The 70,649-nt window shown below is 40.5% G+C and overlaps 5 protein-coding genes and 1 long non-coding RNA gene across 12 annotated transcripts in view; 3 read left to right on the forward strand and 3 right to left on the reverse strand.

Moving 5' to 3' along the window:
• The first annotated feature begins 12,368 nt into the window (after positions 1-12,368).
• Positions 12,369-26,214, forward strand: LOC144901997 (uncharacterized). Its single transcript, XR_013630212.1, has 3 exons — positions 12,369-12,531; positions 12,924-12,985; positions 25,605-26,214. It is a non-coding gene; the product is annotated as an uncharacterized LOC144901997 (long non-coding RNA).
• Positions 26,215-27,015: 801 nt separating this feature from the next.
• Positions 27,016-30,195, reverse strand: cbx5 (chromobox homolog 5 (HP1 alpha homolog, Drosophila)). The gene is made up of 5 exons (XM_058084185.2): positions 30,027-30,195; positions 29,458-29,643; positions 28,954-29,179; positions 28,731-28,831; positions 27,016-27,832 (listed from the first exon to the last, which is right to left on the reverse strand). The coding sequence occupies exons 2-5, from the start codon at positions 29,586-29,588 to the stop codon at positions 27,691-27,693; spliced, it is 600 nt and encodes a 199-aa protein (XP_057940168.1). The 5' UTR covers positions 29,589-29,643; positions 30,027-30,195; the 3' UTR covers positions 27,016-27,690.
• A 439-nt stretch (positions 30,196-30,634) lies between these two features.
• On the forward strand, positions 30,635-34,410 carry hnrnpa1b (heterogeneous nuclear ribonucleoprotein A1b). 4 transcript variants are annotated; one of them, XR_013630211.1, is made up of 12 exons: positions 30,635-30,793; positions 31,267-31,383; positions 31,455-31,601; positions 31,691-31,901; positions 31,983-32,075; positions 32,150-32,212; positions 32,289-32,342; positions 32,430-32,552; positions 32,608-32,742; positions 32,811-32,872; positions 33,881-33,941; positions 34,161-34,410. XR_013630211.1 is itself a non-coding variant. In XM_078798235.1 (11 exons), exons 1-10 carry the CDS (start codon positions 30,782-30,784, stop codon positions 32,861-32,863), a joined length of 1,008 nt encoding a protein of 335 aa, XP_078654361.1. In that variant the 5' UTR covers positions 30,635-30,781; the 3' UTR covers positions 32,864-32,872; positions 33,045-33,360. The 4 variants fall into 4 exon arrangements, 3 of the variants coding, with proteins under 3 accessions (XP_078654361.1, XP_057941787.2, XP_078654362.1); XM_078798235.1 differs by lacking the exons at positions 33,881-33,941; positions 34,161-34,410 and adding an exon at positions 33,045-33,360; XM_058085804.2 differs by lacking the exons at positions 33,881-33,941; positions 34,161-34,410 and adding an exon at positions 33,045-33,360 and having other exon boundaries at positions 32,623-32,742.
• Positions 34,411-34,490: 80 nt separating this feature from the next.
• Positions 34,491-40,366, reverse strand: nfe2 (nuclear factor, erythroid 2). Its single transcript, XM_058085803.2, has 4 exons — positions 40,273-40,366; positions 39,494-39,572; positions 39,300-39,407; positions 34,491-35,757 (listed from the first exon to the last, which is right to left on the reverse strand). The coding sequence occupies exons 2-4, from the start codon at positions 39,539-39,541 to the stop codon at positions 34,567-34,569; spliced, it is 1,347 nt and encodes a 448-aa protein (XP_057941786.2). The 5' UTR covers positions 39,542-39,572; positions 40,273-40,366; the 3' UTR covers positions 34,491-34,566.
• A 3,679-nt stretch (positions 40,367-44,045) lies between these two features.
• Positions 44,046-46,933, forward strand: copz1 (COPI coat complex subunit zeta 1). Its single transcript, XM_058084184.2, has 9 exons — positions 44,046-44,204; positions 44,588-44,656; positions 44,810-44,891; positions 44,983-45,074; positions 45,156-45,211; positions 45,290-45,367; positions 45,448-45,499; positions 46,170-46,208; positions 46,442-46,933. Exons 1-9 carry the CDS (start codon positions 44,169-44,171, stop codon positions 46,487-46,489), a joined length of 552 nt encoding a protein of 183 aa, XP_057940167.2. The 5' UTR covers positions 44,046-44,168; the 3' UTR covers positions 46,490-46,933.
• A 20,933-nt stretch (positions 46,934-67,866) lies between these two features.
• Positions 67,867-70,649, reverse strand: part of znf740b (zinc finger protein 740b) — a 6,282-nt gene continuing 3,499 nt past the window's right edge. For all 4 annotated transcript variants that reach the window (XM_058084450.2, XM_058084451.2, XM_058084449.2 and 1 more), the window contains one exon: positions 67,867-69,763. In XM_058084450.2, the coding sequence (XP_057940433.2) occupies positions 69,596-69,763 (168 nt within the window). In that variant the 3' untranslated portion in view covers positions 67,867-69,595. The remainder of the gene's footprint in view (positions 69,764-70,649) is intronic.

Below are 70,649 nucleotides of genomic sequence, written 5' to 3' on the forward strand. Positions count from 1 at the left end.
GTATTTAATAAATGCGTTTTTTTTTTTTTTTTTGAAAACCTGATGCGGCCCAGTCTCACCCAGACCCGAGCTCCGAGTTTGAGACCCCTGGGTTAAACATATTTCACCATTTGCAATTCAGAAAATTGGTGTACTGATTCTATGAATGGCTATTGCCGCTATTAGTACTTTATTACCGTAAACTCTCCAATACCGCCAGGTCGGCGGTACTGGGATTAGGGACCATTATTATGAGCACAATGGAGACGGAGGCACCTTCTCCTTCACCTGATGGGTCCTGATGGCTCCAGATAATGTTGATACAGGAACAGAGCTCTGATTGGGGCGGCCATTCGGGTAAGCTTAATAGCAACCTCGATAACAGCATCACTCAGCTCTGGGAGCCAAATGTCTGCATTTTAGACAACACACACATACACACAAATACACACATACACACTATCGATAGAGCTGCCACTCAACGCAAAGATACATCTACCTCTTGGAACAACTCCAAAATTGTTTTGCTGTACGCTTGAGTTCAAGGACATTTGTTTTAGAATGCTAACTACAGTATTTGACTGTGGAACTTATTATTTCAGTAATCAATTAAAACCTTTTGCAAGTTTAGTGAGCTGCATTACACCAAATATTACATTATGTCATTAAATCCAAGTATGCTCCAGATCTTTATCAGCAATCACTCCACCTTCAGAGTGTGTGACATCGGACCACCTCGCATTTATGACGTCAGCTGAGCAGACTCATAATGAATCAGAAGAGTTGCACGCCGATAACAAACTCATTTACTTTATCAGGTGGGAAAAAGCAAGTGATAAGATAGCGGCGGTGCACTGTAAGGGTCCAGCCGACGCTCCGCCATTAATCTCTGCGCCATCTCCAAATAGCAAAGCTCATCCCTCATACGGCACACAAACGTTTTATCTATCAGTTCTAAAGAATGTTTAATATCCCATAAGAGCATGCGCTTATGAAAACCTTCATTTCCATATCATTATCAGTTTAAATATCTGGCATCAACGTCTGCAATACGAAGTCTGGCCTGGCTTGTTTCCGTCTATTCCGCCACGTCCACTCAGGGGATGCTGGGAGAAAGCAGTTGCAAACAGGATTTGGGCCTTTGACCTGCTGTAATTGACTTAGACACACTTGGCAATTTGATGAGGTCTTCCTATTGCTGGAGGACATTTGGCCAATGCGGCCTTGGCGGCCTGTTTCATGCAAATAGCTCCCCCTATTGGTGGAATGGGGGAACAGCTGCTGGGTTTTGGTCTGCAATGTAATCTCACACATAAAGTAATATTAGTAACATTAAAACATTAAGTTAAATAAGGGCTAAGAACATACATATATTGAGGATGAGTTATTTTTAGTTATTATAACTATAATAGTAATATATTTTTATGACATTCTATTTATATAAATATTAATTTAATATTAATGCACACAGATGAGCCAATTCAAAAAACAATACAAGCATTATGTTATTGTATGGTCATAAAAAATAAAAAATAAAAAATAAAAAATAAAAAATAAAAAATAAAAAATAAAAAATAAAAAATAAAAAATAAAAAATAAAAAATAAAAAAAACTATATTAGGAAAGGAAAAAAACTTGAACTATATTAGGAAAGCAGGAAGTGAACAAATGTAACAGTTACCGATTGTAAAAGTACCAGATGGAGGGGTAGGATTTAATAAGCTTTGCTTCTTCCTACTCTTTTTGGACATGTGGAACTGGGAACTGATTATGGGATGCACTCAATTGGAATCTGATCTATACCAAAAAAAATAAATAATGATAATAAAAAAATTAAGAAATTATTAAAAAAATAAACTTAAATTATATTATGAAAGCAGGAAGTGAACAAATGTAACAGTTAGTGATTGTAAAAGTACCAGATGGAGGGGTAGGATTTAATAAGCTTTGCTTCTTCCTACTCCTTTTGGACATGTGGAACTGGGAACTGATTATGGGATGCACTCAATTGTAATCTGATGCATGTTCAAATGAAATAAAACCATTACCATTACCAATTACTATTTTCCTGTGGTTATGTGGTATAATGCACAAGCAGAAGAAAACACACACACACAGTATATCAGTACGCATGCTTGCCCGTTATCAAGTGTTATTATACCACTAAAACTCATAAGAATCTCTTCAAACACTTGAGATAAGGTCGCTGGCTTAAGTGTCCTGCATGTCACCAAGCATGTCGGGCCTCAGAAGGCAAGTTAGAAAAATGGAAGGAAACACACACACACACACACACACCCATAGTGTGTTCAATAGCAAGCTAACAAGGGGAATGCAGTAAAAACGACTGTACATGGATACATCCAGATATATCATTAAGGCTGTCAAACATCAAAGGTTGTGTGATCACAGCTCATTCTTCAGGGAGACACAAATAGCCTCATTTATCATATTTGTTTGAGCAACCAGAGACAGAGAGCAGCAAGGCAAGAAGATGAGAGGAAGAGAAAGAGGGAGCGCGTTGAGTGGAAAAGTCAGCAAAAGTCAAAACTAAAGATAAGTAAAAAGAAAGACAGAATAAGTGAAAAAAAGTACTTGAAAACGGTTTTCCGCATGGGGGTAGATGAGAAAAAGAAGAATAGTGGGAGGTAATTAATAGTGAGGAGAGCCCGTTTGTAGTTGGACACCACCTGGACTGAACAATAAGCCTTCGGGCTAAGCACACCTGCATGTATGCACCATAAATGTACACAAATACCAGCTTCATCCTAACGTTTTATTATATGCATTCCTCCCTTTAACCTTTATTCGACCTCTAATGGCTTCACTCACTTCATACAAACTTTGGGAATATTTTCAATCCAAAAATCAAATTATGACATGTCATGACTTCCAAATATATGCAGCTCATGAGCCAATATTTTACATATATACATCCCCGGGCTCTTGTATTTGGAAAAATTACTCCAATAAATAACTAAGTCTAATTACGCAGCAATTAATTGCAACCCAAACAGGATTCTTATCAATCTTCTAACGTCAACAAATATTTTCTCGCCTAGTCTGCCAGCCCAAAAAAGAAACTAGATTCAATTCAACATGCACAAATGAGCTAGCATGTGCATGCTAGTTTGCAATTGTGTGTTCGGCGCATGTAGTTCACAGACGTGTTACAGCAGACCAGCTCTCTCCGTCGTCTGGTCCAGTTGCTATGGCAGCAGTGGCGGAGGCTCTGTCTCCATGGCCAAAGGAGGAAACTGGCACCCCCCCCCTCCCTCCTTTCTGTGTAACATCCCCTTAGCTCCGACTACCCCCCCCCCTTGCACCTCACCGCCGCAACCGGGCTTCTGACCTGCTGGTGAACCTTGCTGGAGGTCAGAGGTCAATGGCTGAGAGCTGCCGAGTGACAGTGAGAGATGATGAGAGAGAGAATGAGAACGAGGAGTTACACCACACAGATGGGGGAAGAGAGATGAGAAAATAAAAAGATGAGACTAAATTTGATTACTATCAAGAAGTGGTGGGGGGGGGGCGGCGGCGGCATTCGGCACTTTACAAAATGGCTGCTGTTTGGTCTGAAATGGTGGTGGAATGCGGATTATGCTGTTTTGTTTGTTCGTTTTTTTTGGGTTTTTTTTTTACCATCGGTGTTTGCCGAGCCGAGTGGTGGGGGGGTGAAAAGGTGACGACAAGGGAAGGAGAAACGTTCAACAGGAAGTCGGTGTTCCATCACTTTCACTTTTTAGTTTATGTGTTGATACATCCGTGAACGCCGCTCTCCATGACGGGGTTCATTGTCTTGATTGCGGTTGAAATCCTGACTTAAAAATATAAATATCAAAATCCGGTCCATGTGGTGCATTCTTATCAAATGAGCAAATATTACAAATAAATAAAGATAATGCTACAAAATTCTTACAATTCTTATTGTATTCTCGTGTTAATTGATGCCAAAGTTTCATATAACGACGTTTATGCATTTGGAAGTGAGCCCTGAAAGAAGTTTGGGATGGCTCAAAACACTCGGTTTGAAAAGGCGTGGTAAAACTGTTCCTTTGTGATGTCACAGAGGGACGGACCTCCTTATATTGTTCATAGTTATGCAGCACCAATCACAGCAGAGTGGGCATGCCCGGATTCCATCATGGGTGGAATAAATTAAAACAGACCTTTTTGGCAGGAAGCACAAATCAAAGGAAATACAGCTGGAATAAATTCTAAAACATTTTCTGTGCGGGTTATTGCGTGTAGCTGCTCTATAGGAGACTCAATACAAAGAGTCGAAAAATGAGCATAATAGGTCCCCTTTAAGTGCTCCACATAATGTTGTAGTGTAGAGGTTTGGGGTTGTTTCCCACTTGTTACATTTTGCCGGATAACAAATTTAAACAAAATAGTAAAAATGGGGGAAAAAACAAAAATATGATACCATTTGATACCTGTGCTTTCAGCAAGGACTTAATACACCTCTTATTACCACCACTATCACGTCACAATTATACAAAACGTCAATAAAATATCTCATAATATGACAGACAGTTGGAGTTGGAAATCATTTATTATATTATCAATAACTGCAAAGCAAAAAATAATAATAATTTGTATGGTGGGCGGCGGTAGGTCAGTCTAGGGTGTCATTCAAGTCAAAACCACCACTGCTCAGACCTGCTCTCTGCGTGACCCAGGAAGTCTCCCACTACTGCCTGATAAATAGACTGTCGTCTGTGAGGAAAACATTACCCTCTAGCGGTCAATACTTGCAACTGCACGCTAAAACCATGCATGAGGGAGCATCACCAGTCACCACGACAATTCATCTCCATCTGCAACACAGTGTGCTCCAAACGGTAGCATCGGAAGGGCCACTCGTTCACTGTATCTGCATGAAATAGGTCAGCGCCTCCAGGCCGATACTTTCATCTTTCTAATTATCAGAGCGAAGCAGCCAATTAATAGAAGTATAGACCGCCACGTGTCACGCTTGCTTGCACGGCACACACTTTGCATTCCCTGCCATTTTTTTTCCTCTTGTATGTGCACAAGAAGTCGTGTCCTCTTTGTCACCCCGTTTCCTCGTTTTGCTCCACTCCACTCCACTCCACTCCACTCGGTCCTCCCGCCTCGAGACTCGTCACAGTCCCTAACCGCATCAGCAGCACTGCTAGATTGGATATGTGTGATCTGTCCATCCATCAGTGGGAAGATGGAGAGAGCCACGGTACGTTCTGTGAGACCAAAAATGTGAGGAGGTGCAAAGTGGAACGGAATGTCCTTTGTAAGCATCGACGACACATTTTTGTGTTTGCTTTGTTTACATTTGCACGACACTCCACAAGTCAATACATATAAGCTGCGTTGACTACACTTGTGTGTTTACGCTACAGGAATGCCTTCGCCCATCGACACAAAGACACAGTTCCACTGACAAAAGGGCTCACTCCGTTCATGCTGTTGTTCACGCATGCACATGGCTATGCAGCAAATCTTTGTCTTGTTTGAATCTTGTGACACCCTTAGTATTTACGGCATAGAAAAACCTGTTTGCAATCTTCTAAATACAAGTTTTAAAATAATCAAGAGTCCTGTAGACATTAAATAACACCCCTATAGTCCCTGTTGAATTTGTACTACTCAGTATATTACATACAATCAGAGAAAATAAGACTTATTAGACATTAAAAAAAAAGATAACACAGACTCACACTGTTTCTGGACTTGCTGATATAGTTCATCTTCAAACAGCTAAAATAATACATAAGGCTAAAAATAACCAATTAGCTAAAAATGTCATCCGATACTTCTCTACAAGAGAGGAGAAATATGATCTCAGGGAAGAAGTACGTTTGAAACACTTCTATGCTAGGACTACGTTATGCTAGCCATAGCATTTCAGTATGTGGAATCAAACTATGGAATGGATTGAGTAAGGAAATCAAACAATGCACAACGATGAGCCAATTCAAGAAACAATACAAGCAGTTGATGTTTGCTAAATACAAGGATGAAGAGTCTTGAACCAGTCATGATGTGCTATATATATCACTATATTGACACGCTCTATGGTACCCATTATGGCATTGGATGCTCATATCACCGAGTACTTTGGTACGGGACAAAAATTTTTTTTTTAAAAAATTAAAAAACTAAAAAAAATTTAACAAAAATTAATAAAATAAATTAATAAATAAAATAAATTTGCTAAATACAAGGATGAAGAGTCTTGAACCAGTCATGATGTGCTATATATATCACTATATTGACACTTACTATGGTACCCATTATGGCCTTGGATGCTCATATCACCTCCTACTTCGGTACGAGGTACATTATTAAAAAAAAACAAAAAAAAACCTTAAACTGTATTATGGAAAGCAGGAAGTGAACAAATGTAACAGTTAGTGATTGTAAAAGTACCAGATGGAGGGGTAGGATTTAATAAGCTTTGCTTCTTCCTACTCCTTTTGGACATGTGGACCTGGGAACTGATTATGGGATGCACTCAATTGTAATCTGATGCATGTTCAAATGAAATAAAACCATGGCCCAATATTGACATAATAATATTAAATAAGCCACAACATTAAGTACACTTGCAGAGGACTGACACGAGCCACACATCTAAAATATTACCCCCCTCTCAATATGTTGCGGTACCCACCTTGCGATTTTAAACATGTGTCATAACTCACACAATAAACCATGCAATCCAACGTGCCTCGGTGTTGCCAGTGTCATCAAGTGTCTGTTTGTATTCCACCAAAGCTGCAGCTGTGGTAATGTCCACGCAGATGTAGTAATCCTACAGTTGATCAAAGTTTTGTCAGATCAAAACATGTCGATGTTTGGACTTGTCTGCACCCTTAGGCTCACGCTGGTGCGGTTTTTGATTGAAATCCCTGCTATAGGCGCACATTAGCGCCGTGCGGTGCATCCGTTTGGGGTCTCATTTTTAAATTTTGGTCAAAGTGTGGGTTTGCTTTGTATATCTGCGGGGTGGATCAGGACTATCGTTTTATGCGTTGTAAAAAAAAATATATGAAAGAATTTAGTAGCAAATAATTTCAGTTGTCAACAACATCTTGCTAAGATCGCCGTTATTGCCGTGGCGAGCCGTTATGGAGATAAGTGATCTTTTACGTGCTGCCGGCGTTCCTGGCAAGTATGTGCAGAGAGTGTGCAGCAGTTTCATACTTCATTCGTTTGTCTCTGTCTCCTCATCACACATCCCACGCTGGAGGTTCAGCCAATGGTGTGGAATTGCCTTTTTCCACATTTTCCCTGCCTTCTTGTAGCCGAATGGGCTGGAATGTGTGCGTTATGGCCATGTAATGTGTTCCGACAAAGGCAGCAAATGTACCTCTGAAACTGTGCAAGCGTTCAAATATATATCTTCATTTGACAACTTTTCCTATTTAATAACTGTCCAAATTTTATTTTTTAAATATATTTGCCCACAACCATTCCACAAACATAATAATAATAATTTCAATGTGATTGTAGCTATAGATCTAGTTGCTGTCTAAACAACCATAACAGCAGACAACAACAATAATAATAATAATAATTCTGTATCACTGTTGTGTTGTGGTTTTTGAATGGCGAGGATTAGGGATGTCCGATATTGGCCTTTTTACCGATAAACCGATATGCTGATATTGTCCAACGCTCAATTTCTGTGTGCCGTGGGACTCGCATTAGGTGCGCTTCATGTAAGGTCGGTGCCTACTTACTTACTTACTTTCTTACTCCTGATACTGATATTACCCAATAACAGATTTTTAGACTGATATCGGTCTGATAATTATCATTGGCCGATATTAACGTACATTTCTCGTGACAATATAATAATTTACAGTACTATATACGTAGTTGTCTTAGGTCGAGATTAAGTTGCTAATTTTTCAGTACCTCCTACTATAAACAGAGACTGTATGAATTTAGTATACAATTAGTGTACTGTTTACAGTATATTGTTTACAATTATGTAAACCAATCCAAGTGGAATTGTAGAATACTGAATATAAAGTTTCTTTATTTATGCTTTTTATTAAAGTGGACCTATTGTGCTTTTTCAACTTTTCTGCACTGTAAATGTAGTTAGAATGTTTTATTCTGGTGAATAAAACAGCTGAATAGGTGCAGATTCTGGAAAATCAAAAAAAAAATTCTGTTTGGGTTATTGTGTGTAGCTGCTCTATAGGACACCACAACACAATACAATACAAAAAGTAAAAAAAATAGCATAATAGGTCCCCTTTGAACACGGAACTACTTTTCCGGAAGTCCTCGGGAGTGCCTGGAGCGGGCCCTAAAGGGGGGCAAATTAAACCAGGATGTCCATTGAAATACTGCATAAAAGATACAGAACCTGGAAAATCCGGAAAGCTTAGACATTGAAATTCCTGCATCCGAATATTTATGTGCATAAGTGTAACGGTCTTTTCTATAATACTCCTTTGAAAAATGTCCTTTTCCAAAGTACTGTAACTTTGTAACTCCAACATATTTATCATTTCTACATATGTCAGAGGTTCTTTCATGTGTTTAACGTTAAATAAACAGTATTAGTGGAGTTCAGTCTGGGGTTGCACTAACACTCATTCGGCTTATCTTGTTATATTCATCAGTCTGCGTCTCAGACTCTTTCCATATATTTTTTGCAGGTGACATTGTGCCACGAGCACCCCCCCAAACACCCCCCCCCCCACCAGCTGTCTCCATCTTGGTCTCCTTACACTCTCATCTTCCTTCCCCTCCCACTGCCTCTTGTTTTTTTCCTCACACCTTTACCTCTGCCTTCCGCTATCTCTCCTTCCATTTTCACAAAGATGCCCCCTAACATCCCTTTCTCCCTTCTCCCTGTGCATCTGATGAATTGCGTTCCCCTCCCGGTGAACTCGACCGATAATCCTGGGGAAGCAGTAAAGGACCATCGATCAGCCCCGCAGACAGGCCCGCAAGCCACAGCACAGGAACAACACGCTAACAACAAGCCACTGCACTTGGCTCTTTTTGGGAGGAAGCAGGCGTATGTACACATGCAGTACACATACAACTACATTTGCGTGTATTATATATGTACATAATGTATGCAGATGATGTGAGGCATCCACATGAAACGAGCTGATCTAAGTCAAACACTTTATGGTGCTACGTTAGCAAACACTGACGACTTCCCTCTGTGCTCGAACCGCTTCCACACGTCATGTGCTCCATGCTGTGTGTCTCGGAATGCACGCATAGACAATATGTGCAAACGTGTTGACTTTTATGTGTGTGTGTCAGTACGCGTGTGTAGTATTTGTATATATTATGCAGCACACACAGGGACCATAAATCATGTGGTATTCTCCATTGGCATTCGAGAACTCACATGATCTTGGCCCATCTACCTATCTAGGAAATTTGCCCAATTGATTAATTGGAACAATTAATTTTGCCGCATGCTTTCATGTCTTGAGAAGCGAAGCGATCGTTATTTCCCAACAAGCAAATGATGACATCTGGTTTATTTCATCATTTCCAGTGGAATATAACAAGGAATAAGCCGGTGCTCCATGCAGGTTTTGGGGTAATCATAAGGCAACAGATGCTGGTTTGAGTTATGCTGGACTGCCTAAAAGTCATTAAAATTTAAATAAAAAAACAAAAACCCTTAAACTATATTAGGAAAGCAGGAAGTGAACAAATGTAACAATTCCTGATTGTAAAAGTACCAGATGGAGGGGTAGGATTTAATAAGCTTTGCTTCTTCCTACTCCTTTTGGACATGTGGAACTGGGAACTGATTATGGGATGCACTCAATTGGAATCTGATCTATACCAAAAAAATAAATAATAATAATAAAAAAAAATTAAGAAATTATTTAAAAAAAAAAAACTTAAATTATATTATGAAAGCAGGAAGTGAACAAATGTAACAGTTACTGATTGTAAAAGTACCAGATGGAGGGGTAGGATTTAATAAGCTTTGCTTCTTCCTACTCCTTTTGGACATGTGGAACTGGGAACTGATTATGGGATGCACTCAATTGGAATATGATGCATGTTCAAATGAAATAAAACCATTACCATTACTTTATATCAGGGGTCTCAAACACACGGCCCGCGGGCCAAATGTGGCCCGCAGGACTCTAGTTTGAGGCCCCCGCCTTGATATGAAAGTTTAATGTTAGTACGGCCCGCGCAAGTTTGATATGGATGCTGTATGGTATCATGTACCCAGAAAAAATTATTACGTTTGATTCATGTTCATGTTAAAGGTTAAATAACTGTTAATAGTTATCCTCCCTATCCGTGTGGAAGTGGTAAGTTTTTGGCTATTTAAGTTGAAAGGAAATAACTCGAAGGCTACCGTTTAGGTGGCTAGCTCTCTAGTTTGCGAGTTAGCATGTGTCTCAAGACGCTGCAGTTGCGCAATATGTTGTAAATAAAAAGAGTATAAATGTGACTATAGTCGTGTTTTGTCATGTCTACAGGGCTCTAATAATGCTTTGTTCATTTTAATCTGAAAAAATCATTTGTCTACCCACCAACTATATGTGCTTTCTTAAGTTTTTATTATTATTATTATATTTATTTATTACTGATTGATTGATTTTCTTTATTCTTGATCTTATTTTGTGTAGAAAAATAAAAATGAAGATATTTGAGAACAGTGGAATGTTTTATAAGAGCTTTTATTGTAGAAAATCGGAACCAAAGCAAAGTTTATTCATTTTTCGGTTTTTAATAAATGCGTTTTTTTTTTTTTTTGAAAACCTGATGCGGCCCAGCCTCGCCCAGACCCTAGCCCCAGTGGCCCCCAGGTAAATTGAGTTTGAGACCCCTGCCATATATGATGTCCATGTGTCGTCATCCTGGACTTGGCACACAAAAATAAGTCGGTTTGATGCATTCAAGCACATAAAAGTCAATGGTCATTATTCTATCCGCTTAAATATGTCAAATGTAGCCATTTGTTACATGCCACATTACAAGCCACAGTGTGGACAATCTTGACCATAAAACTAGTTCCTCCGAAGTTAAATCTCCACATCTCTTTGTGCCTAATGTTTTGGCAAGGCCGACTTCATTAAACTCTGTATGCCACATACACTTTTATATGCTTCTGCTTATTCATTTTTTTCTGTGATACACCACAGCTTCACCACTAAAGCAGAAAATTGACCTTTTCCAGCATGACTTGCTGTCCTTGTGAGTGAGATGCCACCTTGTGGTTGAAGGCTGGAACTGTACAATCAGATCAATTCCACATCCCACAGCAGCAGGGTGGAGACTTATGTAGCTTATATTCTGTTCAATTTAAACAAAAAAAAAAAAAAAGAAAAAAAACATCTGCAACAAGTATCCAAGGAATCTACCAAGTATGAGAGGGCGTTCCGGGCCCTGATTCTTGTAATACTTTAGCCATGACTTAACACGAGGGCGTGGGTGAAGGTGCGTGTGTCCCTGTGTTTTCCTTTGAGTGCAACATCGCCACGACAATGATAGATCACGGGGGAATGTTCAATTGCAGGTTGTTGCGTCCTGCTGTCATTGGGCTCATCCGTCAAGGGGCAAGGCTAGCTGGGAGGCACAAGAGTGAGGGGTGTCACTCCTTGTGCCTCCTGCCAACATGGCTGCCGGCTGGTCCTGTCTTGCTCCTGCATGCAGTCCGGTGGAATGCTTCTCCTGCACAGTGTCTGACAGAGACAATATATCGCAGTTTTGGCTGATAATACTGTAGTACTTAACTGTACCGTACCTTGGTGACCTTTCAGAGGCCGTGAGAGGCAGGCAGGCCTTCCAATATTTAGGGCATGTCTGAATTTGTTGTACTAGGCATGCAATTTCTTACTGGTTTCAGTTTGGACTTGAGTCTGTACAGTAAATTGTATCAATTTGTATTGTTTACAAGAGACTTTGAAGTTAAAAGTGCACCATGTGAATTCTTCCCATCGCTTTTAATGATCTCATTGGCTCATTTTGAGGGACGTCACCGCGTTTGCTGTCATTTTAACCACAATAACTGAAGTAATTACACCCGCAACCTGCCGCTGTGAACGGTCCCTGAGCATGATTATATGTTATTATAATTCCCATTGACTTCCGTAAATTTGTCACAGCTTCTTAACAAGTATAAACAAACATGTCTTATAATCCATATATTGTGGCACATATATTGAAGGTCATACGATGGAATTTCACCACAACAAAATGTTAATAAAGTTGTACAAAACCTTCACAGAATTGCGGAAGTAATCATAGAATTGGCTAATAAAAACGGAATTTACTGTTTAATGTTGTTGTCATGTTGTTGTCATACACAAAAACAGCAAATATACACGTTTATTTTTTGATGACTTTATACGGTGAAAAAATGTAAAACTAATAATAAAATAAATAAAAAAACTAATAAAATAATATTACACAGTGGGGGCAGTACTCAGGTGGAACCTTTGTCTCGGGAGCTGTTGTGCCAGGATTGCATTGAGGCGTGGACTTCCGCCTACGCTCACACGCAATCAGGACGAAGACGTCGCTGTCCATCCATATCTGTCCACTTTACAGGTCAGTTGTTGTTAAGAGGAACAAATTAAATCTCTGTAAATTAATAATTCGTGAAGGGAAGTAATTCAAGCATATCTTACGTCTCATATATTGTTAAGCCCTTTTGAAATTAGAGCAAGCTGTCACATCCGGCCAGGCGCAGTTTAGACGGCAGTTATTACCGCGTCGCGGCCATTTTGGGTTTAGATGGCCCTCAGTCTTCTCTCACAGGCAAGTTCGTTGAGGGTAGTTATTGAGCTCCTGCACACACTCGCGACCAATTATTGTATATTGTATATATATTCTATATTGTAATTCTTAAAATGAATGAAGTTTCAATAAAAGACACAATCTGGACAAAGACGTTGCTGCTCCGTGCCCTCACTGCTGTCCTTCTATATCTGTCCTTACAGGTTACTGTATTTTGTTATTGTGATGCCATATCTGGGACCCGGGAGAAGGAACATTCCTTTGGGTGAGTATTTCCCCAGTGGATGGCTGAATTGTGGCGAATACAAATACCAAACAGCCCCCCTTCCGACTTCTAACAGCGTGAATGGAAGCTAGCTGGGGTTAGCTTAGTTTAGCACTCTCGTGTGGTTGTGTGTGTAGGACTCTATGAGGTGCATAGATGCAGGTCAGTATCATCCAATACTGATTTTCGGCTGATGTTGGACCGATACAGGTTCAGGAACATCCCTAGTTGTAATAATTATACATGTGATCAAACTTACTAAAGATTTGTAAGATAAAAACACAATGAAAGATCAAAACATGCCTACTTCTGACCAACTTCCTAGTAGCACCCTCATGACATCATTGCAACTGTAGCTCTTTTAGCGTAAACATGAAGCAAAACTACTGAAATCTGCTATCTATTTTACAGTAAAAAGAATAGTAATTTATAGTATTTTTGTTTAAAATTGTGGAAAAAAGTTAAACGGTTCATGGCTGGAATGTTGTCCCTGTGGTTTAGTACACATTTACCATATCGGTTCACTCAATGTCATTTAAAAAATATGTATTTTTTATTACCATATCAGTTCACTCAATGTCAATGTACTTCGGTATGGGACAAAAAATAAAAATTTAAAAAATATATAACAAATTAATAAATAAAATACAATGAAAAATAACAATGAAAAAAATACTTAAATTAAATTAGAAAAGCAGTACATGAACAAATGTAACAGTTACTGATTGTAAAAGTACCAGATGGAGGGGTAAGATTTAATAAGTTTTGCTTCTTCCTACTCCTTTTGGACATGTGGAACTGGGAACTGATTACAAGATGCACTCGATTGTAATCTGATGCATGTTGAAATGAAATAAAACCATTTCCATGAAATATATTTTTGAAAAGAATAGTCAATGAAACAGTAGTGACGGATCGTCGTACCCGTATACCTGACAGTTTACTCTCAATACTTCATATTCATCTCATTGGCGCGAGCTTTATGTTGATGACGCTCCGTCTTTGTTGAAAAGAATTTGGCACCCCACAGCAACGTACGAGCCAGACGAGGATAGATTAGTCACTCCCAAAGCCACTCAGGCTTGTAGGAACATAACCTGCTGTCCTTCCCCGGCAAGTAGTCTTACCTGACTTTCACTCTCGGGCAAAGACATTAGCTCTTGAGTTAGCTCACCTCCTCCTTTGTCTGGGAAAGTCTGCCTTTGTCACCCAAAGTGTACTCTTTCATACGTACCCCCTCTAGAGGCAAGACCCCGCATGTGCATTTGTTGTCACACAAGAATAGATACAAACAGGAAGGGGAATTTGAGCCCGGCAGTCAACCATCTGTCAGCCATGTGACAGGTACATAGCACAGCCAAATATACGACTCCCCCATCAATCACTGCATCTCACTTTAACTAGCCTGTCTTGTCTGAGTAATTAGTAGTACCACGGAGAAGCATTTTGATGTGCCAAAATACCATTAGATCATTTTACTTTTGATTTTCAGTCACTTTTCTCCAAAAACCAGGCGCTCAAATAGCCAAATGTTCTTGAAAATTGTATGCATAAAAGTGATTGAAGAGGCACTCAGGAAATCGATCATGCGACCGAATCGTTTAATGTTTAAGAAAGATTCTGGTGATTTGTGGATGTTGAAGCAGAGTTCATATTCCACATTTAAAGATTAAAAAGAAGACCTTGTGTTTCCACAGCGGGCCCAAACTGCCTCGTGCCTCCTTGCGGCCGAGCGCCATTGCTATTGCAGATACTTTATGGCGGGCAATTTAGCTTCAGCTGCTATCTGAGCCATCTCAGGAATGGCCGTGCTAGAATCAAGTGCAATAAACCAGAGTGGGAAGTAGAAAAAAAGGAAGTGGGGGCTGGGAGAAGGGGGTGGGGGGGGGTGAGAAAATAAAAGGAGTCAACAAGCTTGTCTGGACGGCCTCCCAACACCCACAAAAAGGCTTGTAGGTCGGGGAACAGGGATTACTACTAATGTATACTTGTAACGCTTGTACCCTAGTACACGTACCGCGTACTTCTTGTGCAAGTAAATATCTGCACACATGCAAAGTCTTTCTACAAATACATGTGTGTGTGTGTGTGTGTGCATGTCAAACATTTGGTCTTCCACACTGCCCTGGCTTTGTTGAGTCTGCCGAGCTCCAGGAAATCTCCTGAGATGGGGAGACAGATTTACAACCTTCCCCCTGAGAGGCCTTTATGGCCTGGGACCCAGCTGAGGGGGCGAGTGAGTGCCAGGAGAAGAAGAAGAAGAAGAAGAAGACGAAGAAGAAGACAAAAGCCAGGATATGAGACGGAAGAAAGGATGGACGGCTAAAGTTGGAGAAGATGATGAAATACGGTACAGAATGGGCGTTGCGATATCGATGGAATGCGCCGCCGTTTGCTGTTTGCTCGCCGCCCTTCACCTCCGCTCACATGCTCGCTCCCCTCCTCGCTCTCAATTTATCCCTGCCGCTTGAACGCGGAGCCACACGTAGACACACATGCATAAAGAGAGGCTGTAAATCTGCCACTGGGCGCTGCTGGGATAGAGATACCTCGGACAGGCCAAAGCTGTGTTTGGAGACAATGCAGATGTACCTGCCTCCAGCACATCATCCTCTCTGGTCTCCACATCCTGCCCACCTCCTGCTCAGCAATTGTCTCATGTTCTTAACCTCTCTCAAGTCTCCTTGTACGCATTTTTCCCATCAGCATCTTTTGAGGAACCAAACACTGGAGCCAATTCTGCTGCTATTGTGGTGGCAAACACAAAACGGGACAATAGAAGCTCCTGTTATTAGTGTTATTACTATCAATCATGTCGTGAAGGGTCGAAATACCTGCTGAGTGATACCTGATGTCCTCCAATGGGTTACTTTCACAGACAAGATGTCTGGATTTTTTGTGCATAATATAAGATGGTGATGGCAGGTGTAGATGTTGTAAAAAAAAAAAAAAAAAATCACCTTTGTGGGCCTGACAGCGAGCTAGTGTTTCAGCCCATCTGTGTAAATGACGATGTCCTCCAGACAAAACAGTCCCAACAAACACAAGCGCACGTCCTCCCGTTTGCAACAAAGCATTCACCTAAAGGCCCCCGATGGGCACACAAGAGCGCCTGGAACACAGACGCATGTAAACACACGCCCTCCAACCAGACACAGCCCGCGCGAGCTGATTAACACCAAAGTAAACGCTTTAAGCCGCACATCTCACACCAACACCTAAACACCTGACAGGCCTCTCATAAATAAGGCCGGCCGGGGACTCCCACATAATTTACACCTTGGTCATCCCCTCGGCTAACTTGTAAGAGGTCCCCACTCCATATTTCACCGCAAAGATTTCTCCATTCATTTGGCGAAGATAGACATGCAAAAGTCGGGCCTTATGAATCAGGCTTGGGGACTTCAAACGCAAGGAGGGGGGGTTGGTTTTTGTACTGTGGTGTTTCTCTCCCGGCCCGGAGTTATGTCTGCATGTGCGTGTGTGAGTGTGCATGGGAATGACCCTGGCCCAAGGCAATGCCTCACCTCGTCCAGCCAAAGCCCGGCTCAGATCAAGGCCCGCATGCCAGTTCCACTTCCACGTCTGCCATAAATCCTCCCGCCTTTGTCTGATCTCTCTTTCACTGGCTGAAACTTATCCTCTTCCATTAAGAGTGATGGATCAGCAGCTCTTAGGGCGTAAGACACTCTGAGGTTACAGGTCCTTGCTAAAAAAAAAAAATGTACAAATGTGACGGAAATGTACACACAGGTGTATACCCGCATACAATATGTCACATAAAAGTGGAAATAATTCTAAATATGCTCTTACACTTTGGAAGTGACTTACTCTACTAGGTTTGAGAAGTAATCGATATAAGTATCCTTATATCAAGTTCAGTAGCATTTGTTTTGTAAATGGTGAGGTGGGTTGGATAGCAATAACAGTGTTTGTGCTCCCTCTGGTGGCCGCTTTCTGCTACAGCTACTCCATCTGACTAGTAGACAATGTTCATGTGGAAATAAATAGGAAACAATTACAGCAACATATCCTGTCTTTAGTCTACTTTAGTCTACTATTAACAATGTCATAATAGTCGACATAATTTATATACGCTTTTTATTGCATTATATGCATTATATAGACTCTCCCCTCAAATATTCCCCACATGTTGCAACAACGTTCTCATACAGTATTTAACTTTGAGTGGGTGTGTTCGCGTAACTTAAAAAAACTAACAAGTCAAGTACTGTTGCCATGTTTGCAAGTATTAAGACATATATCAAGTGATTTACGACTGATAAATCACTACACACTTAAAACATTAAAGTATTGTGTCAACAAGAGAAAGAGATAATTCCGTGCCAAATCTAATGAATCATTTTATGATTATTTATAATAAGTAAGCACAAAGCACGAACATTTTTCATTTCTGAAAGGCACGGTGGAGGGAGAAGGGCCATTATTGCCACAACCTGTGTCGGTCATGGCCACCCCTTGGCCACCCCAATGACAAATGTCTAGCTCCGCCACTGACAGAGGACCTACAAAATAGTAGAACCACTTTCTGTGGGCCAAAATTGTGTTTCCCAGGGTCCAAAAATCCATAGTTTGGCCATAGTTTGGGCACCCCTGGTGTTAAGGGGTCCTTTTCAAGGCGTGTACAGAATTTAAAAACGGCAATAAATATGTATGATGGTATATAAAACGGGAATAACAACCAGACTGTGTAAATCACATTAATACAGACCAATCAAAAATAAAAACCCTGATATTGATACACAGCCCAAAATGTCTTTGATATTAATCTTGATAAAAAAAAAGAGATGATTAAACCTTAAGCAGGCATCAAATGTGGACAGGGACAGTCAGCCACAAAGGTAGGATTTTTACCCATGATGCATCCGACTATGTGACCTCCGCTTTCACCTCAGCATCACAGCCAACACAGCAAGCGTGCAGATAAAGAAGATTGCATCAGACTGCATCTTCAGGCTATGTGACCGATGTCGCCCTCAGGTGGTGAGACCGGAACACGGCAGCCACCAGCCAGCTGACAGATTCACTACCTATGCTTTCATCTGCCTGCTTGTATAGTCGGCCATTTGTGTTTAAATTAATTGTGTGTTTGATTTAGATTGCGAGTGTGTGTTGATACGGTATATGTGTGCCGACAACCCAGTACGCATGCGCAGTGAGCATTTAGGCGAGGGACGGCGTTGACCCGCTGCGCCTGCGCATTGCTCGACAGGACAGCGGAGGCACATAAAGCCTGGTAAATTGCACTAGGGCAATAAAATGACCATTAAATGACAACAACAGTGCATTAATCCATCACCAGGGAGCGCTGGAGGTACTGTAAAAAGCTCTGGATGGAAACAGGAATGATTTCTGGGATCATGGAGCTCTGTGGCTGTAATGTGCAGTCAACATGCCAGGGGGCAGTAATGAGACAGCATCAGACAGGTGGAAAACTAACATGTAATACATTGAATACTTTTTTAAAATGTAATTCAATAATGTAGAGTTGAACACTGGTCAGCATTGTTATATTATATGAAATTATATCACATTTAAGGGCCGCATATTGGGCTAGTGGTTAGTTTGTGGACCACACAGGAGATCTTGAAGATCCGAGTTTAAATCTCCGCACACGGGTGATTTAAGCAGAGGTACAAGCATCCTTTGTCTCCCGCCGAAGGGAACCAACGGCAGCAGGTGATGGAAACTTGTCGGCTCAGTAGGTTGGCTGCGGCCCACGTATTCTGGCAAGCTAGTAAGTGGGCCCGGTGGGTCACACTTGTCATTTCCTGTTTCGCTGCCCCTTTACTCTCATTTTACCGTCATTCCAAAGCGGCCTTTATTTGCTGCCCGTGCCTTCCTGCCAGAATGGCTGTAGCCCAATAGGAAACAGATGAGCGGCTCGGGGTGTGTGGTGGCGCTTCTCATCATCGAGGCAGCACATCTGACATACATTTTCACGTAGCTGCTTTTCTAATTGAATGTTTTCATTCTGGAAGGACACTGCGCACTTGTGTTCAAAATACTCCATCCATTTTGTACGCCGTGTATGATCATTTTGGCCAGTTTACAACAAGTACAAAAGTACCTAATTTTAACATTTGACAATGAGGTGTTTAGTTTGTGCCCGCACACCCCAGCGCAGATACCACCACGCCACAAAAGAAACACAAATTGGGCTTTTTTTTCTGGTCTGCATGTACACCTCCACCGTGCAGATGAAACCACCATCAGTCTTCTGCATGTTCTAAACCGAACCAGGTGTGCACAACGGAAGGGGTCAAAAGTGGAAACACATGATACCACCTCTCTCTCTTTCTTCTTCTTCTTCCTCCATGCTCGTCTTCCACTAATGACTTTTACCAAGTACACACAAATGAGATGTAAAATGCACCTAAAGCTACCCCATCCATCCGTTGTCATGGATATGCTGGAGCCTATCCCAGTTGACTTGGGGTACCAGCCGATTGCAGGGCACATATACACAAACAAACTGCGGCGGGCCATGGGTGGAATAAATTTATTAATAATAATAAAACTGACACTTTTTGCGGGAACCATGAAATCCAAAGAAATGCAGCCGAATAGGTGCAGATTCTGGAAGAACTAGAAAGCTTTGCGGTTCGGTTATTGTGTGCATCTGCTCTATAGGAGCCAACAACTCAACTTTGGTCAAAGCTACGTCGGAGTTTGGTGTCTGCCCTGCATGGCGTTCACTTTGCAACTCACAGTCAACGGAGGTGCTGCCCCGGCTGTGGAAAAGCGAGTTGTAGACCACGTCAAGAACTCCAGCCTTGCTTGCAGTCTGTTTTAAAGACGTACAAAAACAACTCAACGTGCCTGTGAAAAGGCTGCAACAAGACTTATCCCCTCCAGGTGGAATTCCACATACTATATGATGCAGAGCCTGTGGAGCTAGAAGCGGCCTTTCGGTGCATATGCTGCTGATTATGAACTCCCTGGAACATCGACAGCAACTCAGTGGAGAGTTACGGAGAAGATGATCACCTTACTTGGAACCCTTCTAGCAGCTAACTAAGGACATCAGATGTCCCTGAGATGGAAGAATCAGACAAAGGTGTGCAAACAGCCAAACATTGGAAGCAAAGTGAATCTCTTTATGCAATTGTAACCATGGTTACAAAGACTGTTATTTTGACCCGGATAAGAAGGAGGAAGCACGGAATATGGTGCTGAATGTTGAGGAGGAAATGGCCAGGGTGGGCAATGATCTACAAGAAGAGGCTGGTGGTCCCAGGGCAAATGACCAGGGCCAAGAGGACAATGACCCCCCCCACCCCCCCCCCCACCCAAGAGGGCTTGAACTGGGAGCCTGCAAGACATGTACCAAGAAACCAGAGTTTGACAATATCGGCATATCGGTTATCGGCAAAAACACCAATATCATACATCCTAATAATTGTCCATAGGTATGAATGTGAGTTTGAATGATTGTTTGTCCATATGTGCCCTGTGGGTGTACCCCGCCTCTCGCCTGAAAACAGCTGGGATAGGCTCCAGCGTACTCACAACCCTAGTGAAAATAAGCGGCATAGAAAATGAATGGCTAGCACTTGTTGTGTGAGGTTTCCTGCATATCAAGAATCAGGTCATTGGGGTCTCGGTTGCAATTGTAGAGGATTTCATTGTGCTCTGAACTGTCATTTTTGATGGAAATATAAAAAGGTTATGGATATAGTATGATTCTAACGCTCCATGTGTAGGGTATTACAGTAGACAGATGTGCTTTCGCCCTCCTCTGTCGGGCAGCCGGTTATTAGCCTGGCATCCAGTATTAGACCCCAAGCATGTATCACACCAATACAGTGTAACATAAGAGAGTTTACAGCGCTGCGCGATGTAGAAGTGGTGGTCAGCTGTGGGTCAAAGACTGTCAGGGCTCAGGCGGGGGCTGGAAGCCGGCCTCAAAACGTGTCTGCTCCGAATGTTAATGGATTAACGCTCACCAAACATATGACCGCATGAGGGGAAACTCAAGATGCCTCGTGACGCCAATAAGTCTCCGTCATAAATTCAGGGACACATGATGTCTGCGGCAGGCTGGCAGTATGCAGGGTTTGATCCGGGGAGGGATGTCGTGATGGAGAAAAGGGGAGCAGGTGGGTCGGCTGCGTTTGGCTTGACCGTGAGTCTTGAGCCCTGGAAGATATGAGCTTGTTGGCAGCTGTGACCTCACACAATAACAGCCAAGGTATCATCCGGATCAGGTAGACTGATCCGGTCTTACACCTACACACTGCTAGGGGAGAGGTTAGTACTGCTTCTTCATGGAGAGAAGATTTGGAAGGGTCTTTCTACGCAAGTTGCCAGGTTCTGTATAGACATTTCCGCACATTTCTGGAGTGACACTTCAATGTTTCAGATGATCAAACAAATGTAAATATTAGTCAATGTGTGTGAAAGGCTACTACAAAGTCTTCTTTTCAGTGGTGGACTTGCTGGTTTGTTTCATCTTGAGGTCACGAACAGATCCTTCAGGATTCTTTGGTAGACAGCAGAATTCATTGTTAAATTTTTCTTCCAGGTGCTGAAGCAGCAAAACAGCCCCAGACCATCGCACTACCACCACCATATTTTACTGCTGTTATGATGTTTTTACGCCAGTTTAACTTTTGTCCCATCCAAAGGTCTTGGGGATCATAAAGGTGTTTTGGGTCAAAATTGAGGCCAAATATTATTTTTGGTCAGTTTTTGTCATTCCAGCTGTTTTTTTCGCCAGTGTCTTTTTTTATGGTGGAGTCTTGACTACTGACCTTAACTGAGGATGTTGTTGTGGGGTCTTTTGTGACCTCTTGTATGACTCACCGCTGCGCAATATTATTTTTGTTCAGTTTTTGTCATTCCAGTTGTTTTTCCCCGGTTTCTTTCTTATGGGGGCGTCTTGACCACTGACCTTAACTGAGGCAAGTGAGGCATGTGGTTCTTTGGCTGTTGTTGTGGGGTCTTTTGTGACCTCTTGGATGACTCACCGCTGCGCAATACTATTTTTGGTCAGTTTTTGTCATTGCAGCTGTTTTTCCCCAGTGTCTTTTTTATGGTGTGGTCTTGACCACTGACCTTAACTGAGGATGTTGTTGTGGGGTCTTTTGTGACCTCTTGGATGACTCACCGCTGCGCAATATTATTTTTGGTCAGTTTTTGTCATTGCGGCTGTTTTTCTTCCAGTGTCTTTTTTATGGCGTGGTCTTGACCACTGACCTTAACTGAGGATGTTGTTGTGGGGCCTTTTGTGACCTCTTGAAGGTTTCCATGAAACTGTTCCATGTTTTTGCCATTTGTGAATTTTATTTTCTCATCTTTTCCAGACTGATAGATCTAATTATAGTATAATTTAGTTTTTTTCTCCCTTAATAACAGAAAGTTTCATTTCAAAAGTGCATTTTGTGTTGTCATCTGGCCTTACATTTAAAATACCTTTTGGATAGTGACAGGGTGCAACAAGTGACTGTTACGTATGACGCTATAAACACTGTTTACACGGTGTTACTACCCAAGAAAGCCGCGTATCCATTCCTCCATTCCGTGTCAGTTTGGTTTTTACACAACAGCGACTCATAAAAAAGCCGGGAAAAATCACAGCTTTAGCAGGCGGTGTAAAACGGGCTATAGTGTGTGCTTTAATGTCCGACCCTGCTGATTTAACATTTGCCAGCCCCAAGTCGAGGCTCTTCTTTTGCATCATTTTTCTTCCTAATTACTATGAGTGAGGACGTCGAGCTTATCTAATGGGCATTTTCAAATAGTAAAAGAGAGCTGCAGTCACAGACAGCAGTCCGCTGTGCAGCAACGGCGTGAATTACAATGTCTAATTTGGCAGCAGGGGACAATGAGCTAATCTGGCAGGAAACCACGTGTCCGCAATTTAAAACCAATCAACATGCCTTTGCGTTTTATAGGACCTCCGCATGAGCCGCGCGGTAAATAAGAGTTAAGTTCGGAAAGCACAATTGTTGTCTGTCTTCATGGGTGTGTAGGGGGGGGGGGCGTTTTGGGTTAAATCCACTGAAGGATTCAGAGCACATTTCACTGCAGGTTTCACACATTTTCAACCTAATAGACCCATTTTTTCCTGATCATTTTGCTGCTGCCCTGCTGGTAATTAGCTGCAACTATGTCTGTGGATGATTTCTCTCCGTGTATTAAAGAGAGGATTTACAAAGCATCATTAGCAGCAGTGTGGTTTTAACTTAAAGAAAAGAGACACAAAAGTTATGGCGCCGGAATTTGTAATCCAATTATCTCCCACTCAATAAAACACCGCCGTGGTTTACTGTGACTGTGTGATGTCTGGAGAAGACTTACTTAATACTCTTTTTATTTTGGATTTTTTTTCTTCTTTGCAAATTAATTTATGGTCTAATTACTGGACAAGCCTCTAGATATGACGGGACACAAATCACTGGTTGGCAGAAAAACGGCACGGGATAATTGAAAATCTAGAAGTGGATCAATATTTAGAAGCCCAAGGTTACATGAAGTGCAACATTACAATTAAGATGGAAATATGATCCATTACATCCGCAGGCAAATCGTTGCTCACGTTTGACGTAATGACTGAAGATGCCAAAGCAGTCACACACACACACGTGCCGCGCACATTTAGCAACACACAGCGGCGTTCGCCTCGCCACATCTGCTTGCTCAAACGCGTGCACGAGGTCTGGTACTTTCCTTTCTGACGGGGTGCCAAAAAAGCCACCCAAGCCACCTTTTGAGGCCCATCCCGCCTGTCTCAGGCATTTACCTCCGGCCTGTTAAAAATGATATCAGCTCATAGAGGGCAAGCATTAGCATTTGCATTTTATTGGAAGTGCTGAGATTTAGAGCGGAGGATATATCAGCTCTGAGCAGGCAGAATTAGTTAACAATGCATTACCTGCCTTTTATGGCAGCTATAACTCTTTCCCCCGGTGGAGAGACGAGATGAGGGAGTGGGGGTGGTGTTAGAGTGTGTGTGGTGGTGTTGATAGGGAAACACAGCAAGCGGAGGGCTGGCTGTGGCGCAGCGTGGGGGGGGGGGGTGTGTGGGCATTTGGAATGAAGCAGTTTTGTCTGCGGTACTTTACTGCACATTAAGTGTGATAGCCGCCCGAATTAGAGCATCGCATCGCAATCACCTTCGCACAGATCAGTGCACCAGTCATCGCCACGGCGATGCGTGTCAGGAAGCAACAAGGTAATGAACACGCAGCTTGCGGGCTAGCTGCGTTGCGATGTGTGAAAGCCACACCATATGCACTCAAGCCTGCTTTAAGCGCTGACCGCTGTGGTTGCGTTTGTACACAAAATGGCGCATCGTGTCGCAAGTTGTCGTTAGGGTACAATTGTGCACCTTTGTTGTTTCCCGGGCTCCGCCTTTAAACACGCTGTATAACACTGATTAGGCCCTCTGCAGCGGTTGCACAGCTGCACAGTAGCTCCCCCAACACTCATTTGGTGTAATGTGCTACAAGGGGACCCACCTCTGCAGCGGGCAAAACCCTGTGGAACTCATTTGCACCACAAGTTGGGAGCATGGGGAGGGTGCGTGTTTGAATCTAATATAAGACAAGACGCATCTCTACGTGCATGTGTGAGAATGTTGCTTATGTACACCAGCAATGACGTCACTGCTTGTGTCATAGTCATTTCTAACAATGGCTGTACACGGTTAAGGTGGTAATTAAAATGCATTATATCATTAAGGGAATGCATCAAAAAATAATATCAATATAAAAAATATGTAATATCACCTCGTACTTCAGTACGGGACAAAAAAATTTAAAACTTAAAAAAAACCCTTAAACTGTATTATGGAAAGCAGGAAGTGAACAAATGTAACAGTTACTAATTGTAAAAGTACCAATATAGAAAATATGTAATATTACCTCGTACTTCAGTACAAGACAAAAAATTACAAAATTAAAAAAACCCAACAACCTTAAACTGTATTATGGAAAGCAGGAAGTGAACAAATGTAAGAGTTACTGATTGTAAAAGTACCAATATAGAAAATATGTAATATTACCTCGTACTTCAGTACGGGACAAAAAAATTACAAAATTTAAAAATTCAAAAAAAAACACCCAACCTTAAACTGTATTATGGAAAGCAGGAAGTGAACAAATGTAAGAGTTACTGATTGTAAAAGTACCAATATAGAAAATATGTAATATTACCTCGCACTTCAGTACGAGACAAAAAATTACAAAATTTGAATTTAAAAAAAAACAACAACTTTAAACTGTATTATGGAAAGCAGGAAGTGAACAAATGTAACAGTTACTGATTATAAAAGTACCAGATGGAGGTCTCAATTGTAATCTGATGCATGTTCAAATGAAATGAAACCATTACCATTACCATTATATTATGGTTGCATTAGCAGAACACTTTTATGATAATATACAGAGTTGTTATACATAATTGTATTTAGTTGAACTCTTCATTACATGCAGTATATCATCATGCTGTTGGGGTGAACCAGTAAGTGTATTTCTAACATCTTGAATATAAAAATATATTTAAAATAATTTTGTCCTGTCCTCACATGTTTCTCTTTCTTTGCTGCCCCCCCCCCCCCCCCCACTATGCTTTCCCCATTCAAACCGACCAGCCAGGGTTTGTCAACAGACGGCTCCAAGCTCCATAAAACAGCCTGCTGCTCCATCCCTTTGCCCGTCTTAATGGTCCCTGCGGCTGGAAATTTACTAGTGACCTTTGCATTACATTTACAGCATAACAGGCTTTTTGCTTGGGAAATTCCATCACTTTAGACGACTCTTTGTATATGTGTGCGTGTGCGAGACAATGATAAAGACGCACTATAAAAGGCTGCAAGACAGAGAGAAAAAAAGGTGTTAAGAGAGGGAAAAGGATTAGGTTCAACCTCCATTGCTGTTTATTTTAGTGTACCCCCAAAGTAGAAACACTAATCTTAATAGACATTTATATGACAAGTGACTTACATGGGGCTGTTCCTCTGCCGGATAATGAAATGTAGCTTTGTGAGGGGGAAATGCCTGACATCATTCATCACATTGTATTGTTTATCATTTCCGCTGTTCTGATTAAGTACTGATGACGAATTAAAATCTAAAAGGCTGCCATCACATGCTTTTTAAGAGCTCCAGAAGCCCATTGGTTGGCGCGTTTGACATTGGGAGCTGACTAAGTGGAGACGGCCATGCAGAAAATGGTAGTTTGAATTATTTTGTTCCACACTGACACCTGCTGGACATGGGTGGTATACATGCTTAATGTTCATTCATTCACTTTCTACCGCTTATTCTCACGAGGGTTGCAGGGGGTGCTGGAGCCTATCCCAGCTGTCTTCGGGCAGAGAGGCGGGGTCCACCCTGGACTGGTGGCCAGCCAATCCCAGGGCACATATAGACAAACAAGCATTCCCACTCACATTCATACCTATTAACAATTTGGAGTGGCTAATTAACCTAGCATGTTTTTGGAATGGGGAGGAAACACGCGCTAACCACTTGGCCCGTGCTAAATATATATATATTTCATTATTATATATATTATAGAATTATACAATATATATTATTGTAAAATAAAATCCCAACAGCAGTTTGAACATCCAAGCAATTTAATAATGTATTTTGCTGTAACATCATGAAAGAAAAGTTCACTTTAAAATCCACTGTCAAATGGAAAGCTATAGTAGCTTCAATGATAATACAAAAATGATTAGGAAAAAAAAAACATTAAAAAACTATCACCGTCTAGAATATACATTTTAATTGCTCAAGACAAAAACAGGACGAACTAAAGACTGTCGGTGAATCTCTACAAAAAGCCAGAGCGAGCCTGATAGTGAAGTGATAACTCAAAGCTTATTCTAATACCCAAACAACTTATTTAAGTATTAAGTATGACTGCAAGGCGATCAGACTGAGTCGTTATATATTTTTGGCCACAAGGTGGCAGAACTCCACCACGGTGATGCTTCTTGTTTGGTTTGCAAGCGACCCAATCTGCTGTTTAATCGGGTGGAGGGAAAGAGCAAATCCGAGCAAAAAGTCCATTTATTGTAATTGTCATATTATGTAATAGCATCGAGAAATTAAAAAAAAAACACTACAAAGTGTCTGACATGTAAAAAAATGACAGCTTTAAAAACAGACAGGGAAATTGTCACTACCTTAAAAGACATAATTGGCCCGAGACCTATGACCACTTGAGTGTATTTTGTTTCTATCGATGGTATGCTATTAAACACAGAGGAACTAAAACGCAAACACTGCTTCTGAAGCAGTCGAATGGTGCGTGTTCAGAGTGGGTACGCACACCCACCTTGTAACAAGCTTGCTGTTAAATATATTCCCCACAGAAGATTGCAGCTGACTTCGATGTGCTTGAGGATGCAAAATACCAAAGTGGTATGATGACTTCAAACATTTTTAAAAAATGGGTGAAGAATACAAAGACAAAACAGTAGAAACACTCCCAGAGGACATCATCGCCCGTATCTGCCAAAGCCTCTCTCCTGCGTGATGGATCCTCCTCAGCAGTGCGGCCCTTGAGCACCGGTGGGTCGTGGCTGAGGATCTGTGTCCACTGTATTAGTGTCTTTGCTGGACAATGTACAGAGGAGGGGATGGGTTAGGGAGGGAAAAAAAATGTCTGACTCAAGGATGTCCCTGTCACCGGGAAGTTGCTCCTTCCTTTTGGAGGTGAGCAACTCACGCGCTGACAGCGTCCTTCTCCTTCTTGTCGCTGTCTTCGTGCCAGGTGAGGCGTTCTTCGTAGAAGGCTATGACGATCTGCGGGCACTTGTGATTGGCGTCCTTGGCAAGCACAAGGTCGGCCTCGTCAGAGTCTTTCCTGTGGGAGAGAGAAACAGTCCGACGTTACGATTTAATTGACAGACAATCCACATAATTCATTTTTCCTTCAAACAAAACTGAAGTTAACCTCGAAGGTCTGGATGCCAAACTGCTGATGTTGAAAGGTATTGTTTATGTTAGCATACAATATTACACTCTGCTAATCTGTGGTGTGTTTGCAGGACCAACTCAGTAGTTAATTAAGACAATCCCTCAACGATGCATTTTGAAATCCTGTTTGTGCCCCTGCGATAGACTATTAATATTATTCAGGAGGTCCTCGGCTAACGGCGTTCCAAATTTAAGCATTTCATCTTGTGCACCGCAGATGAATACAGCGCGTCTCATTCAAAGCTATACGGGGTGGATAATGTTGTCCCTGTGGGTTTTCTCTGGGTACTCCGGTTTCCTCTCACATTCCAAAAACATGCATGTGAGATTTTCCAATTGTAGCTTTTGTCTTATGTGGCCTTTTATCTGATTAAAAAGGCATGCAATTACATATCTCAAAATTTTGGAACATATGTTTACATTATCGACCAGTCCAGGGTGTACCCTGCCTCGCGCAAAGTCAGCTGGGATAGGCTCCAGCATACACGCGACCCTAGTGAGAATAAGCTACATAGAAATTGGATGGAGGTATACATAAAAGGATGGATAGATAGACATCATTGCAGGATTAGGTTAACATTTGTTGCCACATAGCACCTCATTTAAAGTATGCTATGATGCAAAATTAATATGGAGGACTGAATGTGTGCGGTGCCAGTGAATTGATAATATTGAAATTGTGGAAAAGGTAAAAATAACACTGATTTACGAAAGTGATACATCTCGTCTCAAGGCTCACTAAGCTATCATTAGTAAATATAATTTTGGGGAAAAATAAACCTTACCACTTCATTAGGAACATCAAATCACCGCACGAGTCAGTTGCACCAATGATTTTCTCTGGTTCAAGGCCTTTCTCGAAGCCACGGGCCACTAGAATTTCCTCCTGAAAGAGAAAGCAAACATGAACCCTAAAATTAACATTGAACAATATTCAATATTCAAATATCCTCACGTTCCCAATATGCAAACTGAACTACTGTTAAATGTTCCACTTTGCATCCCTACCTCCTTTTTCTTTTTAGGTTTGCTTCCACCCTCCTCGTCGTCCTCGTCATCAGAGCCCCTCTTCTTCGAGCCAGTGGAGTCTTTCGCACGTCCTGGGGGAGCTGTGTTTGACTTGCTGCCTCCACTACTTGAAGTAGCGCTCCCACTTTTCTTGTAGGTCTTCATAAACTCAGAAATAAGCTCCGGGCAGTCCAGGTTCTTCTCTGGTTCCCATGTGTTGTGTTTGCTGAGGGTAAATCATAATAGAGTGGGTCAGGGCGAGAACAGCCATGTTGTTTTACATGTGGCTTCCTTAAATGGATGGTCTTACACATAATCCTATCATTCATACATCCATGATGCTTGTGAGCAATAGTGGCTTTCTGTATTCCCACATGAGCTAGTGCTAATGCGTCATGGCTAACAATGACGGCATTACAAACAAAGATCTGTGCATCATGCGTTGCACTTTAATCACGTCCCGTATTCGTGTGTGTGTGTAAATGCTGTTAAATGCAAACTTACTCTGAATATCCCTTCCACTTGAGAAAAAACTCGACCCTGCCTTTCACCACCCTCCTATCCAGCACCTTCTCCACAACATACTCTTCTTCATCCGATGATGAGGAGTCCTCTTCGCGAGACTTTTTGCCCATTGCAGAGTTGGTTGGCAAAAGGTTACAAGACACTATTGTTTACTTGATGTTCTTCCTGCAGATGAAAATTCAATGGTGAAATAAGGTGTACAAACAAGCAGGCTAAAGACCTTAGGTTCTCATGGACGCCACAAAATAAGCTAACTCCAAGCTAGCACTGCGATAACAAGACTTATGTGTATGTTCCCCGGGCGACATAACAAGCCGAGCATTCGCTAAGGTGAATATATCCACGCGTAGCCGTGGACAAAAATGAGAAAAGCCCAGGTACGCTAACGCAAAGTGTTTGCTATTCCTAGCTAGCTAATCAATGGTCACCGAAGAGATGCTTGCTAGTTAGCACTCCGTTTGGACTCGCCAGCTAACACAGTGCTAATGCATAAAAATATCGCTACTTGCATTCGCACACATCGCCGCGACGCTTACTGGTTCGCTTACCTTACTGACGCGAAAAACACCAGATTGGATCGACCGCCTGCACGGGGAATTCGCTTTTTTTGTGGCCCTGCTGCTAAGTTAGCATGTAGCATAGACCACATAAAGGTAGTGCGCTTGCTTATGCGTGAAAAGCGCGCGTTAAAGGCTCACAATAAACGTATACGCCCCTCAGTCAGCTGGTGACCTATTTACTCAGTCAGGGCCATTCCCTGCAACATATTTAACATTTTTTTGGCAGCAGTCAAATGTTGGTGGTTATAGTGCAGCACATGGCAGAAAATCAATATTAGATTTTAGCATTTGTATGATTGCACTGATTAGACAAATACATGGAGGAGACCCCCCTCCACACACAGCTACGTTCCAGGATCAATGTCTCCCAATGCACACTAATTTACGCAGTTCAGTCGGTTCAAATATATACACATATACATCAATTTAACGTGTGATTAAAATATTCTGTAAATACTATTATGAATGTACCAGAGAATATGCATATTTCGGTCGTCACCGCACAAAACATACGCCTACCTAATAGGGATTGGAGGTTACCACTGATTGACAGAGCCCTGCCCAATCGACACTCACTTCTTCGGTGACGCATGACCGCAGCGGGAAGCAGTGACCAATAGCTGAGTCAATAAGGTAGCTCTGCTTCTATTTATTGTACTGTTGAGGGGCAGCCTGTGCTCTCTTGACGCAGTTTGCCTTCCACACGCAAATTTTAATTTGTCGTCAAAAATAAATTCTGCAAGATGTCGAAAGATGTAAGTACTCAGTTGTTAATGCATGCGGAACTATAATATAGCTGTCGACAATGTGCGTTTTATTGTACGTTTACTATCGCTTTCCGTGACCGACGAGATCTGCAAGCCGCCATTTTGTATGCCAATCCTCGTGGTCTTTTGTTCTTAAGGTGTCCGTGTTAGTGGGAATTTATCACTGTGTGAATTGTTTCACGCAGTTTTTAACGAATTCAAACAGCGTGGGTAGCGTCGTGTACATTTAGGGCTTTATTTTTAGCCGTACGTATTAGCCAATTGCTATCACACGGAAGCGTAATGGCGGAAGCGTCTCAACCCAGTACAATTGGGAACACCGAGCCGAGGATGCAATGTACGGCTCGACTCTGTATTGCAGTCACGTTAAATGCAAAATAGGAAAGAGAAAATGCGTGTCATTTTAAACCAAATAATATGACGCGGATAGGTTTTGAATTATTTTTTTTGTATGTGTGTAGATTCCCCGTGAGCCAGAGCAGCTCCGCAAGCTGTTCATCGGCGGCTTGAGCTTCGAGACCACAGACGAGAGTTTGCGGGAACATTTCCAACACTGGGGGAGTCTTACAGATTGTGTGGTAAGTCATTTAATTCTAACAATTTACCACACTAAGAGGAGATTGTATTCAATGGATGATGTTTGCTTTAGGTGATGAGAGACCCTGGCAGCAAGAGGTCCAGGGGTTTTGGCTTTGTCACCTACTCATCTGTTCAGGAGGTTGATGCTGCCATGGGTGCCCGTCCCCACAAGGTTGACGGAAGAGTGGTAGAACCCAAGCGAGCAGTTTCCAGAGAGGTATATCATCTATATTAACGGACGCTACCAAACTATTTGTTTGTGGTGGTATAAGAAAGAAATTGTTTGACTGCGGTGTCTATTTCCAGGATTCCAATCGACCGGGTGCTCATGTAACCGTGAAGAAAATATTTGTTGGGGGAATTAAAGAGGACACAGAGGAATCGCACCTGCGTGATTACTTCCAGGAGTTTGGAAAAATTGAGGTTATTGAAATAATGAATGATCGCAACACTGGCAAGAAGAGGGGATTTGCTTTTGTGACCTTTGATGACCACGACTCAGTCGACAGGATTGTCAGTAAGTGATTTCTACTTTAGTTTATAGTAAAAAAAAAAAAAAATTTTTTTTGTTAAATGTTTCATTTTTCTTCCCATGCAGTCCAGAAATATCACACAATTAACTCTCACAACTGTGAAGTAAGGAAAGCCCTTCCAAGGCAGGATATGCAGTCGGGAATGGGTATGAGAGGAGGTGCTGTGTCTTCATTACGCATCATTTTTAATGTACACACGACACGGCTCTAATGTTTGGCTTTATTTTGTCAGGATTTTCAGGTGGTCGGAGTGGTGGCGGAAGGCCCTATGACTATGACAGAGGTTTCAACCAGGGTAAGCGCCGTCTGCGACTTTGTAACGTGCTTTTTGTGTCCGATTCTGACTTGATGTATATATGGTATACTTCCAGGTGGCAGGGGCAGATACGGAGACAGCCATTACAACTGCAATGGAGGTGATGGCGGTAAGCGCGTTTCTTTTGACTGATGCTCAGTTGCTGTATAGCTTGTGAGGGTTATACTAATATATACATATATATATGTTTATGCAGGTTATGGAGGCGGTATTGGTGGATATAACAATGGAGGCAGCCGTGGCTATAACCAGGGCTACAGCCAGGGTGGGGGTGGAGGTGGCGGCTATGGTGGAAATGGCTACGACAGCAACGGTTATGGTGAATATCTTACTGATCCCGAATGTATTATTTTACATCAATAGTTTATTATGAGAATGTAATATTGCAGGCAACTGCGGCGGCGGCGGCGGCGGAAACTACAACAACATGGGCCACTACGACTCCCAGTCCTCTAACTTTGGCCCAATGAAGAACAACTTTGGTGGTGGCGGTGGCGGCAGGAGCTATGGTAGGACTCATGAGTTAATTCAAATATTATTGTATACCAACTAAAGTTGCATGTTTGTTATGCTTCAGGCGGATACGGCGGAAGCTCAAACAGCGGATATGGACGTCAAGGGCGGTTTTGAAGCGACAAGGTGAGCGTATTACACCACAGCGACCGACTTTGTCAGCATTGCCACAGTCTTTTGTAGTAGCAGGGATTCGTTGTGCAGTTCATACCAGTATTTTGGAAAAAAAATCACTCTGGATCTCAGGTCGTATCAAGTCAGTGCACAGTTAACAATGTTGTTCCGTATTGTTCAACAGGACTGAGTACTTAGGAGAGGAAATGACAGCAAGAGGAGAGCAAGGAGAGAGGAAGTGACAGGGCAGCTGCAGGTTTACCTCCTAAATCTGCTCAGCCAAAAAAATGCTTGTGGCAGATTACAGCTGCTGCAAGAGATGTTGTACAATAGCTAAATTGTGGAGGGTTTTTCATTTAAGCGTGTTTTTTTTTTCAATCTGTTTCTGGAAAGCAAGCATTCCAATGAGGGTTTTATGTAGATGTTTTGTCCAAAATTGGTTTTATTTGTAATTGCACCCAAGTCAAGCTGAAATAAACAAATTTTCAGTTTTTTTAAAACAAACTTTTAGCTTCCTTTTAGTGGTTTTGGGGAGGGGTGGTCTAAAAATTGATGCACATCATGGAAATGAGGTCTGTTATGAGCATCCATGCAATAGTCACATGCGCCTTCTACTGGTTGAGGGACATGAGAGACGGCACAGAACATCTGGAGGATGCTAGCTTACATGCGAAGTCTTGTGAGGCTAGCCATGGAAGCCAGCTGAGGGAGAGAAGTAGCAGTCATCGCCAGGATCATTGAAGCAGGGGGGAGAGTGAGAACAAAAGCCTGAGGCTAGCAAGCAGCAGCTACCAAAGGCTTAAATGATGCCTGTAGGTAAGACCAGACTTCTCAACTACTGACAGTACACCTTGCTTTGTCATGTAGCCGCTAGTAAGATGTGTAGCACGTTAATGATATTTGTGAAAACTATCTTTAATGAGTTGGTCAATGGCATAATTGTCAATATATTTGCATGCCGTGAGTGAATGAAAATGCATGTTGCGTATTTCCTGTTATTGACTCTGTTTCTGCTTCCAGGAAGTGCAGTGAAGTGTACTCTCAGTGGGGGGACCAACTTCTTCTGACAACAAATAATCAGGTATAACCTGGCTTTTTTCCACTAAATTGTGCATATTTGTCATCAAGAGAAGTGCGTTTTCTCGCATTTGCATTTAACACGCACAATCTAGACCAGTGATTTTCAACCTTTTTTGAACGGTACGCTAGTGTGCCGCGGCACAGTGCTTGAAAATCACTGATCTAGACAACGGTACTGTTATGATGACACAAATACTTTTTTTTTTTTTTTTTTTTGTAGAATCCTCAGAAGGATGAATTGGTGCTGAAGATATTCGTCCAGGTCAGACGAGAGCCGGTCTATCTCGTCAAAATTATAAGCTCATGACTTTTTTTTTTTGTGAACTTTTTAATAAAATTTTATTTTTTTTAATGAAACTTGTAATGTGGTTTTTGTATAAAAATACAATACAAAATCTCCAGATTTAGGACTTAAGGACTTTGGTCTATTTAAAAGGTCGGCACCAAAAAAAATCAAAAAATAAAAAAAAGTCGGCACAAAAAAAATCAAAAAATAAAAAAAAAGGTCGGCTCAAAAAAAAAAAAAAAAAAAGGTCGGCACTAAAAAAAATTGAAAAAAAGGTCGGCACAAAAAAAATAAAAAAAAAAGGTCGGCACAATATTTTCACATATCTAATGTACATATTTCAGCATTGTTCTCTCTTCTGCACTTTTTGAGGCACTAAGTATATTTTGCCGTCCTGCGTCTGCTGTAAGTAGTACTCATCTATTGAATACGGTTGTCCAGTCTCATCCCTCAGGTGAGCGAATACGTGGGCGTACAGGTCGGTCAGGTGGTGCTTAATGTAAGCCAAGCTGTGCTGGAACTCCAACCTCTCCTGGACCAGACTCTCCTTCTGGGCCTGCAGCTGACCCAGCTCTCGTTCCAGGTGATTTATGCTGTCCAGTTTGCGCTTACGGCAGTTTTGCGCTGCCACTTTATTCTTGCCCCTTCGCCTGATGTCCTTAATGAGTACAAGTTGGGCGTCGGTCAGGGTGCACTGCGTCACTAATTCGTTGAAGTCGTCAACTGGCAGATTGATGATCTTATCTACGGGGAAGGGGATCTTCAACGCCATGGCTCGCCGCTCGTCTCTGCTTGCTGGTGCTGGTTGTAGACTTCCTGGAGGTTTTGCATGCACCGTGTGTTCCCAGCCGCCACCAGTGGGCGGTCCAGAGCTGTAAAAGTCAGCTAAAGACTGAGGTTTCACCGTCTGAGAATGGATGGAACTTGGCTGAGCGGTGAAATAAGACGGCTGTTCTCCCGTGTGTAAATAAGAGTCGGCCTGATTCTGGTACTCTGTCGGGTAGTTATGTAATCTCTCTGAGATTTCTTGGTCTGAACGTGACATGGACATATAACTCGGTGCCACAGTGGTAGCATTTTCAGGTGAAGCTAAAGGTGGACTGGACCCTAGAGACAAACCGGAGTCTGATTCCATATCATCAACTGAACAAGCATGGGAACTTTTTCCATGTAAGGTCCACATCATGCGGCGACCCCCCGGAGCTTGAGTAAGGCTACCATTGGGCCTTTTGTCCGCTTGACTTATACAAGACGAACTCATACGTTCTGCGAGTAAGTGATGAGGTTGAGACGACATGGGCGACAAGTTCTGGTTGAGCTGAGGTCCAGATTGGGCGTACAGATCCTGTGTGCGGTGGCAGGCCTCCTCGGTGTAACCTCCGTCGTACGTGTGCACCGTGCTCTCATATCCGGAAGGAACGAGCTCGGCGTGTGAGTGGAGCGTCCCGTATACGGCTAACGGAACCATTGGCTCCGTGCTCGGGTATTGTGTTGCTTCATATGAGCTCTCACCAGGAGATGTCTCCAACCCCTGCAACAACAAGGCATTCCGATGAATGACTTGTCTTAATCAATGAACATCATTAGTCATATACTGTACATTGAATGGTTGTTTACATAAATACATACACTTAACATACTATTAAAGTAATTTAATACATAAATGCAATGTAAACTTTAGATAAACTTTCCAAGTTGCTAACTTTATTTTTTTCAAGTTAAGTTCAAATAATAATATTGGTTATTACATGAACTTAATTTAGCATATTCATATAAACTCAAATTTTATTGTTGGTAACATAATTTTTCTCAAAATTAACCTTTCTATTTTAAGTTCGATCTCCAAGATGGTGCAAGAGACTGAAGCAACATTTCATGGTGAGTAAATATTTATTTCTAATTTTTCTACTCAAGTGATGGGTTTAATTTAGTCACAGTAGACTTTCATTGAGATAAGTCAAATTTAACTTGTTTAACCATGTGACTGCCAGCTTCTATAGCACTCTTACCACATATTGGTTGTATTCTTCCCTTGAGCTAGTTTAGCCGTCTAAAAAATATATATTTTGTTCATTCACATACAGTGAAGAAAATAAGTATTTGAACACCCTGCTATTTTGCTATTTCTCCCACTTAGAAATCATGGAGGGGTCTGAAATTTTCATCGTAGGTGCATGTCCACTGTGAGAGAGATAAACTAAAAAGAAAAATCCAGAAATCACAATGCATGATTTTTTAACAATTTATTTGTGTGATACAGCTGCAAATAAGTATTTGAACACCTGTGTATCATCTAGAATTCTGACCCTGAAAGACCTGTTAGTCTGCCCATTAGAAGTCCACCTGCACTCCATGTATCATCCTGAATCAGATGCACCTGTTTGAGGTCGTTAGCTGCATAAAGACACCTGTCCACCCCATACAATCAGTAAGACTTTAACTTGTAACATGGCGAAGACCAAAGAGCTGTCCAAAGACACCAGAGACAAAATTGTACACCTCCACAAGGCTGGAAAGGGCTACGGAGCAATTACCAAGCAGCTTGGTGAAAAAAGGTCCACTGTTGGAGCTATCATTAGAAAATGGAAGAAGCTAAACATGACGGTCAATCTCAATCGGAGTGGAGCCCCATGCAAGATATCACCTCGTGGGGTCTCAATGATTCTAAGAAAGGTGAGGAATCAGCCCAGAACTACACGACAGGACTTGGTCAATGACCTGAAAAGAGCTGGGACCACCGTTTCCAAGGTTACTGTAGGTAATACACTAAGACGTCATGATGTGAAATCATGCATGGCACGAAAGGTTCCCCTGCTTAAACCAGCACATGTCAAGGCCCGTCTTAAGTTTGCATATGACCACTTGGATGATACAGAGGAGTCATGGGAGAAAGTTTTATGGTCAGATGAGACCAAAATAGAACTTTTTGGTCATAATTCCAATAAGCGTGTTTGGAGGAAGAAGAATGAAGAGTACAATCCGAAGAACACCATCCCTACTGTGAAGCATGGGGGTGGTAGCATCATGCTTTGGGGGTGTTTTTCTGCACATGGGACAGGACGAGTGCACTGCATTAAAGAGAGGATGACTGGGGCCGTGTATTGTGAGATTTTGGGGAACAACCTCCTTCCCTCTGTCAGAGCATTGAAGATGGGTCGTGGCTGGGTCTTCCAACACGACAACGACCCGAAGCACACAGCCAGGAAAACCAAGGAGTGGCTCCGTAAGAAGCATATCAAGGTTCTAGCATGGCCCAGCCAGTCTCCAGACCTGAACCCAATCGAAAATCTTTGGAGGGAGCTCAAACTCCGTGTTTCTCAGCGACAGCCCAGAAACCTGACTGATCTAGAGAAGATCTGTGTGGAGGAGTGGGCCAAGATCCCTCCTGCAGTGTGTGCAAACCTGGTGAAAAACTACAGGAAACGTTTGACCTCTGTAATAGCAAACAAAGGCTACTGTACCAAATATTAACATTCATTTTCTCAGGTGTTCAAATACTTATTTGCAGCTGTATCACACAAATAAATTGTTAAAAAATCATGCATTGTGATTTCTGGATTTTTCTTTTTAGTTTATCTCTCTCACAGTGGACATGCACCTACGATGAAAATTTCAGACCCCTCCATGATTTCTAAGTGGGAGAAATAGCAAAATAGCAGGGTGTTCAAATACTTATTTTCTTCACTGTATGTAGCCGTGCTTGTTTTTAACCCTTAGATGCACGAGTGACTGGACCCTTCACTCTTCCATAAGTGGGTCAAAAATCACCCATACTAGAATCAATGCCTTTTTATGCCAATTTTGCCATTTTGGTTAGGAATAATCCCTTGTATGATATTTAGTATTATATTTAGGAGTTGATAAGAATCAAAGGTTCCTATTGGATTCCATAGAAAATGCATGCAGGTCATTTTTGACCCACTTATGGAAGGTTGGGGTAGTAACACAAAAACTAATTTTTTTTTAATGTATAAAAGGTAAGTTAAAAATGTGATATGATAGCAAAAACATGTTTTTTTTTAGGAATACCTGGAATATGAAATGATGAAAAATTTTAATTACAAAGATATTTCAAGAAAACAACCTGACCGGGTCATTTTTGACCCACTTATGGAAGGTTGGGGTAGTAATACAAAAACAAAGATTTCTTAAAATGTATAAAAGGTAAGTTAAAAATTTGATATGATAGCAAAAAACAGGTATTTTTTTAGGAATACCTGGAATATGAATAATAAATATATTAAAACCTAATATATGTATATTTTGTTCATTCACATGTGCAGCTGCCCCCCCCCCCATTGGTGCTCTGATGCTCAGAGAGGAATCAAAGTAGTAAGTAAATTCTTTATTTATCATCATGTAAATGCAATGAGATGCAATCAGATTTACATTTATTAAATGTGTCATTGTTTTGAAATATGGGTTTGTGAGTGCAAACTTTGTAGAAAGCTGTGTGCATTGTTGTTATAATTAAGTAGACAACAAATTAAACTACTTTGAATAAAATGATTAAGTCAGTTGACTTAACATATTTTTTTTTTTTGAGTTACGACCTTAAAAACTTGTCCCCATGACAACAATTATTCAGTAAGCATTACTTAAAATGAGCAATTACAAATTAAGTTGTCATAACTAAGAAAAACTAATGGAAACTGTTGCGTTGATTTTTTTTTGTTGAGGCTAAACATTAATTTTTTGAGTGTACAATGGTTTAAAAAAGTGTTTGCCCCCATCCTGATTTCTTTTTTTATTTTTTGTATTTTTGGCCAACTATAATGTTGTCAGATCATGAAAACACATTCAAAAATTAATCAATGACAACACAAGTGAACACAATTACCCGCCCCCCCCCACAAATTAAAACATAACATGAGAATAAATTTAGCTCTATCGGTGTTTATGACTCCACCGTAAGAAATATACTCGTCAAAAACAAATTCCGGGATGAAAACCACTGCTGAACAAAGCACAACCACGACCCTACTGAGGATTAGCGGCATAGAAAACAGATCCTATGTTCCAAATTAGGATCATGGAAATGAATGAATTGATAATGATTGATAAAAATGGTACCTGCAGCTCAGATATGGCCATTAGTTCCTGCCAGGCCATGTCCATGTCTGGGTCCTGTATGCCATGAGGTCTACCGCCGTGGAAATGAGATGACAACCTGCCAGACACCTTATTAAAAAAAAATAATAATAAAAAAATAATTAATCACTCAGTAAAACACTTTGTTTTTTTTTTTTTTAAATCCACATCCTTACTTCGTTACTTGTCCTTGCTTGGAGAACGTAGTTGGCTGTGGAACACATTTAGGACGGGCTCTTGCTGCACTTGTGCGACCTTGTTAAGCAAAGTTATTATGAAATATTTCATAATAACACTCTCTTTTCACAGTTTTACTGAAGTCAGAATGTTTTTAGATCGTATGAAGAGTCCAACTACGGTTGACTCCGCCCATCAGCTCTGCTATGCCAAGCAGTGATAAGACAATCTGCAGGGAAACAGTCTCATGGAGGACTTTGCAATTCGTTGTGTCCTATTTATGTACGTTATTGGTAATTATTTGCAATCTGGACAAAAAAATGTATTACATGAAGACAAAACTGCATAATAAGTTGATGTTTTGAATTATATACATGTATAAAAATGTGTTTTTATTGAGGAATTTGTAATTCAACAAAAATAGTTGGCTGGTGTTTTCTGTAGGCTACAGCCGTTACATTACATATTTCATTTTTTAATATATTCAGGCTGACAATTGAATAGTTTTATATAAATTACAGTAAGTAATGCATAGCACTTTACGGGTCATTGACTCCTTTATGATTTCCAACACTAAATGCTAGTTTAATTGTTTGCATGACCATTTAAATTAATTACAATAATTTAATTCATACAGAAATTGACATTAGTGAGAAAAATAATCAATTGCAAAACATTTTCATAAATAAATCTAACATGTGTTTTTTTTACAACAAAGATTTAATACCTGAATATGTGATTTTACACGCTAATAAAAAAGAAGTACGAATCAACATACCTGAGAAACATCCTCTGTATCTTCAACAAGTGGAGCTGGTTTGGTTTTTACACACAAACGCAAAGCGTGCGGACCCCTCGAGGCGCTATTTCCTACGCAACTGTCTGTCTCTCTCTGCTGCGCATCCAACCGCCGCCCGGCGTGAATGGGATGGCTCCGAGCGCTCGAAGGCAACCTTCCTGTAAAGCAGTTCTTCCCATCCTTAATAGCACACTTGCGCCCCAACCTCCAAATTTCCCTTTTGCCCGCAAAACAACCACAAACCACCGGTCTGGCACGCACCAGATGTCAATGATGCAACCGCTCTGCACTCAAGATAGATTTACAAATCCCCCCACAAAAAAAAAAACAAAACAACAAACATCTACTAATATGATGACAAAAGAAGTCTGGCTTTTGTCCTTGTCTGGGACAAACCATACAAGAGCGGAAGGTTTTTTGTTATGTGGAGCACCTGGAGTCACAAGTGGCATGACAGCAGGGGGGGGGTGGATGGGTGGATGGGTGGGTGATTGGGACTTGAGAACAAATGGAATGTACACCCTGCTACAGGTAAGAAAGAGCACATTGTTCTTCTACCTGGCAGAGAAAGCACCAAGCGAGAGAGAGAGAGTGAGAGAGAGAGAGAGAGAGGAGGACGGGGTGAATGGAGGAGAGCAAGTCTTGCATAGCAACCGTTAGAATCCTTCATTCAAACTAAGGAAATATCGCCCCGACTCTCAAATGATATGATATATATGTCCAAACCTTCTTGTTGGCTTGACACTTTTTGTTTTCTATTGTTTTCTTGCTATGAAAATTTGGAGCAGGAGGGGATAGAAAAGAAGAGAAAAGAAAACAGAGGCAGCACTGCGGGGGCAACATTAACAATTGCATCGACAATAACAAAAGAACAAAAACATATATAATATATATATAACATTATTTTATTTTATATTATTTTATATTATTTTATTTTATTTTATTATTTTATTTTATTATTTCATTATTTTATATAATAATAATAATATCGACAATAACAAAAGAACAAAAACAAGCAGGACTACATCAGCAAATGAATATCTTAAATAATGTCAACAGCCATAATAATATAATATTATTATATAATAATATATATTAATATATTATATGATATATATATAATATTATTATATAATAATCTAATAATAATATCAACAATAACAAAAGAACAAAAACAAGCAGGACTACATCAGCAAATGAATATCTTAAATAATATCAACAGCCATAATAATATAATATTATTATATAATAATATATATTAATATATTATATGATATATATATAATATTATTATATAATAATCTAATAATAATATCGACAATAACAAAAGAACAAAAACAAGCAGGACAACATCAGCAATTTAATATCTTAATTAAATAATATATCTTAATAAATAATATATAATAATATATCATATATTATATATTAATATAATAATAATTTGATAAAAACTGAAGTGAAACACATACATATTAGTGGTATTAGTAGTAATAAAAATATTAATAAACAATGACTAACTGTGATAAATGTGAGAAAGTACATATGTACTGCGAGGTGTATATGTACACATGTACTGGTATATCTGTGTATGTGTTCATGTATATAAACATGTACAAATGTGTCGACTGTATTATATGTACTGCGTTAAGTAAACATAAAACATTGTTGGAGGTTTTATGGCGGCAGTTGGTGTTTGTTGGTAGTCTCTTTTTATGTCTTTTTATATCTTTAGAACGCACAGAAAGGAGAGAGACGTGTGAGGATGATGGGCAAAATTCCCCCAAAAGTGTGCAGTTTTCCTCTAAGCACTAAATACACATACTTATTAAATATAAAATGTAGTGGTACTCGCCTCTAACGAAGCACCATTGTACCGTGTACTTATTTAAGATTATTTTATATTTATCATTTATTGCTCTGTAGGGAGCTGACAGAGTCAAGAAAGGTGAACCTCTACCCGGAATCAAGAAAGGGACTTCCCAAGCACTTCCAGCAAGGACTTCCCAGCTTTCCTAGCACCAAGCCCCTGACTCAACCTCCACAACCACAACCACGTTATTACTTTGACCACATTTTGGTTTTGGATATGGACATAGTTACTGTCAATGGCTATGTACATTTTTTTTTTGTTTGTTTGCTTCAATTAGTTTTGTGCATCCCTGATTTTTCTCTTTGGCCTGTCAGCCTTTTTCTTTATGTGCAACACAATGCTGAGAAAAAATACAAAGAGGTTATTGGAAATAACCTACTTCGGAGAAATATCGTAGCTGGGATAGGCTCCAGCAACCGAACATTTCTATTTTATTTCTGAGAATATTTGTCAAGTATGTTTTTTTTTTTTTTCACACATCACCGCTCAAATAACAGAAAATGAGGAACACGGACAAATAATTTAGCAAAGGTTACACCAAAGCCTGGCTTTACTTCAAGATGTTTCCATCGAGATAATGTTTTGCAACAAGTGCAGGATTTCGTCATTATTTTTTGATGGTCGGTTGAGTCATCTTATCTATGAATCCAGATGCAAATATCGACAAAAGTATTTGGATAATGATAGAGTTTATGTCATTTTGCCTGTAAAATAATTATTATTATATTTTATTATTATTATTTAATCAATATTTTAATCATTAATTATACGCATCATCTGTGACAGACTTGCATCTGCTTTTAGTTGGTTAGGCCAGCACAGAAGGCTTTGCTGGCCCTGACTGCATACCACTAATACCTGTAATACATGAAACCATTTTAAGGAGGGTGTAATTATTTTAGTAGTACTAAACATGTGCTTGTTGATAAATGTCAAAGGATGCTCGGTGGAAGAGATACTCGAAGGAAAGGAGGATGTTCGTTTACCGGAAGCTCTGCTTAACGCTGATAAAATGAACACTTGATTCGAAGGAAGGGAACTAACACGCATTGTTGTGGTTGTGCTGGCAAACACAAGACTGACTTAATTCTACATTTTATATTATATTCAGTAACAAGAAAACTAATGAAAGTGACCTTTTAATGATAGGACCATAATTAAGGGAAGGCTAAACTGATAATAATAAAAACAATGATTCAATGATCAGGCTTTAGCACAACATAAATGCATGTTTTTTGTATTTTAAACTCCAAGATGAAAATAGCGTACAGTAAGACAAAAGAGTGATGCCATTTATAGTTGAGATAGAGGGAAAACCCCACTGGCCTGGTTTTCCCAGTTGCTTCCCAGAAGTAGGAGTTGGTTGAATGTAGGAGGGAGCTGGAAAAAAAAGATGGGTAAAAGCAAGATACAAAATAACCCGGAGAAAACCCACGCAAGTACGGGGAGAACATGCAAACTCCACACGGAGATGCCAAAACAGAGATTCGAACCCAGGTCTTCTCGGTCATGTGACTGCGTTGCCTACATGCTAACCACTGAAACTGTCGTTTAATATTTTTACATTTTAAATCTTTTTTTATTATTTGGTTAAAACTATTTTTAGTCACGTGTCACCCCTGTTTAGATACATTTGTAGCAGGATAACATTCCCTCTACTGTCTCGATTAAAGGGATACGTCATTCCGTCAGGACGTCAGTGTAAACATGAGAACACGTGACACAACCAGGAAGTGTGAGTAAGGATAAATCCGGCTGGTTCTCGGCTGGGGGAGGAGCCTCCGAACGTCTGGCCTACAAAGATCCCGGTAGGCGATTGGCCGAGTAGGATGCAGACCCCGGATTCAAACACGGCCACAGCCTCAGTTTCTTTGCCTTTAATTCCCTCCCCCTTTCTTCTGATAGGAAGCCGTGCCAGCCAATAGGAAAAAGCCGCATTCACTTCCCGTATTACGTGGTTTCCGGCTACCTGCTCGGCGGCTACCAAGACAGCGGCTACATCGTTATGCTAACAAGAAACAAGATGCATACTCCCATATTGGTAAAGTTCTGCACATATTCGCTTGAAACGTATTTGCGTAAACTTTAGTATCGGTTATTAACTACACTATATACTAATAGACTAAACACAGTGAGTCGAGATTGTTTGCTATGACGAGCTCGTTGCCTTGTGTTATGTTAGCTAACTAGCTACTCCTAGCCCCTTTTCGTAAGGTAGCTAGTAGCTCACTTTTTACTCGGCGTTCAACAGTCAGCTGTCATTTAAAGTGTAGACTTGACTGTTTTTTTAATCAAATAAGGCATCAGTCGCTATCACGATTTCTGGCTAATAATGTGTTTTCGTTATTGTGGTTAACGGTAATATGTCATAGAAAACAAATGTAACAATGTATGTAAAGTAACAATGTGTTTATTTTTAAACAGGAACCATCTTTGTACACTGTAAAGGCCATTCTCATTCTGGACAACGACGGAGAAAGACTTTATGCCAAAGTATGCTACAGTAAATGCAATGTTTTTAAATTTGTAGTCCCATGTATGTGATTAATTATATCTGAATGTCTGTCTCTACTCTAAATATTAAAGAAGTTAGAGTAGATGTTATACTGGAAAAGAGTGCCTTTTTCTAATTATATTTATCTACAGTATTATGATGACACATACCCCACAGTGAAGGAACAGACAGCATTTGAGAAGAACATATTCAACAAAACACACAGGACTGACAGTAAGAGATGTCACAATAATTGAATTCATTGTTGAAAATGTTTTTTTGTGTCCTTAAAAATGTCATATTTTATGCAAATGTGTTTCATTAGGTGAGATAGCGTTACTGGAAGGCCTGACTGTTGTTTACAAGAGCAATATAGACCTTTTCTTTTATGTCATTGGAAGTTCACATGAAAATGAGGTAAGATTTTTGTTTTTTTAGTATTGGAATTATATTTCTACCAAATTTATGCTGTTTAATCCAAGCCTTTCTCCTCAACAGCTTATGCTTATGGCTGTTCTCAACTGCCTTTTTGACTCCCTGAGCCAGATGCTGAGGTACGTGCTTGTACATATTTTGACATTTTATTTCCCATATGTTTTTCAGAACAAAAACTTTTCTTTCTTTCCTTGCAGAAAGAATGTTGAACGTAGAGCTTTGTTGGAGAACATGGAAGGGCTCTTCCTCGCTGTGGATGAAATCGTAGATGGAGGGCAAGTTAAAAGTGATGGGTGAATCTCTCAAAGCTAAAATGATGATTGTGTGTTGAGGTTTGCTCTGCTGCCCCCTGCAGGGTGATCCTAGAGAGTGACCCCCAGCAAGTTGTACATCGTGTGGCCCTCAGAGTAAGCACCTTCTCCTCCCCTATCTTTTTTTTTTTTTAATATAAACATTCTACATCAGAATCAAAGTGGGTAAAAAATACATAAAGCTATCCCTAAATTGTCCACTAGGGGCACACTGTTTTAGTCAGAGTAGAAGACTGCACAATGCTGCATCTGCTGCATCTCTCTGAGGATTGTGCACAGATCCTCGCAACATGGGGGCCGTGCATTATCCTCCTGAAACACGACATGATGGTCGTGGATGGATGACACAACAGTGGGACATTATTAAAATATACCCGTGTTGAAATGTTAGTATCTCTTTAAAGGGGACCCGTCATGCTCATTTTTGGCCCCTTTGTATTGAGTTGTGGTTTCCTATAGAGCAGCTACACACAATAACCTGCACAGAAAGCTTTCTAGATCTTCCAGAATCTTCACCTTTTTTATTTCCTTGGTACCAAAACGGTCTGTTTGAATTAATTCCACCCACGGCCCGCCTCCTGGAACGCCCACTCCAGTGTAATTGGTCACACTATCGTGTGCTATCGTTTTAACATTCTAACTACAGTTATGGGTCAGAAAAGTTGTAGTTATGCTACGATTGTACTGTTATGCTACTGTATTTAGCCTGTATTCCTGCTTTACGTTGTGTGAAGATGTCTGACCATGAACTTCCTTATTTCTTCAGGCAGATGATGTGCCTTTGACTGAGCAGACTGTCACACAGGTTGGTGGGATTTTCCTCCGTATTGATACACTGCATATGAATCCATGTTTGATGTGGGAGTAATATATAATGTAATACTGCATGACCATATAGGATTGTTCATACAGGTATAAATGTAACTGTAAGTCATGTTGGTTATATACTGTATACAGGGTTGACTATCTTACAGTATAATGTTATAACTCATAAGCAAACAATACAATATTTTGTTTTTATGACTGGTTCCTTCCCAGGTTCTTCAGTCCGCCAAGGAGCAGATCAAGTGGTCGCTTCTCCGATAGTCTGCTCCGGAAGAGCCGCTGTACAGCACTGATCCAGATCTTCCTTTTGCTGTCCTGCAATCCCAGCTGACAGATTCAGCGTCATTGCTCCTTTCCTTCCATTTCCTTCCATTTCCTTCCATTTCCTTCCATTTCCCAACCTTTTAGTGCAGTCTTGCACTCGTGTGACATTCAGATCAGCAGGGGGTAAAATAAGGTCTACTGTACATTCCAGCGCTCACGTTGGTGTTTCATGTATCTCTTCACGACACCTCGTAAACCTCATGACAGCATTCCATGCTTTTTTTCTTTCGTGCAGCATCGTCTTGCCATTATGATTTTGTAATGATTTTGCATTCATGATCCTAACGTGTACTTTGATGTTAACCAAGGTTTATTTTGCCTTGCCTTTTTCCCCACCGTCAGACGATTTTAATAAATTTGTTGATGTGGTGTAACAATTTGCACGACACGATTTCTTTGTGTAATGATTTACATGTATGGAGCTTAGCTCATCGTAGCTTTTGTCCTTCACGGTTGGGATGTGTGATACCAAGCATCATAAGAGCTAACATACAGAGCTAACATTTCAACCTGCATAGCACTGATTGAAATGATGGATGCCCACATCACTACTGGCTTAATGACTTGAAGAAAGCAAGGGCTCCATCTGCTGGTGTGGGCGTCACAGTGCAACACGTCCAGTCATTGCAATCATGCGTTGTCAAAATAAAGCCTCCATTAAGTACAATGTATGTCATAGATGTCGTTTTTTTCAACTTGCTGCAAATGCACTTTTCTGGTCAAAAAAAAAACAAAAAACCTCACACTCAACAGGGGCCTCAGGAGCACCCAAAAATGGAATAAAATGCAAACATTTTCGGGCGTCAATTTTTGACAAAAAACGTAAGGGGTTAGTATGTCGTTTTTTTTCAGTTTTTTTCAACTTGCTTCTAATGCACTTTTCTGGTGAAAAAAACAGGGGAAACCTCACACACACTCAACAGCGGCTCCAGGAGCACCCAAAAATTGCATAAAATGCAAAAATTTTTGGGTGTCAATTTTTGACAAAAAACGTAAGGGGTTAGTTAGTATGTCGTTTTTTTCAGTTTTTTTCAACTTGCTTCTAATGCACTTTTCTGGTGAAAAAAACAGGGGAAACCTCACACACACTCAACAGGGGCTCCAGGAGCACCCAAAAATTGCATAAAATGCAAAAATCTTTGGGCGTCAATTTTTGACAAAAAACGTAAGGGGTTAGTATGTCGTTTTTTTTCAGTTTTTTTCAACTTGCTTCTAATGCACTTTTCTGGTTAAAAAAACAGGGGAAACCTCACACACACTCAACAGGGGCCTCAGGAGCACCCAAAAATGGCATAAAATGCCAAAATTTTCGGGCGTCAATTTTTGACAAAAAACGTAAGGGGTTAGTATGTCGTTTTTTTCAACTTGCTTCTAATGCACTTTTCTGGTGAAAAAAACAGGGGAAACCTCACACACACTCAACAGCGGCCCCAGGAGCACCCAAGAATGGCATAAAATGCCAAATTTTTCGGGCGTCAATTTTTGACAAAAAACGTAAGGGGTTAGTATGTCGTTTTTTTCAGGTTTTTTCAACTTGCTTCTAATGCACTTTTCTGGTGAAAAAAACAGGGGAAACCTCACACACACTCAACAGGGGCTCCAGGAGCACCCAAAAATTGCATAAAATGCAAAAATTTTTGGCCGTCAATTTTTGACAAAAAACGTAAGGGGTTAGTATGTCGTTTTTTTTCAGTTTTTTTCAACTTGCTTCTAATGCACTTTTCTGGTTAAAAAAACAGGGGAAACCTCACACACACTCAACAGGGGCCTCAGGAGCACCCAAAAATGGCATAAAATGCCAAAATTTTCGGGCGTCAATTTTTGACAAAAAACGTAAGGGGTTAGTATGTCGTTTTTTTCAGTTTTTTTCAACTTGCTTCTAATGCACTTTTCTGGTCAAAAAACACAAAAAACCTCACACACACTCAACCGGGGCTCCAGGAGCACCCAAGAATGGCATAAAATGCAAAAATTTTCGGGCGTCAATTTTTGACAAAAAACGTAAGGGGTTAGTATGTCGTTTTTTTTCAGTTTTTTCCAACTTGCTTCTAATGCACTTTTCTGGTTAAAAAAACACGGGAAACCTCACACACACTCAACAGGGGCCCCAGGAGCACCCAAAAATGGCATAAAATGCCAAAATTTTCAGGCGTCAATTTTTGACAAAAAACGTAAGGGGTTAGTATGTCGTTTTTTTCAACTTGCTTCTAATGCACTTTTCTGGTGAAAAAAACAGGGGAAACCTCACACACACTCAACAGGGGCCCCAGGAGCACCCAAAAATGGCATAAAATGCCAAAATTTTCGGGCGTCAATTTTTGACAAAAAACGTAAGGGGTTAGTATGTCGTTTTTTTCAGGTTTTTTCAACTTGCTTCTAATGCACTTTTCTGGTGAAAAAAACAGGGGAAACCTCACACACACTCAACAGGGGCCTCAGGAGCACCCAAAAATGGAATAAAATGCAAACATTTTCGGGCGTCAATTTTTGACAAAAAACGTAAGGGGTTAGTATGTCGTTTTTTTTCAGTTTTTTTCAACTTGCTTCTAATGCACTTTTCTGGTGAAAAAAACAGGGGAAACCTCACACACACTCAACAGCGGCCCCAGGAGCACCCAAGAATGGCATAAAATGCCAAATTTTTCGGGCGTCAATTTTTGACAAAAAACGTAAGGGGTTAGTATGTCGTTTTTTTCAGGTTTTTTCAACTTGCTTCTAATGCACTTTTCTGGTGAAAAAAACAGGGGAAACCTCACACACACTCAACAGGGGCCTCAGGAGCACCCAAAAATGGCATAAAATGCAAACATTTTCGGGCGTCAATTTTTGACAAAAAACGTAAGGGGTTAGCATGTCATTTTTTTCAACTTGCTTCTAATGCACTTTTCTGGTGAAAAAAACAGGGGAAACTCACACACACTCAACAGCGACCCCAGGAGCACCCAAAAATGGCATAAAATGCAAAAATTTTCGGGCGTCAATTTTTGACAAAAAACGTAAGGGGTTAGTATGTTGTTTTTTTTCAGTTTTTTTCAACTTGCTTCTAATGCACTTTTCTGGTTAAAAAAACAGGGGAAACCTCACACACACTCAACAGGGGCCTCAGGAGCACCCAAAAATGGCATAAAATGCCAAAATTTTTGGGCGTCAATTTTTGACAAAAAACGTAAGGGGTTAGTATGTCGTTTTTTTCAGTTTTTTTCAACTTGCTTCTAATGCACTTTTCTGGTTAAAAAAACAGGGGAAACCTCACACACACTCAACAGGGGCTCCAGGAGCACCCAAAAATTGCATAAAATGCAAAAATCTTTGGGCGTCAATTTTTGACAAAAAACGTAAGGGGTTAGTATGTCGTTTTTTTCAACTTGCTTCTAATGCACTTTTCTGGTGAAAAAAACAGGGGAAACCTCACACACACTCAACAGGGGCTCCAGGAGCACCCAAAAATTGCATAAAATGCAAAAATCTTTGGGCGTCAATTTTTGACAAAAAACGTAAGGGGTTAGTATGTCGTTTTTTTTCAGTTTTTTTCAACTTGCTTCTAATGCACTTTTCTGGTTAAAAAAACAGGGGAAACCTCACACACACTCAACAGGGGCCTCAGGAGCACCCAAAAATGGCATAAAATGCCAAAATTTTCGGGCGTCAATTTTTGACAAAAAACGTAAGGGGTTAGTATGTCGTTTTTTTCAACTTGCTTCTAATGCACTTTTCTGGTGAAAAAAACAGGGGAAACCTCACACACACTCAACAGCGGCCCCAGGAGCACCCAAGAATGGCATAAAATGCCAAATTTTTCGGGCGTCAATTTTTGACAAAAAACGTAAGGGGTTAGTATGTCGTTTTTTTCAGGTTTTTTCAACTTGCTTCTAATGCACTTTTCTGGTGAAAAAAACAGGGGAAACCTCACACACACTCAACAGGGGCTCCAGGAGCACCCAAAAATTGCATAAAATGCAAAAATTTTTGGGCGTCAATTTTTGACAAAAAACGTAAGGGGTTAGTATGTCGTTTTTTTCAGTTTTTTTCAACTTGCTTCTAATGCACTTTTCTGGTGAAAAAAACAGGGGAAACCTCACACACACTCAACAGGGGCTCCAGGAGCACCCAAAAATTGCATAAAATGCAAAAATTTTTGTCCGTCAATTTTTGACAAAAAACGTAAGGGGTTAGTATGTCGTTTTTTTTCAGTTTTTTTCAACTTGCTTCTAATGCACTTTTCTGGTTAAAAAAACAGGGGAAACCTCACACACACTCAACAGGGGCCTCAGGAGCACCCAAAAATGTCATAAAATGCCAAAATTTTCGGGCGTCAATTTTTGACAAAAAACGTAAGGGGTTAGTTAGTATGTCGTTTTTTTCAGTTTTTTTCAACTTGCTTCTAATGCACTTTTCTGGTCAAAAAACACAAAAAACCTCACACACACTCAACCGGGGCTCCAGGAGCACCCAAGAATGGCATAAAATGCAAAAATTTTCGGGCGTCAATTTTTGACAAAAAACGTAAGGGGTTAGTATGTCGTTTTTTTCAGTTTTTTTCAACTTGCTTCTAATGCATTTTTCTGGTGAAAAAAACAGGGGAAACCTCACACACACTCAACAGGGGCCTCAGGAGCACCCAAAAATGGCATAAAATGCCAAAATTTTCGGGCGTCAATTTTTGACAAAAAACGTAAGGGGTTAGTATGTCGTTTTTTTTTCAGTTTTTTTCAACTTGCTTCTAATGCACTTTTCTGGTTAAAAAAAGAGGAAACCTCACACACACTCAACAGGGGCTCCAGGAGCACCCAAAAATTGCATAAAATGCAAAAATTTTTGGGCGTCAATTTTTGACAAAAAACGTAAGGGGTTAGTATGTCGTTTTTTTCAGTTTTTTCAACTTGCTTCTAATGCACTTTTCTGGTTAAAAAAACAGGGGAAACCTCACACACACTCAACAGGGGCCTCAGGAGCACCCAAAAATGGCATAAAATGCCAAAATTTTCGGGCGTCAATTTTTGACAAAAAACGTAAGGGGTTAGTATGTCGTTTTTTTCAGTTTTTTTCAACTTGCTTCTAATGCACTTTTCTGGTCAAAAAACACAAAAAACCTCACACACACTCAACCGGGGCTCCAGGAGCACCCAAGAATGGCATAAAATGCAAAAATTTTCGGGCGTCAATTTTTGACAAAAAACGTAAGGGGTTAGTATGTCGTTTTTTTTCAGTTTTTTCCAACTTGCTTCTAATGCACTTTTCTGGTTAAAAAAACACGGGAAACCTCACACACACTCAACAGGGGCCCCAGGAGCACCCAAAAATGGCATAAAATGCCAAAATTTTCAGGCGTCAATTTTTGACAAAAAACGTAAGGGGTTAGTATGTCGTTTTTTTTCAGTTTTTTCCAACTTGCTTCTAATGCACTTTTCTGGTTAAAAAAACACGGGAAACCTCACACACACTCAACAGGGGCCCCAGGAGCACCCAAAAATGGCATAAAATGCCAAAATTTTCGGGCGTCAATTTTTGACAAAAAACGTAAGGGGTTAGTATGTCGTTTTTTTCATTTTTTTCAACTTGCTTCTAATGCACTTTTCTGGTGAAAAAAACAGGGGAAACCTCACACACACTCAACAGGGGCCTCAGGAGCACCCAAAAATGGAATAAAATGCAAACATTTTCGGGCGTCAATTTTTGACAAAAAACGTAAGGGGTTAGTATGTTGTTTTTTTTCAGTTTTTTTCAACTTGCTTCTAATGCACTTTTCTGGTGAAAAAAACAGGGGAAACCTCACACACACTCAACAGCGGCCCCAGGAGCACCCAAGAATGGCATAAAATGCCAAATTTTTCGGGCGTCAATTTTTGACAAAAAACGTAAGGGGTTAGTATGTCGTTTTTTTCAGGTTTTTTCAACTTGCTTCTAATGCACTTTTCTGGTGAAAAAAACAGGGGAAACCTCACACACACTCAACAGGGGCCTCAGGAGCACCCAAAAATGGCATAAAATGCAAACATTTTCGGGCGTCAATTTTTGACAAAAAACGTAAGGGGTTAGCATGTCATTTTTTTCAACTTGCTTCTAATGCACTTTTCTGGTGAAAAAAACAGGGGAAACTCACACACACTCAACAGCGACCCCAGGAGCACCCAAAAATGGCATAAAATGCAAAAATTTTCGGGCGTCAATTTTTGACAAAAAAACGTAAGGGGTTAGTATGTTGTTTTTTTTCAGTTTTTTTCAACTTGCTTCTAATGCACTTTTCTGGTTAAAAAAACAGGGGAAACCTCACACACACTCAACAGGGGCCTCAGGAGCACCCAAAAATGGCATAAAATGCCAAAATTTTCGGGCGTCAATTTTTGACAAAAAACGTAAGGGGTTAGTATGTCGTTTTTTTCAACTTGCTTCTAATGCACTTTTCTGGTGAAAAAAACAGGGGAAACCTCACACACACTCAACAGCGGCCCCAGGAGCACCCAAGAATGGCATAAAATGCCAAATTTTTCGGGCGTCAATTTTTGACAAAAAACGTAAGGGGTTAGTATGTCGTTTTTTTCAGGTTTTTTCAACTTGCTTCTAATGCACTTTTCTGGTGAAAAAAACAGGGGAAACCTCACACACACTCAACAGGGGCTCCAGGAGCACCCAAAAATTGCATAAAATGCAAAAATTTTTGGGCGTCAATTTTTGCCAAAAAACGTAAGGGGTTAGTATGTCGTTTTTTTTCAGTTTTTTTCAACTTGCTTCTAATGCACTTTTGTGGTTAAAAAAAGAGAGGAAACCTCACACACACTCAACAGGGGCTCCAGGAGCACCCAAAAATTGCATAAAATGCAAAAATTTTTGGCCGTCAATTTTTGACAAAAAACGTAAGGGGTTAGTATGTCGTTTTTTTTCAGTTTTTTTCAACTTGCTTCTAATGCACTTTTCTGGTTAAAAAAACAGGGGAAACCTCACACACACTCAACAGGGGCCTCAGGAGCACCCAAAAATGGCATAAAATGCCAAAATTTTCGGGCGTCAATTTTTGACAAAAAACGTAAGGGGTTAGTATGTCGTTTTTTTCAGTTTTTTTCAACTTGCTTCTAATGCACTTTTCTGGTCAAAAAACACAAAAAACCTCACACACACTCAACCGGGGCTCCAGGAGCACCCAAGAATGGCATAAAATGCAAAAATTTTCGGGCGTCAATTTTTGACAAAAAACGTAAGGGGTTAGTATGTCGTTTTTTTTCAGTTTTTTCCAACTTGCTTCTAATGCACTTTTCTGGTTAAAAAAACACGGGAAACCTCACACACACTCAACAGGGGCCCCAGGAGCACCCAAAAATGGCATAAAATGCCAAAATTTTCAGGCGTCAATTTTTGACAAAAAACGTAAGGGGTTAGTATGTCGTTTTTTTTCAGTTTTTTCCAACTTGCTTCTAATGCACTTTTCTGGTTAAAAAAACACGGGAAACCTCACACACACTCAACAGGGGCCCCAGGAGCACCCAAAAATGGCATAAAATGCCAAAATTTTCGGGCGTCAATTTTTGACAAAAAACGTAAGGGGTTAGTATGTCGTTTTTTTCATTTTTTTCAACTTGCTTCTAATGCACTTTTCTGGTGAAAAAAACAGGGGAAACCTCACACACACTCAACAGGGGCCTCAGGAGCACCCAAAAATGGAATAAAATGCAAACATTTTCGGGCGTCAATTTTTGACAAAAAACGTAAGGGGTTAGTATGTTGTTTTTTTTCAGTTTTTTTCAACTTGCTTCTAATGCACTTTTCTGGTGAAAAAAACAGGGGAAACCTCACACACACTCAACAGCGGCCCCAGGAGCACCCAAGAATGGCATAAAATGCCAAATTTTTCGGGCGTCAATTTTTGACAAAAAACGTAAGGGGTTAGTATGTCGTTTTTTTCAGGTTTTTTCAACTTGCTTCTAATGCACTTTTCTGGTGAAAAAAACAGGGGAAACCTCACACACACTCAACAGGGGCCTCAGGAGCACCCAAAAATGGCATAAAATGCAAACATTTTCGGGCGTCAATTTTTGACAAAAAACGTAAGGGGTTAGCATGTCATTTTTTTCAACTTGCTTCTAATGCACTTTTCTGGTGAAAAAAACAGGGGAAACTCACACACACTCAACAGCGACCCCAGGAGCACCCAAAAATGGCATAAAATGCAAAAATTTTCGGGCGTCAATTTTTGACAAAAAAACGTAAGGGGTTAGTATGTTGTTTTTTTTCAGTTTTTTTCAACTTGCTTCTAATGCACTTTTCTGGTTAAAAAAACAGGGGAAACCTCACACACACTCAACAGGGGCCTCAGGAGCACCCAAAAATGGCATAAAATGCCAAAATTTTCGGGCGTCAATTTTTGACAAAAAACGTAAGGGGTTAGTATGTCGTTTTTTTCAACTTGCTTCTAATGCACTTTTCTGGTGAAAAAAACAGGGGAAACCTCACACACACTCAACAGCGGCCCCAGGAGCACCCAAGAATGGCATAAAATGCCAAATTTTTCGGGCGTCAATTTTTGACAAAAAACGTAAGGGGTTAGTATGTCGTTTTTTTCAGGTTTTTTCAACTTGCTTCTAATGCACTTTTCTGGTGAAAAAAACAGGGGAAACCTCACACACACTCAACAGGGGCTCCAGGAGCACCCAAAAATTGCATAAAATGCAAAAATTTTTGGGCGTCAATTTTTGCCAAAAAACGTAAGGGGTTAGTATGTCGTTTTTTTTCAGTTTTTTTCAACTTGCTTCTAATGCACTTTTGTGGTTAAAAAAAGAGAGGAAACCTCACACACACTCAACAGGGGCTCCAGGAGCACCCAAAAATTGCATAAAATGCAAAAATTTTTGGCCGTCAATTTTTGACAAAAAACGTAAGGGGTTAGTATGTCGTTTTTTTTCAGTTTTTTTCAACTTGCTTCTAATGCACTTTTCTGGTTAAAAAAACAGGGGAAACCTCACACACACTCAACAGGGGCCTCAGGAGCACCCAAAAATGGCATAAAATGCCAAAATTTTCGGGCGTCAATTTTTGACAAAAAACGTAAGGGGTTAGTTAGTATGTCGTTTTTTTCAGTTTTTTTCAACTTGCTTCTAATGCACTTTTCTGGTCAAAAAACACAAAAAACCTCACACACACTCAACCGGGGCTCCAGGAGCACCCAAGAATGGCATAAAATGCAAAAATTTTCGGGCGTCAATTTTTGACAAAAAACGTAAGGGGTTAGTATGTCGTTTTTTTCAGTTTTTTTCAACTTGCTTCTAATGCATTTTTCTGGTGAAAAAAACAGGGGAAACCTCACACACACTCAACAGGGGCCTCAGGAGCACCCAAAAATGGCATAAAATGCCAAAATTTTCGGGGGTCAATTTTTGACAAAAAACGTAAGGGGTTAGTATGTTGTTTTTTTCAGTTTTTTCAACTTGCTTCTAATGCACTTTTCTGGTGAAAAAAACAGGGGAAACCTCACACACACTCAACAGGGGCTCCAGGAGCACCCAAAAATGGCATAAAATGCCAAAATTTTCGGGCGTCAATTTTTGACAAAAAACGTAAGGGGTTAGTATGTCGTTTTTTTTTCAGTTTTTTTCAACTTGCTTCTAATGCACTTTTCTGGTTAAAAAAAGAGGAAACCTCACACACACTCAACAGGGGCTCCAGGAGCACCCAAAAATTGCATAAAATGCAAAAATTTTTGGGCGTCAATTTTTGACAAAAAACGTAAGGGGTTAGTATGTCGTTTTTTTCAGTTTTTTCAACTTGCTTCTAATGCACTTTTCTGGTTAAAAAAAGAGAGGAAACCTCACACACACTCAACAGGGGCCCCAGGAGCACCCAAGAATGGCATAAAATGCCAAAATTTTCGGGCGTCAATTTCTGACAAAAAACGTAAGGGGTTAGTATGTCTAACCAGGCAATTTGGTCTAGACATCAAAGCATAAAATGTATACGGTTGATAGAGTTAACCAAAAAGCATCACATGCATTAGTGGTAATGTTAGCCTGTGAGAAATAAAACTTTATGGCTCAAGTAAAAAACGCTGTATACGTCGTCCATGGGTAAAAAAAAAAAAAAAGATCAAATGAAGTTGGCATTCCCCGCACTCAGTGAAACCAGATATGGTTGATAGGAGCTAATTGTCTGGATCAGTATACATGTCAGCACAAATTGTTCACTTCATATCCTAGTGGTTTCACTTCTGTCTGGAAAAGTCGTTTTACAGTCGAAAGGCTTGAAATAGACACGTTTCAGAAAACATTTAGTATATCTTCTCGAGGCACAATACTATAGAAATGAAGCTTGGATAAAACCAAACGTTTCATGTGGCGAAATATGCTGACAGAAGAAATTGAATTTATATAACATAATTCAGTTTACATGCTTAACTACCGTATTTTCTGGACTATAAGTCGCTCCGGAGTATAAGTCGTACAAGGCCAAAAATGCATAATTTGGTAAAAAAAAAAAACATATATAAGTTGCATTTTTTTTTGCGGATAATTCATTTTACAAACTACATGACCAAAATCGACATTACATCCAAAAAATAAACATGAACAGAAAAGGTGTCCAGTGTTTATGGAACATAAACAATTTTTTCATTTATAACTCGCTCTGGAGTATAAGTCACAGGAACAGCCAACCTATGAAAAAAAAAAGTGCGGCTTATAGTCCGGAAAATACGGTAATTAAAATCTGGAATACAATATAAATCCAAGAATTAAACCTCAAACGCATGAAGGGACGCTAGCGGGGTTAGCTTAGTTTAGCACGTTCGCGTGGTTACGTGTGGGACTCGGAGCTGGATGAGCATCTTCACCGCCTTGTACACACACTCTCAAAACACACAGGACATACTACCGGCCTTCAAAATAAAAGCGCTTTTTGCCGTCTAACTGTAAATAAGAGTGTCATAAAAGTATTATAAGTACATATATAGTTTGAATTCCATGAGTACAGGCATTACGGTTACAGTTTGCTAGATTTAGTAGTATGTGTGCAGACGCTGACGTCCTATCAGAAAAGGTTGCCAGATTGTTACCAATAAATACATGTGTATTTTATTATATGACTTAAGGTTTGTAGCTTTTATACTCTGAGTTAAAATGATCTATATATACAGTGGGCTGGTGCCCGGGTTTGATTCCCCACTGTCTGTACGGTGTACCCCGCCTCTTGCATGGAGAGTAAAAATGTGTTTTTTGGAAGGAGGAGTTAAACAGTTTGTCCACTAGAGGACACTAATACATTTATATTTCATTGAACTGCTTACAGATTAATTTTATTATTTCCGAATACTTTAAAAGAGTTGCCCGAATACGTATAAAATGTTTATAAAGCTCCTGCTGATATAAAGTGATAATAGAGCAATGCCGAGCGTCAGTCCCAACTAGCCAATAAGGAAGACCCAGATGCCCTCACCAAGACTTGATGTTTTTGCAGAAATAAAGTAGTCAATGAAAGTCTTATCGGCGGTGACCTGTGGACTTATTACCTCCTTGGCTGCTTTCCAGTCTGCTTCCGAAACCTTGAATGAGAGGCCCTTTATGAGCTGCAATGAAAGCATGAATGGACGCTATGTCGCCGCTACATGCTAAGTGTTTTACTGGAGAAAGAGCTAATCATCCTAAATGGACTCTATTATCGCACCAGTTTACTGTTATCACACCAGTTTGCTGCTTGAATGAGGACGGCTTATGTCTGTGTATGGGTGGGGGTATATCGGGGGGGTTGACATGAAGGTTAAGCAGAAGTAGGGCAGTAAATGTGATTAGATGAAGCCAAGATAGGGTTAAAACACATCTAAAGTACATTCATTGCTTCCTGTTTTTTTTTTTTTTTTTCCAGTGAATGCGCTTCCATTCACTAATTACAGTTGCACCATCATAAAAAAAAAGCAACGCAGTAATTGAAATTAATTATACAAGAATTTGAAACACCATGACTTGAAATGTTGGACATAACCGAGCGGTAAATTTGTCAAAGCGTCGCACGTGAAAGAGCCCCCCTCTCTTTCTTCACCACGTCTGTATATGTGAGCGAGAGTCAATAAATTACCATCATGGCGAAGCTTGGAGTCTTTATGTCATCGTCAATGAGCCCGAGCGGACATCTGATGGCATGCCCTGCAAAGAGAAACAACAATGAAAAATAAAAGCCATTATGCTATTTTGGATGTAATGTGGCTAATGTATTAAATAAAGCAGGGGTCTCAAACATGCGGCCCCGCGGGCCAAATGTGGTCCGCAGGACACTAGTTTGAGGCCCCCGCCTTGATATGAATGTTAGTTTGATATGGATGCTGTATGGTATCATGTACCCAGAAAAAATTATTACGTTTGATTCATGTCCATGTTAAAGGTTAAATAACTGTTAATAGTTATCCTCCCTATCCGTGTGGAAGTGGTAAGTTTTTGGCTATTTAAGTTGAAAGGAAATAACTCGAAGGCTACCGTTGAGGTGGCTAGCTCTCTAGTTTGCGAGTTAGCATGTGTCTCGAGACCCTGCAGTTGCGCAATATGTTGTAAATAAAAAGAGTATAAATGTGACTATAGTCGTGTTTTGTCATGTCTACAGGGCTCTAATAATGCTTTGTTCATTTTAATATGAAAAAAATCATTTGTCTACCCACCAACTATATGTGCTTTCTTAAGTTTTTATTATTATTATTATATTTATTTATTACTGATTGTTTGCTTTTCTTTATTCTTGATTAGTTTATTTATTTTTCATCTTATTTTGTGCAGAAAAATTAAAATTAAGATATTTAAGAACAGTGGAATGTTTTATCAGAGCTTTTATTGTAGAAAATTGGAACCAAAGCACTGAAAAAATTTGTATATTTTTCTGTTTTTAATAAATGCGTTTTTTTTTTTCCCCCGGAAAAACAGACCCTAGCTCCAGTGGCCCCCCCAGGTAAATTGAGTTTGAGAACCCTGAAAAAAAAAAGTGCCATTTTTTTTTATTGTCTGAGCGGGACAAAGAGCAAGACCCTCGTGATGTTTAATGGCGTGCTGTATTAAAATTAAGAAGGCTATTTAACGCTCCAACATTTCCGTGCAGTAAGTAATACTAACACATTAAGATACTAGAAAAACCCTAAATGGGATGAAATAAGTCCAAATAAGTAACAACTAAGTAGCATATTTAAAAAGCAGGTCATTAAAGGTTATGCTAAAGCACGTGTGCTTTTGCAGGCAGAAAAGAGAAGAAGGAGGAGAAGAAGGAGGAGGAGGAGGTGCGGGTCCAGGCTTGCATGCAGCAACTCTGCAGTCTGACATGCTTTATGGCCCCCGCCGGCCTCTCCGGGTCTCTTTATGGATTCCCATAGAACCGGAGAATCATGACTACTCCTGGAAAAGCAAGCCAAAAACAACACCTTCACCGCTGCACTCTTGCCTGCCTTTTGCCGTAATTCAGCAAGCTGTTTATGCTCCCGCTTGGAAAAAAAAAAAAAAAAAAAGCATTCATTGTAATGACAAAAATGACTGTAAATTTTGATGCTAATGTTTATTTTTTTGTTGACGTCAGATAAAAGTGTCACCGTGAGTGAGGTTGTTTTATTGGACGTCGTTACAGGTTGGTGAAAGAAAAAAAAAATGGTGGGCTTTGTTAAGTTACAGCTTTTTCCTCCCTCCTTTTTTTTTTGGACTGGAATAGCACCGCCTTTGCAAGATCAGTTATTTTATGATTTTTTTTTTTTGAAGATTTATGACATAAAAATGTCCAACTTTGATAGGAAAATTAAAGCGCTCCACCAAGGGCATTGTTAATCCTGGAAGATGTTACCCCTACATTTTCCTTTTTTTTTTTCCCAAAGCTGGGAATTTCAGTTTGCAGTAATGGATTCATTCCGTATGTGAAAGTACTCAACACTACTTTTGTTTAGACAGCGCCGACTTGGCCGCAAATATAACCTTCCGTCTCAGGTTTGCATTGGCATGACACAGGGGTCTCAAACACGAGGCCCGCGGGCCAAATGTGGTCCGCAGGACACTACTTTGAGGCCCCCCGCCTTGATATGAAAGTTTAATGTTTGATATGGATGCTGTATGGTATCATGTACCCAGAAAAAATGATTACGGTTGATTCATGTTCATGTTAAAGGTTAAATAACTGTTAATAGTTATCCTCCCTATCTGTGTGGAAGTGGTAAGTTTTTGGCTAGTAAGTTGAAAGGAAATAACTCGAAGGCTACCGTTTAGGTCGCTAGCTCTCTAGTTTGCGAGTTAGCATGTGTCTCAAGACCCTGCAGTTGCGCAATATGTTGTAAATAAAGAGTATAAATGTGACTATAGTCGTGTTTTGATATGTCTACAGGGCTCTAATAATGCTTTGTTCATTTTAATCTGGAAAAAATCATTTGTCTACCCACCAACTATATGTGCTTTCTTAACTTTTTATTATTATTATTATATTTATTTATTACTGATTGATTGATTTTCTTTATTCTTGATTAGTTTATTTATTTTTCATTTTTTAAATTTATTTCTTTTATTTTTCAAGATTTTTTTGTAGGAAATTGGAACCAAAGCGATGTTTTTTTTTTTTTTTTTTTTGATAAATGCGTTTTTTTTTCTTTTTTTGGGGGGGGGGGGAAACATGTTGCCCAGTCTCACCCAGACCCGAGCTCCAGTGGCCCCCCCAAGTAAATTAGCACGCATGCAAGCGAGGGCACATCTGGACTACGCCTGTTGGAAACCCCTCATACTGCTGCGTCATGACAGCCAGAGGTTACTGGGTTAGCGCTGGGCTGGTATCAAACAGTCAACACTTTTGCATCGGTGATGATGCAAAACAGCACTAAAAGAGGGATGATCAGTCATTTTCATTGGAGGCCGTCAGCGTCACAGAAAAGCATCGCGGCCGTAAAGCCGTGAACGTTCCTTATGTGTGTTTGGACTTATTTTATACGTAAAAAAATCCTACTTGAGTGTATTTTTGCAAAACAACGTAAAGAGAAGCATCTTGGAGCCCTCTCGTTGCTCCTCTCCTTCTGTCATCTGCTCACTTTCTCCCCTCCCTCCATCCCTCCCTCCCTGTGGATTCCCCAAGCACACCACAACACTGTTAACAGAGACGGCCATGACAGATTTACTGCCACCGTATTTCCATTGGCCGCCAGTGTGACAGCTGTGATTTAACGCCGCTCGCTCATTGGCCGAAAGCCGACAGCTTAATTTATGGCCGCACTGAGATTTGATGCCTGCTGCCTTTGAAGTGAGTTACAGCTCGGTGGCTTATAGGACACAGAAACGGTGTCAGGTTGCAATCGTAAAGTCTTATCCCTGAAGGGAGGTGGTGCTCCGGTATAATAGCTCTGACGTCATAAGGGGGGGGGGGGGCTGAGACCTTGTGAGAAGAAGAAGAACATAATAATGTGTGATGAGACCGAAGAAGGATAAGCGTCTGTTCAAAAAAAATCCTTCTCCACGAGTCTTGGTTAAATCTTCTAAAAATCCCTCGTCATGCTTTAGTGTCACATATCCAGATGCTGACTTCAACCGAAGACCCCCGGGGTCGCCGACCGCCGGAGCCCCATGCAGCGTTCGGGCGACACCATCATCTATCTGTCGGACAGGCCATCCTCACAAGATCAAGGAGAGCAAATGCCCGGCCTTGGATCAACCTTGAACCGGGAACATTTCCATGAGTAAACAGCATGGCTGCCCCTGCCCTGTCTGTCAACCGCCCCTCTCCCAGCCCCCCCGGGTGAATTCACTCAGCGTTTCCCTTGGATATCACATCCTTTGACGGGGAAAAGTCAAAGAAATGTTCCTCTTTGTAATGTTACAATGCAAAATTTTTTTTTTTTGAAGATGCTGCGGGCCAATAAAAAGCTAGCGGTCAGCTGAGCAAATGGCCCCCGGTCCAGACTTTGGACACCTCTGCCTTAACGATATAATTACTGGACTCCAATTTTCCTGACAAGCCAACTTTAGTTATTGATTAAGACGTTTTTGAAAAAGCCACCACCCACTGACCAAAGTGTTGAATAGGAGTCAAATACGTAAACGGTAAAAAAAACAGCACACATAAGAACATACATAAGAACAATAACATTAAGCATCAAACATCTCATCCTGGTGAAAAAGCCAAGTGATTTTCTGCTTTTAATTAGATTCATCTGCCCTTAGTATTGAGTTGTGGACTCCTGTAGAGCAGCTACACACAATAACCAGCACACAAAGCTTTCTAGTTCTTCCAGAATCTGCACCCATTCCAACTGTATTTCTTTGGATTCCGTGCTTCCCGGGAAAACGGTCTGTTTTAATTTATCACCACCCACGGCTCGCATCCCGGCACGCCCACTCCGCTGTGATTGGTCAGTGCTTAGGAGGACTTTTGGTGTTGTTACAGTCGTCGTTAATAAACAGTGATTTATATTTGTAAAATTTCAGTTTTTAACATATGTGTCGGATGCCGAATCGGATCCAGAAGTAGAGACTCAATTGAGACTTCAATTATATGTAGCGTTAGCATTTAGCGGTAACGTGTAATATGGTCATTACATGTTTTTTGTGGGACTACCAGTGTTTAAAAATACTCGGGTAGACTCACTGACTGTGGTGGGCTATTAGCAACCCTGCTTCCTGTATGCACACGCTATAATGCTACACAGGCAACAGCTTTTGTTCCATTTACTTACATAAAATAAACTCAGTACACTGAAATTGTTACTTACTACTTGCTATTCAGACTCTTAGATAGGGCTGGGCGATATATTGACATTTTTACAAATATTGATATTTCTTTTAAGCACAAAATCAAAAAATGTTTCAATATGGCGCCGCCCGAGTGCAAGCTAGCTACGTCGTTATCGTCTGCTGTGTTTACACTGGGGAGCAGCTGTTAGCTTTCAGCACCCCTTAGCTACGCTGAGCGATCAAAGATACGACAGAGGAATGCTGCATGACAGGAGTGAAGAGCGGAAAAGACAGTATAAAGGTTGCTGTATGAAGACACTATCAGTGAGTGGAGATTCAAAAATTAGGCTGACGATTAAGAAGAGATGCTACACCATGAAAACATTCCAGTCAGATCATGGTCAATTCGTTCTCAACAAGCAGGATCAAAACTAGCCAACTCATGTAACTCCTGTTGCACAAGTTCCCGCTGCTTTCAGGGACGGTCGTAAATCACAACAAGCACACCCATGACTGATATGTCAACCAACGCCAATATTGGCAGCAGGTCTACTTTGAAGCTAATGTCATGTAATTCACACATCATGCTACTTTTACTGTGATGTCATTGGATGCGTTTCTCAAATAAACATTGGTAGTTATAAAAAAAAGCGCCATATGTATTTTCAATGTTTTGTCTAAAATAGTCATTTTAAAATGAATGACCGATAGTCAACCAAAATTTGATGTTCTTAATTCCTCGTTTGTCGCGATGAATTGGCTACCGACCAAACCACGGTAAGGATTCAGTGTAAGTAAATTAAATATTTTCATAGTAAAAGCATATAAACATGTTTAAGACTTTCTAAATATATATACTTTAACCATTATTAGAGCTCTGTCGACACAATAACACCCCTATAGTCACAACTTTAACCCAATTCTTTTTTTTTGTTATGACCTGAATAGCAAAATTGTATTAACATTAAAAACTCCTAAAGGAGTCAATGTCTCACTAACCATAAACTTCACCTACAATAGGAATAAACAAATATATTCGGGATGATCATGTTTCATAATCACACACTTAAAGTAAGTTAAAGGAAGAACAATGTTGTCCGCATTCCCACACAACAGGAGTGGACATTACGACGCCCTGAGAAGCACGTTTTCTACAAAGGTGTGTGCATCCTCATTAACATACCTTGGCTGTACGCCACTCTTTAACATACAGCTGCTTTGGACAGGTTGGAACCGACAGCCTGGAGATGCTTTTGTAATGAGTAACTAACCAGTCTTGACATGGGAAAGCTGGCTTGCTTCTAATTAAGATATAACCTGATTTGACATCAGACAGGAAAGCACATTTGCTGCAGCCCAATGCATGCACGGTATATTGAAATACGTATAATGTAACATGTGATATGGGCATTACATGGTTTTTGTGGGACTACCAGTGTTTAAAAAACATTATTACAGCAGTAGCGGCAGGAGCCAATGGTACGGCCTTGAAAAGAGTTCCATGTCATTCCATGCAATTCCAACCCCCCCAAAAAAAAAACTTAAACTGTATTATGGAAAGCAGGAAGTGAACAAATGTAACAGTTACTGATTGTAAAAGTACCAGATGGAGGGGTAGGATATAATAAGCTTTGCTTCTTCCTACTCCTTTTGGACATGTGGAACTTGGAACTGATTATGGGATGCACTCAACTGTAATCTGATCTATACCAAAATAAAAAAAAATAAATAAATAATACAAAAAACCAAATTATATTATGGAAAGCAGGAAGTGAACAAATGTGACAGTTACGAATTGGAAAAGTACCAGATAGAGGGGTAGGATTTAATAAGCTTTGCTTCTTCCTACTCCTTTTGGACATGTGGAACTGGGAACTGATTATGGGATGCACTCAATTGGAATCTGATCTATAACAAAATTAAAAAAAAATAAAAAAAATAATACAAAAAAACTTAAATTATATTATGGAAAGCAGGAAGTGAACAAATGTAACAGTTGCATTGCATGGGATGCATTCAATTGTAATCTGATGCATGTTCAAATGAAATAAAACCATTACCATTACCATTACCAATTCTGCGTACTGCAACGTACTGAGAGGGGAGTAATATTTTATGCCAGCCATAAATGCAGAACGCTTGAGGCCATCCTTGCGGTCGCTGGCCAATCACAGAGCGTGAAGAGTGAATACATAATGAGCATTTACTGTAAACATGATTACGGATAACGACGGAATCCACGCGTTGCATACCGATGTCTGTCAAAAAGGCATAATCCGTAACGGATACTTATTCATAACTTGTTTATAGTCACTGTCTTGTTACACAACACTAAAACTTCAGAGTCAACTTCGTGTAAATCTATTTGACTTTACTCTTCTTTAATATTACACATCTGAAGATATCATACTTTGCCGTTGGAAATAATCTGCGCTATAATTGAATCACATACATAATTCATATCGCTGAATAATAACCCCCGGTATTAGTGAATATTACAATATTTGGTAATCATTAATAAGTAATGCGTTCACACAATCCGTGCTCAAGGTCTGACAAGAACTTATGGCAAATTCTCTCAGGCAATTTCAATAATTGTGGATTAAGTGCGCTAAGTCATTTTCTCCTCATTTATGGCGGCCGGAATTGCTGGACATTAAAATGCATGCGAGATGTCTGCAAGGAGATGAAGTATATTGTTGAAAAAAATGCTGTTGTGTTCCGGCGACATTTCTTTTGTACGATTTTAAGACAACGTGTTTATGGAAGTGTGAAGCTAAAGTGGGAGTAACCCACGGAGGCAAATTGAAATTTTAACGACGGAAGGGCTTAAATATCATCACTAATTAACACAGTCAGGTGAGCTGTCACTGGCCTGACGGATGCTTTTTTTTCCAACCATATATTCCTTTATTAATCAGATCACCGCATGAAAAGGTTCTGCCACACCTTGGGGAAGGGATTTAGCGGCGGTTATTACTGGGATGGTTTCGGCCATCTTGAATCTGCTTGATTGTGATGTATTTGCTGAAGCCGTCCAAAATGGAGCTCCGTTGTAGGGAGATTTACTCGCCTTTGGTGGAATTTCGTTTTGAAGCGCCCTACTTTGTTTACACCTTTGACAGGAGAGGTGAGCGGGTATCGAGATTCTGGCTATCCGTCTCCGGCGGGCCTACAGCACTCGTACGTTTTACAGACGTTTTACCGACTCCCGTGATCGCTCTGTCTGGCGTAGAGATGATTTCAGACCCGGATGATTTCAGCACTTTGTGTATGAAGATGGAGTGTTATAACCTCCTTTCTGATCTCCTCCCCCGTCTACCTCACTTAAAGAGGTCCATTGTTAAGTGCCGAGGGCCTGTGGGTGTTGTAAATCACACGGCTGAGGGAGGGGATGTCTCCCACGGGGGGAGAGTGCGCACTCCCAGCAGCCTTCGGGCTGATCTCATCCAGCCAATGCTAATGCTTTAATTAAAGATCTGGTCAATGGCATAGACGAGGGTGCTAAAGGCTACGAGGTGCACTTCCTCACGTACGCCCGGTCCAAAAAAAAAAAAAAAAACTCATGGAGAAAAGTGCTTGAACAAATCCTCGCCTCCTCACTCAAGACGTCATCACTTTTGACACTTGGCAATCATCTTCAGAAATAAAGTTTGTGCTTGGAGTTATACATATTCAACTCAAACCGAAACTCACCCTAATGTGACTGAGTCCACTTGGTTGCACCATCTATGATGTGGATTTGGTCATCAACTTCCTGAAGTGACCACATTGGTAGACTGGCCAAGTACTGTATGCGTTTTTGGAATGGAGACAGCTCCCTCTTGTGGCTAAAGCAGGTTTTGCTGTTAACAGTTAATGGAAAAATAGGTTAGTAGATCCAGAAATACATACTGCAATAAGTAGCAAGTCATTTAGGTTACAAAAAAAGTATAGTACTTCATAGAAATATGCAGGAGCTACAATATTTCTTCAGTGATAAAAGACTAACAACATATATAAAGTGGATCAAACAAATTGTTGTTTTTTCTGCATAAAACATCTTATTCACTTTATGTAAGCAATAATTCCCAAGTACATGATAATGCAGAAAATGTAAATGTACATACACCGTAGTGGTTCCCAGTGTGTGTTGCTACAGTAGTACTACGAATAAAACGTGGCCTCAAAACTCCATCTATTCTCATAAATTGTTACCGGAATTCCAAAAGACAAATGGAAATATTATCAGAGACATGGCTTCTCCAACAAACAGCGCTTTACAGGAAAATTGATGCAGGATACCACACAACAAACTGAAGGAGCCTACACCAGGGATTTCATTAGTTTCCTAATTGAAGAGAGACAAGAATGTTTCTGGAGCTCAATCTAGTTTAATAATTACCAGTCACTTTTATTACAAATGTTGATCCAAGACTTGGAGTGGGAGGGGCGATCGGTCTCTCAAAAATATGACATTTTTATGGCCGTCTCAATGATACGCTGGAACATCTAATGTACTCTATTACAATTCTGGTTGAAAAGTTATTTAGTAAAACAGTCGTTATGGAGTGACTTCCTGTGAGCATCAGAATGTTAGAGTGGATTCATTCAGTATATTTGACCCTGAAATGTTATAATATTGAGTGCTTCTATAAAGCATCTTATTAAATGAGAGAACATAACGTGCACTATGAAACCAATTAACATTTTATTCAGACTTAGGGCCCTAAAACGCCATGCACAATACAATATAATCAGCTATAAAATGTATTTCATTTCACCTCTAAAATAAATAAAGGTGAAGTCTATACATTTATACAAACTAAAAAAAAAAAAAAAATCTGACAAATAATCATGGCTGATGTACTAAAGGGAAATAAGTGGCTTCCTTTAAACTGTAATTTCACATTAAAAGCTTTGTGTCATCAAGCTACATTTTATAAGTTTGTCAATATTTGTTGTTTTTTTTGGAATGTAGGGCCCAAATAAAGTCGTCATCCATCCATCTTCTATACCGCTTACCCTCACGAGGGTCACGGGTATGCTGGAGCCTATCCCAGCTGTGACTGGTCGCCAGCCAGCCAATCACAGGGCACATATAAACAAACAACCATTCACACTCACATTCATACCTATGGAGAATTTGGAGTCGCCAATTAACCTAGCATGTTTTTTGGAATGTGCGAGGAAACCGGAGTACCCGGAGAAAGCCCACGCACGCACGGGGGAGAACATGCAAACTCCAAGCGGAGAATGGAACCCGGATCTTCTGACCTAATTGTATTACTTCTAATACAATTTAAATATATATATTAACTTAATGAGCAGAGGGCAAAGCTGGGCCCCTGACTCCTGCCGTGACATCTAAAATGGCAACAGAGCTACCAGTCTAATAAAAAACTATAAAAAAAAAACAAAAAAACTTGCTGTCTAAGACAGGTAACGACTAAATCAAGTGTTCTACAAACGAACTAATAAGTTGAGGCCAGTGTTTGCAGATTGAACCATACACAGGTCTCTAGAGACGTGATATAATGTAGGATATCATGAATAAAAACATCACCTAAGAGTCCATCATCTTCACCGAGGATGTCTAGGTGTTTACGACTGGAGATGAAATGACATGGCACCGTATCTTCACATTCAATCGGGTCACGCTGGAGGGTCATTCTTTTTCCCAGCAGGTCTAAAACTAAGCAGCTGTGTACTTTGGTTGTCCTGCTCCACTCCCTATAATAGACCTCTGAAAAACACGGACTCGATCTGACGAAAAATGTGTTGATGCGGTTGTAACTGTACAGCAAAACGCAGAATAGCATTTCAAGTCATTATTTTGGATCCTAATTGAAATGTATTTTTTTTTTACCAGCCTTTTTAAATGCAACATCATTTAAAACAATGTGTTGAGATTTGATGATTTCGTTTTGACGTGAGAGAACTACGTGATGGCAGCGACACATCGAAATGTACTTCGTCACACCAACCCTGCATATTAGACGGGTTGCTAATTACTACAAACGAACTGCTAGTGTTGTTCTCCACAGAGACGGGTGTCGGTTTCTGGGCTCAGCAGGACAATCAAAGGTGACCAAAGATCAGCTGTTAGAAACGCCACACATTCGACCCACAACGGCGACGTGCGATAACGTGCGAGTACGTACGTGTCATTCACTTATTGCCATCATAAAGTGGACTGTCGCGGTTTAATTCCTTCCCCTTTGACGTCTACAATGAAGAACAGAAGATACCAAAAGGTACAAAAAAAATCAAACTCAACAAGTCTGGTTGTGTTAGATAGTTATGCAAGCTAAGTTGTGTTCAGGTTTTAGCTGCGTTGCAGATCAACGCAACAATACTGAGTCACCAACTGTCTATTGGGTACTTTGGGGGTGGGGGGGGGGGGGGTGTGGCGAGTTTATATGGGTCAGACTGTCAGGCGGTTGTTGGAAGGCTGTAGGGGGCTCCATGAGGCTGTGTGGCCAGATGTGTCCTGCGAGTACACGGACGTGCGACTTTCACAACAATCATCCTTGCTGATCCCGGCCGTGCAGAGCCGCCGGTGCCTCAGCAGCCGGTCTGTCCGTGAGAAGGTCTGGAGTTGCAAACGGAAAGATGGTTGCAGTCAGACTTTGTTATGCTACATTTCCACATTAAGGTGCTGGATGTGACAAGTGACAGAGTACACGCAATGACCACCACATTCGGAACTGCCAACTGGTTCCGCAAGGCTTTGACAAGGATCAGCAAAAAGTGACGACAAAAGAGAGAGAGACCGACAAAGTGTGTGATGAAGGAATTATGAGGCTGTTCAATTGTGATGCTTAAGAAGACGACTTTAGTGGTTTCAGTCCCGACTAGAAAGCATCATCGGTATTCGTCAGGAAGGGCATCCAGGAATATAAAAGGGATCGAGCCAAAAACCAGTATCAAGAGGATCTGCTGTGGCGACTCCGTAATCAGGAAAAAGCAGAAAGAAGCAAACCAAAGTACAGAGAACGATGATGAATGACTTTTCTGGTAGGCTACTGTTGGACTAGCCATTTTACATGCAATATTTAGAAAAAAGGATTTATTTAATAAGTTTAAAAAATTATTTCTGAGTATTAAATATCCCATGTTACGATGTGTACAAATCTTTTTTTCCTCTTTAAAGTTTGTGGGTGTAGCTTGCATACAGATGCGCTGTATAGTCCAGAAATTATGAATTATCTCAATATGGATTTTAGGCCATATTGCCCCACCCGTACTATATGGTACAGTCCTGATCTATATCTCAAGACCCGTTGAAAAATAGCTCCACCGTTCTTTTCCCCGCAGATACCGTCTGATGGTTATTGTGCTGCAGTTTGCACCAGTAAGGGCCTTGATTTGGGTCGAGGACCACAGCATTGGGAGCCTACAGTCAAGCGTGGTGGTGGTGGTCATGTCATGGGAACAGGGATCTGCAGTTCATCGAGGGAAACATGCGGTATTCCGAA

This window comes from Doryrhamphus excisus, linkage group LG17 (assembly GCF_037039965.1).
Source record: "Doryrhamphus excisus strain RoL-2023G ecotype Guam linkage group LG17, RoL_Dexc_Guam_v1.1, whole genome shotgun sequence".
NCBI classification, from domain to species: domain Eukaryota; kingdom Metazoa; phylum Chordata; class Actinopteri; order Syngnathiformes; family Syngnathidae; genus Doryrhamphus; species Doryrhamphus excisus.

What these genes read in the sequence shown, in the direction of transcription:
- nfe2 (XM_058085803.2), bottom strand. Translation starts at nt 39,541, where the DNA reads ATGTGTTCCACAGCCAACTACGTTCTCCAAGCAAGGACAAGTAACGAA. An exon ending in AAGCAAGGACAAGTAACGAA is followed by an intron (nt 39,408 to 39,493) that starts GTAAGGATGTGG and finishes TTTTTTAATAAG; the next exon opens with GTGTCTGGCAGGTTGTCATC. An exon ending in TGGCCATATCTGAGCTGCAG is followed by an intron (nt 35,758 to 39,299) that starts GTACCATTTTTA and finishes TTGTTGTTGCAG; the next exon opens with GGGTTGGAGACATCTCCTGG.
- copz1 (XM_058084184.2), top strand. Translation starts at nt 44,169, where the DNA reads ATGCTAACAAGAAACAAGATGCATACTCCCATATTG. An exon ending in GAGAAAGACTTTATGCCAAA is followed by an intron (nt 44,657 to 44,809) that starts GTATGCTACAGT and finishes ATTTATCTACAG; the next exon opens with TATTATGATGACACATACCC. An exon ending in GATGAAATCGTAGATGGAGG is followed by an intron (nt 45,368 to 45,447) that starts GCAAGTTAAAAG and finishes TGCCCCCTGCAG; the next exon opens with GGTGATCCTAGAGAGTGACC.
- cbx5 (XM_058084185.2), bottom strand. Translation starts at nt 29,588, where the DNA reads ATGGGCAAAAAGTCTCGCGAAGAGGACTCCTCATCATCGGATGAAGAA. An exon ending in AAGTGGAAGGGATATTCAGA is followed by an intron (nt 29,180 to 29,457) that starts GTAAGTTTGCAT and finishes ATTTACCCTCAG; the next exon opens with CAAACACAACACATGGGAAC. An exon ending in TTGATGTTCCTAATGAAGTG is followed by an intron (nt 27,833 to 28,730) that starts GTAAGGTTTATT and finishes TCTCTCCCACAG; the next exon opens with GAAAGACTCTGACGAGGCCG.
- hnrnpa1b (XM_078798235.1), top strand. An exon ending in GGGAATGGGTATGAGAGGAG is followed by an intron (nt 32,076 to 32,149) that starts GTGCTGTGTCTT and finishes TTATTTTGTCAG; the next exon opens with GATTTTCAGGTGGTCGGAGT. An exon ending in CTACGACAGCAACGGTTATG is followed by an intron (nt 32,553 to 32,607) that starts GTGAATATCTTA and finishes GTTTATTATGAG; the next exon opens with AATGTAATATTGCAGGCAAC.